The sequence below is a fragment of the Nelumbo lutea genome, chromosome 1, assembly GCF_056320005.1.
Source record: "Nelumbo lutea isolate HS-2025 chromosome 1, American lotus-T2T, whole genome shotgun sequence".
Lineage (NCBI taxonomy): Eukaryota > Viridiplantae > Streptophyta > Magnoliopsida > Proteales > Nelumbonaceae > Nelumbo > Nelumbo lutea.
This window is the reverse complement of record NC_142684.1, coordinates 33642678-33714766: the sequence shown is the minus strand read 5'-3', so window position 1 is coordinate 33714766 and position 72089 is coordinate 33642678.

The following is a 72089-nucleotide window of genomic DNA, read 5'->3' as shown; positions in this document are numbered from 1 at the left end:
ATGTGCTTTTGTTATTTAGTGCAAATAAATAAAGTGCATGTTTGATTCATGTTGTTTGATATTACTCTGTGTAAGAACCTAAAACTGGACACTTATAGAGACTCGTGTTAGTTTTAAATATTCACAGCCATTGGATAAGTCTGAGGAGATTTATCCTGCCAAGGCTGATACTGGTGTGCCACCAAGTGTTGGGATGGCTTGTCTCAGCCATCAGGGTAAGACCTAAGGCACATGTAGTATGGGATTACTTGAATCAATGAACCGGACCAGATTTCCAGTATTGCCCTGGACCTTGGAGACAGATGGGCAAAACTAGAAAGTTACACCTGACCCCTAGACTCGATTATGACACTTCACTAGGTGTCAGATCGAGCTATCTTCGATATGTCAATCAGTGAGATCCTTGGCGGGTGTCAAAACCTGGGCATGTTGGGGTAGTCTAAGAATTCATCTGAGTGAGTGATCATAGTGACAGGATCAGCCCCTTTGTCGGACAATGGTAATGATCGGGAATGCACTCTCTCTGATGAAAACCAAACTACCGGCAGTTGATTTCAATCGTTGGAATTTTGTTTTGCAAAATTAATATATATATATATATATATTTATATATATATATATATATATATATATATATGTATATGTATGGTTTCAAAAGGTTTGCAAATGGTTTTAATTCCTAGGATCCATGTGAGTAGAGAGTACGACATTGTTCCTTGCAGCTGAGGGAGAGGTCCTCTCTTGTCTGGCAGTGCTTGATCATTAAGGGCTAAGAGGTTAAGTGTAAGACCATTTAGGATAATACCTGATGAGCTAATCTTGCACTTGCCCACAGTCCCTGGGTTTTTATAAGATGGCTTGGCCCTGGGACCACTTAATGTAAGTGTTGGGCCCATAGGGTCCATGTGATGGGCTCAAGGGTTCACTGAGTTTTTTCAGTGAATTCAGCTAGGCCTTGTAATAAAGGTTGGGCCAAACCCGTGTGGCTGGTGTGTAGATCAATGCTTGGGCCCCATGCTATACAAAGAAGCCCAACTGGGCAGCAGATTGGAAACTAGTTAAGCACTGAACACTTAATGGGCCAAAAGCCCATTTCGAACTGGGCTGATATGATCACCCATTTATGGGGCAAATCTGAGATTAATGTTAGTGAAAGGATTGGGCCTTAACCTTATCCACTCTAGGAGACCAAATTCAAATTAGATTTGAATCTGGTAACCTCCTGATAAGATTAGGAGTAAGCTAACTTAATCTACAGATATGATTAAGATAATCCCTTATCCAAATACGGATTTGGATTGGGATAACTCCTAATTAGGAGGTTTCTTAATCAAGAAGAAAAGAGGAGAAACCTAAGAGAAATATATCAGATTTCGAAGCAAGAGTTTTTTGAGATATCAAGAAAGCATCCTGCGAACTGAGATTAGATCTCATTACAGACTCCAGAGGGAAGAGAAGCAATTCAGTCATCTTCGTCCCAAGAGTTCTCCTCTAGCCACTGCCATTCCCTCTTGCAAGATTCGATCTTTGCAGAAGAAAGAAGTCAAGAAATCAGTTATTGACATCAATCTTGTAGAAAAGACTGATAAGGATTTGGTGTTCAGAGTTTCCAGAGGGTTCTTACGAAGGATTCAGTGTGTAGGATGCACCCTACTGGTTCCGTTCCACCTACAGTTGTGTCATCTTCTGCAGGAGCGGATCTTGGTGTCTTCTTTGGGCGTGAACACCAACTTTGGGAGATACTATTTCTCCGGATCAGGTATAATCCTCCCTTATTCTTTTTGGTTCAGATCTGGTTCAGTTATGGTTTAAGTAGAATCCTTTAATATTGTATTCTAAATTTAGGGAATATGATTCCCAGTTGGGAGAAGGTAGGAAAATTTTTGAAATTCGCCCACCCATTCCGCAAGCATCATGGCGTCCATTAGATGGATCCTACCATTCTTTCAGCACTGACTAACGCATGCCCCCAACAATGCCCTTAACTTTACACTCCTTTACCACCAATCCTTTTCCTCTTGGAGGTTGGAGTGGCTCAACGGGTCTCTTTGGGGTGGAATCCTTCACTCTCTCGGCCTCGACGGGATCCTTCACCCGAGGTGGTTCCTTTACTGTAGCAGATTCCTTCGGCATTGGCTTCCTTGACAGCACCCGACCCGAAGTCCTCTTATTGGACTTCGCCATCAACATGATCTTATCATTAATGTTGCCTTCCGTCTCTGAAAAACACCACAAGGCATGTTAGTATGCGAGATGAGTGTGGGAAGACGATGTGTACAACCAACTATAGGAGTTCCCCTACCAAGGCGGGCAAGGCTAAGACCAGTCCACACCAAGGCTTTCTCCTCCACCAAGGGGTCAGCGCGAATCGTCCCCGATTGATGAATCTAGGTCATCACGGCCAAAATTGGGTGATGTATGAAGGTCTTGAAACAACCTCTGGATGATGTATGAAGAGCATAATTGTTCTACTCGACAGAAGGTCTTGAAACAGTTCATGATCGCATAGATGTCCAAGGGCCAACAAGTTCACGACCATTGTCTTCGGATGATGGGTTACATCAACGAACTGGAGGCTCTAGGATCCGGGCTGGACCTTGCGACCCAGATAGATGCTACCCTTAATTCTTTGCCTCCTTCCTTTAATCCGTTCATCATGAACTATAACATGAACAAGCTGAATGTCAGCTTACAAGAGCTCAGCAATATATTGCAAAGAGCTAAAGAACTGATTAAAAAGGATGAGCCGGTAGCTATGCTTGTTGAAGCTAGCAAGACAGGCAAGAGAAAGAGGAAGGAAAAGAAGCCTCAGAAGAAAGCCACTAAGGGCAAGAAGCAGAAGAAAGACAAAGCATCGGATACCTGTCACTTTTGCAAGAAGATCGGCCACTGGAAAATGAACTATCCTGCCTACCTGGAATCCAAGAAAGGTACTTTTGAATCTTGTGTTATAGAAATAAATCTATTGGCAGCTTCTGTGTCATGGTGTATTGACTCCGGGGCTTCAACTCATGCGTGTAACTCCCTGCAGGGGTTCAAGGTAAGCAGAAGGCTGAGTGAAGGAGAAGTCACGCTCTACTTGGGGATTACTACAACTGTTGCAGCCGCGGCCATAGAAACTGTGGAGTTATTTTTTAGAAAATGAACTATTGTACTGAAAGATTGTCTTTATGTACAAAATTTAAGAAGAAATTTGATTTCTGTCTCAAAACTGTGTGCAGGTAGTTATTCTGTCTTCTTTAGTAAGACGATTATTATTAAAAGAAATAACAGATTCATCGCATACGGGGAACTGGAGAATGTTCTCTATGTTCTATATCCTTCTCTAGAAACTACGCCGGCTGAAATTCCCAAGATAAGAGCCTATGATACAGTTAATCCCACGTGCCTATGACATTACCGATTTGACCACATCGGTGTTGACCGAATCACAAGGTTCTTTGTGATTCGATCTCCAGTTGTGGGAGAAGTCAAGATTCGATCTTGACATAAGTTCTTTGTAAAATGATTGATAGGAAGCAGTGTTCACGTGCCATCCTACTATTTCTTGCGAATGACAAAGTTCTTAGAGAAGAACACTGCTGATTCTGCTCCATCCTACACTGCGCCATCTTCAGTGGGAGTAGTCTTTGGATCCTTCCTTGGGCGTGAATACCTTCATTGTGTATCAGGTATACCTCTCTCCTACTCCTTTTGGTTCAGATCTGGTTCAGTTTATGGTTCAATATTGATCCTTAAAAATTTGATTTTCTAAATAGGGAACGCGATTCCCAGTTGAAGGAAAAAAAAAAGATTGAAATCTGCCCCCTTTATTCCACAAGATTTGGGCATCCATACGATGGATCTCTCATCCCTTCAGCTCGTACAAGACACGGCTCTACATCCTCAACCCTCCATAGCTCTCCTAAGAGGTAGAGTCAGCAATGAAGCAACTGCCACAAGATGACCAAGTGGATCTTTCAACTGTCGAGGCTGACGTCTCTACGCTTCTGAATGATGTCCTTTTCAATTAAGCCGAGGCCTTTGCTCGACATTCCATCTGATGCCTTCAAGGGACATAGTGACACTCTCTTTGGCCAAAGCCGAGGTCTTAGCTCAACACACCACTCGACCTCATCCACTACGACCTCAAGTCTAGAGGGCAAGTGATATAGGAGCATGTGGCAAGGCCTAGGATGGCAACACGTGGCATCGATCAGATGCAATACTAGCCGCCTACTACTAACCACCTCCAATTATTCCCAGGAAAGGTCAAGTATAATTAGGTGTGTTCCTCTCCAAGGTAAGGTGCCTTGCTCACTCTTTCTCTCCTACTAATTAGCTCTCAAGTGACCTCGATTGACCCTCGTCTAAAGCCTAGTCTCACCTCTGTCGTAAGCTTGACTAACTTGACCTTCAAAATCTCCTTCCCTTGGAGAACACTTGAGGTCTCTGACATGTACTCTCTTGCTCTCAAGTTGGATGCATCGGCCTCGACCAAAGAAGCAAAGTTGCATTATTGACTCTCTTTACACCAATATATATATATATATATATATCAACATGTATTAATAGTATTATATATATTATATAATCAGGTTTTTCTCGAAACCAGCCCTAAACCCCAATCAATATCAGAAAACCCACTCTTGGGATGGGATGAGGCCCCAAAGGAATGGTTCAAATTGCCATCCCTAACTAAGAACATACAGAAAGTCAACAAAAATATAACTCATCATTTTTACTGATTGGGGTTTAGGACAAGTTTTGGGAAAAACCTGATTATATAATATATATAAAACTGTTAATTCATGTTGATATCAGTATCAAAAAAGCCACCCCAAGGATGGGATGAAGCCCCCAAAGGATGTTATTATCATAAATGTTAATAACAATCTCATGCATAAGTGTTATCGGATGTGATGTGACAAGACAATTTCTCTAAAATTTGTATTGATAAATATCAAAAGGCTGTGTTCTGTTATAGCGTAAATAACTTTGTACTAGTACAATTGTATGGGAGTGCAAAAGTAAAAAATGTCAATTCTTGTTTAATTTTGCTTTGGATTTTACTTTTCTACTTTATGTCTTAATTTACTTCATTTGTATTGCAATCAAACAAAATAAGCTAAATTTCGAAACAAAAATATGTCGCAATTTACACTCAAATCATTCACACTACCATGGTTTTGCATTAGTGCAATTTTATTTGCACTGCAACCAAACACAACCAATGGTTTCTAGTACAGATAGTAATGTTAGAAAACACAAGAATAATATTCCGTATGTGTGGTCTACAATACTTTTATAAGCTAAGGCATACAACAAACATATATGAATACTAAGAATTCCCTCAAAGTTTAAAGCACCAAATTCTTGGAATTAATGCTTAGGGCATGTTCGTTTCCACTTAACTCTTGTCTCTTGAGAGGAAAATGGGTGTTCAATTTATTTTTCTTATCTTTTACCTCTTAAAGAGAAATCTCCAAATTGAGCCTAAGCATTTAATTTGGAGATTCCAATTATGTCTTTATAGTTTCATGTGATGTTCGTCACTGTCAAATGTTGTAGGGAAACCTATATAGCTTTTGTAATGCTATGTTTGGTTTGAAGGAAAATGTAGGGAAAGGAAAATGTAATGCTATGTTCGTCACTGTCAAATGGAGGAATCTTGTCTGAATTGGCCGCAGAGAACCCACTGGAGTTTCCATCATATCATCGTGCTCTTACTCCACCTTTGCAGTCTTGGGGCGTGAATAGCTCTCAGGAATCTCTTTGATATTTGGTCAGTCGCATGATCGACCTGATGAAACTCAATTTAATTAACACTGCACGGCTGTACAGATCAAATTGGTTATATATATGCAATATATATGTAAATTTTATTTTATATCCGATTTTATTTTAATTAAAGATTGTTATGTCCAATAAATTCCTACTAATTCTCATTGATGTACAGTTAGAATTTTTTTAAGATGCTCCATTGCTTAGTTGCACATTTCTTATAAGAGTCTTTTTGTCAGGCTCAGCTAAAGGAGTCTGTGTTCTGTGGGATGCGTGAATCAGCCAATGAAAAGTGAACATGTCGGTTGGGCGGCATTGAATGGAGACCAGATCTGCTCCTCACAGGCGCCTCACACGCACATTTGTGAGGAGAAAATGGCCGGTTGAACCGGACACAATAACAAAAAACGCACCCATCCTCCTCAATTCGAACTCCCACTCAGCTAGTCCTCCCTCTCATTTCTCTTTCTCCTCTGCCAAACCCTGCCCCACAAGCACCACTGGCATCCATTAATGCAGAAGCCACCAGCAGCGAGAGGGAATTCATCTGGCGGTGCGTTCTTTGGCCGTTCTTTCTGGCTTTTTTCCATTTTCAACATATTGAAGAACGACAACTACATCCGCGATTAGTCTTCTTCTTCAATGCATACAATTTATTGTTACTTAAATGCCAAACACCAACAAAGAGGGATTCACCACAGTAACTCCATCCATGTAAAGAGGTTTTCTTCTCTAAAACTCAGAAAAACAATAGAAAAAATAACTAGATGGATCTAACAATAACCCAGACTATAGCACCAGAAGAAGGACCAAACCAACTCAGTAATCTCTTGCAGTCAGCCATGCTTCAATCTCTAACCCTAAACACTTGATGGAGCCCATGGAGTTGTCGATCTCTCTCAAGTTTTCTTCTTCATTTATCTCATTAATTTCTAATAGTAACTCCATTATGCCCTGTTGTCGAGAAATTGATCTCGACAATATCTCTAGCAGATTAGGTGTTTGCCTTAACTTGTGCTATTCTTTAGGGTCGACGGATCATCCTAGCATCTCGTAATCCGACCCATTTTGCTAGGAAATGGCAAATCAGCATCCCACCGGTCACTACCAGACGAGTGATCCATGCTTTCACTCTCCGAATAGAAAATCCGGTGACCTAATGCCATTGTCATCAAGCTTATCTCTTCCACTCCAATCTTGGGTTTCTCTCCCATGTACATCATCCCCAGCTTCTTAGAGTGGTTTGTGTTGGAAAATAGGGTCACTGAAATTTGGAGGAGAAGCTCTGAGGCATATCTGAAGACACTATCTTTAGAACGTTATTTTCCCCCACTCAGTTTCACTGAGTTTGCTGTTGGGTTACAGGAAAATATGTTCCCAAAATACAATAGAGCCTTCGGTGAGAATCTACCACCAGCAAAGTTGACGATTCTCTGAAGAAACCTTCTGTGAGACCGTAGAAAACCGAACTGAGAGAGAGACAAAGTGATTTTCAAAATTGTGTGTGCAAATACTTGAGTCATGCTCCAAAGAAACCTTTAGTAAGATAAAAGATATTTTTCAAAACATGTGTGCAGGTGTGTTTTTTGATGTAATTGACCAATCAAACCCCATTGGATTTAATCTCTAATGAAATTAAAATCCAACAGTTTGTTTGTCACCTTCTCTCTCTCCGCAGGTTTTTCTCATTAGTACTTGTAATCTCATCTTTCACTAAGCTCTCTACACAGCCAGTTTTGTGCTTTGTGAATGTTACGAAAAGAGTAGATGAAACCAAAACGGTTTTACTCTTGCTGCTGGTGGCTTCTGCTTTGACATATGCCAATGTGGATTGAGTTCTGTGTGCTTGTTGGTAGGGTTTGGTGGAGGAGAAACAAAAATGCGAGGGAGGAGTGGCCGAGTGAGAGTTTGAATTGGGAGGATAGGTGCGTTTGTTATCATTTTGTGTCTGGTTCAACTGGCCACTTCAGTTAATGGCCAAAGGCCCGTAAAGTTACATTCAATGTTGTTCAACCAACGTGTTCGCTTTTCATTGATAGGGTTCACACAACCCATGAACGCACAAGTTCATGTAATGCGGACTCCAGCTAAAGCATTCAGCTAATCCCAATTCGCTTACATGTGTACCAAACATTTGGTGTCTCTCATACGTGATTTTGTGGACTGCAATTACAAGGTTCTATATACTACTAGATTACAATGTTGAGCAGCAAATCAATGTTTTAAAAACTGATTCAAAACCTAAACCACTTTGACCACTGGTTTTCAGGTCAGCAATTTGACCATCCGGTTCAAATGAGTGGCCTTTTCTAGTTAAAAATATAAAATGTTAAAAATAATTAAAATAAAAAAGTCAAAAAATCATTGTCTAGGTTGATGGTTTGACGATTTAACTACCTAGGTGAATGGATTATTGACCAAGTCAGCATTGCTTAGTTTAGGAATAGGTTAAGGATGAAACGAAACCAGTTGCTTAAACAATTTTTAAGCTAAATGGTTCAATTTTCTGGATCAATAAAGACTTAGAAACACTGCAACAAATAGCATGGAAGTAGAGTGGTGAACAATCTTAATAGCACTCTAATAGCACTCCAAATTTCCAACTATCATTAGATCGTGGATGGAAGAAAGTTTTGGTCTCTGGGTTAGGCCTGGATTGTCCCTTACCCCAGCACAACCCCTAAGATCCAGTGTTATGAATTTGGAATTCAGTAAGAAAGTTTAATGGCTCATGCTAGGGGTTCTCACAGTTTGGTTAACCAAATCGTGGGCTTACTTTTGAACTGAATTGGTATTACTGGTTTTTGGAAAATTGGTAATTGAAACTGAACCAAAGCCGATCGATTAATCGATTGATCGATTTGATTCATTGATTTTTTTTTGTTTTTTAATGTATTTATAATATATATTATAAAAATATATAAAGATATAATAAAAAATCAGAAATATAAATAAAATATTATATTTTAAATAATAAATAATATATTATATATAATAAATATATATTTACATATAATGCATATTTATTAATTTATAATGTATAGGAAATATAATATATATATATAATATACATAAATACAACTAAAATATATAGACTTATATGTATACCAGATGGTTTGGTTGATCGCCGGTTTTCTATAATGGTTAACCAAAACCAAACTCGCATCTATAGTTTTCTAAAAATACTGAATCAATCGATTCGACTAACCAGATTTTTGGCTTGGTTTTAGTCGATTTTCCAATTCGATTTGGTTTTTTGGTTTTTCTTGCTCACCCTATCTCAAGCTAATGCAGTACTTATTCTTAATCTACCACACAAATTCCAAACTTTGCTTGTTCTTCCATCTTCACGTTGAAAGACTAGGAATGGAAATGAGGCGAGGTGGGGCCAGGTTTTGTATGTCCTATCATTGACTCCCAACCCTATCAGGCCTAGAAATCCTAATCCCATCACTTATCAAAACTAGAAGTCCTATCTTTGACTCATTTAAGCCCCTGTCTCAAGCCTAATCCGATCCCTCCCATACGCTTGACTAACTTGACCATCAGAGTCTTCGCCCCTGGGATAACACCAGGGGCCTCTGACGTGTACTCTCTTGCCCTCAGGTTGGAGGCATTAGCCTTGGCCAAAGAAGCGGAGTTACCTTGTTGCCCTTAGCTCCATCCTTGGAAGCAACAATTGGCATTGTTAGTGGGAATGCTTCTTAACAACCTCCCTTAAAAGAACAACAAACTCAAACAACTAAGCTTCTGATATGGCTGAAATCAAATACTGAGAACCTGGTCACTATGGACCAATTCAAACTGGTCCTTGATAGATTGGATAATATAACTCAAAGATTGGACGAGGTGGGGCAACCAGCAAGAGGCCGACCACGCGGTGGCTGCCTTGCTAGAAGCCATGGGCAACATAGTGGACGCTCCACACATGCATCACTGGTCTAGTGCCTACTTGGCCCTAGAAAGGATGACCCCTCAACATACAATAGCAACAACAAATGTACAAGCAAGCCGTTAAAGACATCCCGCCTCCCTAGCCAATGAAGAGATGATCCAGTTAGGTCCCGTGGCAACCATCGGGACTGTGACCACTACCACCAGGACGACAATGAGTGCTCTAGCCACTACAGTCCTCCTTTGAGGGTTGCAGGCTGACGCTACACCTTTCCCTCTCCAGAATTGGGCCTCCACGACCTCCTCAATGATCGTCGAGCCCAAAAAGCCTAACACATATCAGCATTGAGAACTCTAGAAACTGGGCTGACCCGTTCCGTGTCAAAGAGAACTAGGACAAGGCCTAGGCCCCCATTGACTAACGTTTGGGAAAATATACAGGCAAAAATAGGCGCCATTGAAGATGAAATCTAACAAGTGAAGGAGGGCCGAGGTGATGCCTCCACCAATCAAAATCCTTCGTCCACCTGGATCGATGCCATTACTGACTCCATTACATTGGAGCCGCTCCTGCCTCACTTCAAGGCTCCCACTTTGGAGAGGTACGATGGGACCACTGATCTGGATGACCACTTGGAAAACATTTGGGCACTCATGCTTCTTTATGCATCCTCCAACGCCTTAACGTGCCAAGCCTTCCAAGCCACGTTCAAAGGTGCCGCATGTAGAAGGTTCTCCATGCTTCCTCCTTGGTCCATTAGCTCATGAGAGCATTTTGTCAACCTCTTCCTCTCCCACTTCGTCAGTAGCCAGCAGTGCTAGAAGACTGTTATCTCACTCATGTCGATCAAGTTGAAGCAGGGTCTCGGTGCATGCTGCAATTAATGACCTCTAGTCTGCACCCCTCAAGTGGTCCATCTCCAAGATGCCACTAAAGAACAAGGTGGAAATTTTGAAAAAAACGTAGAAGTACATTGCCACTGAAGAGGCCAAGGCCAGCGTGGACCTCTAGGAGCATAAGGCTAACCACAGTCAGGGGGCCTCAGAGAAGAGAAAGGAAAGAGATGGACGCGGCCACAACCACCACAACAATAGCAAAGACAGTGACAAGAAGCTGTTGGCCTCTTCCTACAGCAAATACATGCCACTCAACTCCACCCAAATGCATATCCACATTTAACTAGGGAAAAAGGAATACCTAAAGTGGCCAGCGAAGATGAAGAGGAACCCTAAGAGGGGTAATCCAAAGAAATACTACAAGTACCGCCATGACACCATCCATCAAAACAAAGACTTCTACACGCTCAAAAATGACATCGAGTCTCTCATCCATTGTGGTCAATTGAAGGAGTACATTGGGGGCGATGCTAGAGCTTCATCCTCACAACAACAACAATAGTAGTGAATGTCATCGCAAGGGGCACGGCCTCGGGTGGATCCTTGGCCTTAGCTAGGAAGGCTTATGCTAGGCAACTCAAAATCCAAGGCCTGACACCCAATAAGCCAAAACCAGACGACGTCATCTCCTTCTCAAACAATGACTTGAAGGGAGTCTCCGTACCCCATAATGATGCATTGGTGGTGTTATTGGCATTCACCATTTACAAGGTGGAGAGGACACTTGTGGACAATGGATCTTCAGTGGACATCCTCTTTTATGATATCTTCAAGAAGATGAAGCTGACACCAGATTGGCTGCAGCTGGTCGATGTGCCACTAGTCGGCTTCTTCGAAGCCATCATCAAACCAGAAGGAAGAATCACCCTACCAGTCATAGTAGGGACAGAGCCTCGGTAAGTGACCAGGATGCCCCAAAGACAGATTTCCTTTGCTGAGGATCGATCACCTCATCAATGCCACTATGGAGTATGAGCTGCTAAGCCTCAAGGATGCCTTCTTTGGGTACAATCAGATTAAGATGTGCCCCATGGATGAGGACAAGACCTCGTTCATCACTGAGTGTGACACCTCCTGCTACAAGATCTTGCCCTTCGGATTGAAGAATACTGGAGCTACCTACCAACGGCTGGTAAACAAAGTGTTAAAGGACCAGATTGGGAGGAACGTTGAAGCCAATGTTGATGACATGGTAGTAAAGGGCCTGAAAGCCAACCAGCACACCTCAGACCCTGGTGAGACCTTTGTAGTGCTAAGTAAGTACAACATGAAGTTGAACCCTAGCAAATGTGCCTTCGGTGTCACCTTGGGCAAATTCTTGGGGATCGTTGTTACTTAGCGAGGCATAGAGGCTAACCCTAACAAAATCCAAGCCATACTTGACATGGCACTACCTCAGTCTATCAAGGAAACACAAAAGCTCACTAGCCGAGTGGCTGCCCTTAGCCAATTCATGTCGAAGTTGGTCGACCGTTGCATATCCTTCTTCCAAGCCATCAAGTAGCTGAAGGACTTCCAATGGACCAAATAATTCCATAAAATTATTTGATGAGTTGGAGTCCAATCCTGCCACACCCCCTCTTCTTACACATCCCCTTCTATGAGAAACCCTACTCTTGTACCTCTCGGCCGGGTATGAGGTCATCGGTTCTATTTTGGTGCAAGAAGACAAAGGCGTACAACGACCAATCTATTACATTAGTAAGGTCCTCTGTGACACAGAGACTAGGTACCCCTAGGTGGAGAAGCTAGCCTTTGCATTGGTGGTCTCAACTAGGAAATTTGGGCACTATTTCCAAGCTCATAACATCATAGTATTGACCAACCTACCCCTCAAGTCTGTACTCTCCAAGTGTAAGACCCCGAGTCGATTGGCCAAGGGGGCCATTGAATTGTTTACGTTCGACCTATATTATCAGTCGAGGTCTGCGATCAAGGCACGAGCCTCTAATGCCAAGGTAGCGGAGTAGGTCTCATACTTCTTACCCCAGATAACATTGAGGTTGAGTACGTGCTTCAGTTCAGCTTCCTTACCTCCAACAATGAGGCCGAGTATGTGGCCCTACTCGTTGGACTACTGCTTGCCAAAGACCTCAGAGCCCTACATGTTGAAGTCTTCAGCAACTCTCAGTTTTTGTTGAACCAAGTGAACGGAGAGTACGAAGCCCGAGAGCCCAACATGGCTAATTACTTGGCCAAAGTGAAAGAGAGCTAGCCTACCACTTCCAACACCTTGCTCTACAGCAAGTCCCTTGGGCCAAGAACATGAGAGCCGATGCCCTATCTAAGTTGGCAAGTACCTCGGGACCAGCTCTAAGCCCCACTATGTGTGTTGACAAGCTAGCATGACCTAGTATTGAAGAGATGCCGTTGCTTCTAATCCAAGCTGAGTCTTGTTGGATGGACCCCATCCTCACCTATCTACAGAACAAGTTGAATGTCAGCTTACAAGAGCTCAGCAATATGTTGCAAAGAGCTTAAGAACTGATTAAAAAGGATGAACCTGTAGCTATGCTTGTTGAAGCTAGCAAGACAGGCAAGAGAAAAGGAAGGAAAAGAAGCCTCAGAAGAAAGGCACTAAGAGCAAGAAACAAAAGAAAGACAAAGCATCAGATGCCTGTCACTTCTGCAAGAAGACCGGCCACTGGAAAAGGAACTGTCCTGCCTACCTGGAATCCAAGAAAGGTAATTTTGAATCTTGTGTTATAGAAACCAATCTATTGGTAGCTTCTGCGTCCTGGTGTATTGACTCCGGGGCTGCAACTCATGCGTGTAACTCACTACAGGGTTCAAGGTAAGTAGAAGGCTGAGTGATAGAGAAGTCACGCTCAACTTGGGGACAACTACAACTGTTGCAGCCGCGGCCATAGGAACCGTGGAGTTATTTTTTAGAGAAGGAACTATTGTACTGAAAAATTGTCTTTATGTACAAATTTTAAAAAGAAATTTGATTTCTGTCACAAAACTGTGTGCAGATAGTTATTCTATCTTCTTTACTAATACGATTACTATTAAAAGAAATAACAGATTCATCGCATACGGGGAACTGGGGAATGGTCTCTATGTTCTATATCCTTCTATAGAAATTAACATAACCGAAACCACACCGGCTGAAATCTCCAAGATAAGAGCCCGTGATACAGTTAATCCCACGTGCCTGTGGCATTACCGACTTGGCCACATCAGTGTTGACCGAATCACAAGGTTTGTAAAGGATGGTCCTTTGGATTTTCTAACTGTAGAAGATCTTCCCACTTGTGAGCCTTGCCTGCAAGGCAAGATGGCGAAACGGCCATTTAATTGTAACCCTGAAAGATGTATAGGCACACTTGACCTTATACCTACTGATGTATGTGGTCCCCTGAGTGTTAGGGCACGGAATCAACATGTGTTTTTCATCACCTTCACCGATAATTTTTCATGATATGGTTACGTGTACGTAATGAGACACAAGTCTGAATCCTTTGAAAAGTTCAAAGAGTTCAGACAAGAGGTTGAGAAATAGGTAGGGAGAGAAATTAAAGCCCTCCGATTAGATCGAGGTGGGGAATAACTATCTGACGAATTCAGGGACTATTTAAAGGACAATGGGATAGTATCACAATTAACTCCTCCTGCTACACCACAACTTAATAGTGTTTTAGAGAGGAGGAATAGAACCTTATTGGATATGGTCGGGTCGCTTCTCATACACTCAGAGTTACCCATATCCTTTTGGGGTAACGCATTAGAGACTGTGATTTATGTGCTAAATCAGGTTCCAACCAAATCGGTTCTGACCAAATCGGGTTCCAACCAAATCAGTTCCAACCAAAGTTTCAGACACTTGAAGATTTGATGTTGTCCAGCACACATTAAAAGAGCGAGTGCAGACAAGTTGGAATCCAATACCAGTCATTGCCTATTTGTAGGCTACCCAAAAGGCTCTGTGGGTTACCTATCCTATGACACAAGTGAGCAGAAAGTGTTCTGCAGCTAAAATGCACAATTCTTGGAAACAAATTATATCCTGGACACCCATCATCAGGAAACAGTTCTTGATGAGGAGAGCTTAGGAGCAGTGGGAGATGTCCCACAAGTTCCAGGTAGTGACCAACCTAGAAGATCCACTTGGGTATCCAAGCCACCAGTCCGTTATGGTTATGACCAGGATAGTTACCTGTTGGAAACCTTGACTAGTGAGGAGGATCTTGTGCCTTACGCGGAAGCTATGTTGGACATAGATTCCCAGAACTGGGTGGAGGCCATGAGAGCAGAGATGTACTCAATGGAGACCAATGGAGTCTGGACTCTAGTAGATCCACCCTTCGAGATAAAAGCAATCGGTTGCATATGGATTTACAAGAGGAAGAATGGCACCAATGGTAGGGTTGACACCTTCAAAGCTCGTCTAATGGCGAAAGGGTACACTCAGAAAGAGGGCATCGATTATGAGGAAACCTTTTCACCCGTGGGCATGCTTAAATAAATTAGGATCCTGCTAGTAGTAGCAGCATACAATGATTATGAGATTTGGTAGATAGATCTCAAAATTGCATTCCTGAATGGAGATCTTACTAAAGATATCTATATGCAGCAGCCGCAACACTTCATTGCTGCAGGTCCGAAAAACATGGTATGTAAACTTAATAGATCCATTTATGGACTTAAGCAAGTTTCTAGAAGTTGGATAATCCGTTTTGACTCTACTGTCAAAGCGTTTGACTTCAAGCAGAATACAGATGAACCTTGTGTTTACAGGAAGTACAGTGGAGATAAGGTTACCTTCTTGGTTCTGTATGTAGATGACATTCTACTCATTGGGAATGATGTAGGATTGTTAACTACAGCATCTCCCATTGGCTAACCACAACCTTCTCAGCCCTGAACAGTCCATGGCCCTTTCCCAAGTGGGGAATAGATCTCCTCGAACCCTTCCATTAAGACACCTGGAACAAGAAATACATCATCATTGCGTAGACTATTTCACTAAGTGGGCAATGCCAAGCCCATGCAGACCATCACAACCAAAGTTATCCAATGCTTCTCCTAGAAAAACATCATCTGTAGCTTTGGCATCTCCCACATACTCGTCACTTACAATGGAAAGCAGTTCGACGATGCCAGGTTCAGGGAGTGGTGTGCAAGCCTTGGCATCAAAAAATAGTAATCCTAAGTCAGCTACCCCCAAACCAACGACCTTGCCAAGGTCACCAACAGAACCATCTTGGAGAGACTGAAGTCTAGATTGGATAGAGGGAAGGGTCTTTGGGCCGATGAGATGTACAGAGTCCTAAGGGCCATTTGACGACACCTCAGATAGCCCTGATTGAGACCATGTTCAACTTGACTTATTAGACCGGGGCCATCATCCTAGCAAAGTTCGACTAGCCGGTGCTTCGAGCTGAGGCATACAATGAGGCCAAGAATGATTAAGAGTAACTCGATAGTACAACTCTTGGGTAAAAGAGCACCACTTCCAAGAAAGTTACCTCATCGTCAAAAAGGTCATGGTGCCCGAGCCCAACGTTGGAAAACATGGTCCCAACTAGAAAGGGCCCTATAAAAGCAAGCAGGTAGTCTACCCCGGAACCTTTTGGCTATTATACTTGGGCAGAGGACCGGTCCATCATACTTGGAACTCCGAAGACCTCTAGATGTACTACCAGGTGCAATGTAATTTCTTATACAAAAACTTATCAATGAAAAGTGCAAAGTTCCTCTTGCCTTAACTCCAATTTTAGTGTAGACATTCTTGTTCCATTTAACTACCAGGACCCCTCGGCCGCACCACTAGTCGTAGCACACAATCTTCACCATGGTTTATATGCTCGGATTGGACAATGCCCAAGGCACACGACTCTTGAAGAGTCATATGCCTATTTGCCTTTGGGCCAAGTTAGAGGACTCCATGGACCTCTACTACGACATCAGCCCATAGTGTCGACCCACTAGCTAGTGCAAACTAGGATGAATGAACACACTAAAATTGGCAATGCTGCTTCGCTAAGGCAAAAGCACTCTACGACCACGTCTAGGAACCACTAGCTAGGCCTCTACTACACGCGAGTCTATTCACTAAGATTCCAAGGCAGGCAAATCTAGGTAGGCAAAGGTATTTGCGTCCCTCACCTTCTTGCTATGGAACGAGGCTCCGAACCCTTGACGGCAGAGCTCGGCTTCACCTACCTATCTTGATGGGAAAGGGAAAAGTATAGGCCAGGTGAGATTGCACATCATTGCCATGGTGTCCCTTCTGGTCATTGGATGACCTCCCTTAGTGGTGTGCCCCACACCTCATCAAGAGGTTACATGCGGAACCCTAGCTGATTTAAGGCCCACTGAAATCTGGCTTTATGAAAGTCAGTGGGAGCCACTTTGGTTTGACCTAAATCAAACTAGGGCGTAATTATTTGTTCCCTCTAGCTAATATGAGTGCAAGTGATAGAGAGATTCATATGATGAAATCTCTAAAGGCCTTCCATCATTAGCATGAGGATGGGTCATTCAGTAATGAAGAAACGCACTAGAAAATGGGCTATCCATTTGCTGTTGGGCTTGTCTGAGTGTTTCATAAGATGATAGGGGCGTCATAGACCGATGTGGGAGGGGCTTCACCAAAAAATGGGAACTCTCTCACGGTACCTTGGCGTTCATGAATATGATGGGTAAGCACTCACTGGATAGAAAGGTTTACCTGAAAATGGCTCTGAACCTTGTCTAACAAAGGCCAAAGGGAAAACTCATATGATGAGTGGATATGATCCTTCACAGAAAGGTGGTGGGGTTATGCAGCTGAAACAGTTGGCTCCATGCACCCTATATGATTTTCCACATTTCCAGAGACAACCCATAGTCTCCATCACTGAGAAAGGAGTGAAATCTCAGAGATGAAGAAATGGAAATGGATCGTAGATTAAAATCCATATCTATGAAATGAACATGAATCAAATTAGGTTGTGGACTGATGTTTGCTCTTTTATCAGAAAATGGAAAATGGATCTTTTGCAAAGCTTCTTGATGAGAACAAGCTTAAGGGCCCAAACTACGCCAACTAGTACAGGAACCTTATGCTGGTCCTAGCTTCAGAAAAGATGGACAAAGTGGCAAAGAATCCTGCCCCAGAGCGTCCGGGTGACAGGGCTTCTGAGGCCCAAAGGAGAGACTATCAGGAATGGGAGGAGAAAAACCCCCTAGCCGGGTGTTACATCATCGCCTCCTTGGACAACCCAATATAGAGGCAGTTCGATCAGATCGAACATGCCAAGGACATATTGGACAACCTGAGGATGATGTATGAAGAGCGGAATCGTTCTACTTGGCAAAAGGTCTTGAAGCAGTTCATGACCACTCAAATGTCCAAGGGCCAACAAGTTCACGACCATTGCCTTCGGATGATGGGTTACATCAATGAACTGGAGGCTCTTGGATCTGGGCTGGACCTCACAACCAAGATAGACGCTATCCTTAATTCTTTGCCTCCTTCCTTTAATCTGTTCGTCATGAACTATAACATGAACAAGCTGAATGTCAACTTGCAAGAGCTCAGCAATATGTTGCAAAGAACTGAAGAACTGATTAAAAATGATGAGCCTGTAGCTATGCTTGTTGAAGCTAACAAAACGGGCAACAGAAAGAGGAAGGCAAAGAAGCCTTAGAAAAAAGCCACCAAGGGCAAAAGGCAGAAGAAAGACAAAGCATCGGATGCCTGTCACTTCTGCAAGAAGACCGACCACTGGAAAAGGAATTGTCTTGCCTACCTGGAATCCATGTGTCTGTGGCACTACCGACTTGGCCACATCAGTGTTGACCGAATCACAAGGTTGGTAAAGGATGGTCCTATGGATTTTCTAACTGTAGAAGATCTTCCCACCTGTGAGCCTTGCCTACAAAGCAAGATGACAAAACGGCCATTTGACGGTAAGCCTGAAAGATGTACAGGCACACTTGACCTAATACATACTGATGTATGTGGTCCCCTAAGTGTTAGGACATGGAATCAACACGTGTATTTCATCACCTTCATAGATGATTTCTCACGATATGGTTACGTGTACCTAATAAGACACAAGTCCGAATCCTTTGAAAAGTTCAAAGAGTTTAGACAAGAGGTCGAGAAACAGTTGGGGAGAGAAATTAAAGCTCTTCGATCTGATCGAGGTAGCAAGTATCTCTCTGACGAGTTCAGGGACTACTTGAAGGACAATGGGATAGTATCACAATTAGCTCCTCCTACTACACCACAACTTAACGGTGTTTCAGAGAGGAGGAATAGGACCTTATTGGATATGGTCTGGTCACTTCTCATACACTCAGAGTTACCCCCATCCTTTTGGGGATACGCATTAGAGACTGCGATTTACGTGCTGAATCGGGTTCCAACCAAATCGGTTTCGAACACTCCATATGAACTTTGGACCGGAAAGAAACCATGTGTTAGACACTTGAAGATTTGGGGTTGTCCAGCACACGCTAAAAGAATGAGTGCAGACAAGTTGGAATCCAAGACCAGCCGTTGTCTATTTGTAGGTTACCCAAAAGGCTCTGTAGGTTACCTTTTCTATGACCCAAGTGAGCAGAAAGTGTTCTGCAGTCGAAATGCCCCGTTCTTGGAGACCGATTATATCCTCGACACCCATCATCAGGAAATTGTTTTTGATGAGGAGAGCTCAGGAGCAGTGGGAGATGTCCCACAATTTCCTTGTAGTGACCAACCTAGAAGATCCTCTCGGGTATCCAGGCCACCAATCCATTATGGTTATGACCAGGATAGTTACCTGGTGGAAACCTTGACTAGTGAGGAGGATCCTGTAACTTACGCGGAAGCAATGTTGGACATATATTCCCAGAAGTGGGTGGAGGCCATGAGAACAGAGATGGACTCAATGGAGACCAATGGAGTTTGGACTCTAGTAGATCTGCCCTACGGGGTAAAAGCAATCAGTTGCAAATGGATTTACAAGAGGAAGAAGGGCCCCGATGGTAGGGTTGAGACCTTCAAAGCTTGTCTGGTGGTGAAAGGGTACACTCAGAAAGAGGGCATCGATTAAGAGGAAACCTTTTCGCCTGTGGCCATGCTTAAATCCATTAGGATCATGCTAGCTATAGCAGCATACCATGATTATGAGATTTGGTAGATGGATGTCAAAACTGCATTCCTGAATGGAGATCTTACTGAAGATATCTATAAACAGCAGCCACAAGGCCTCATAGCTGCGGGTCAGGAAAACATGGTATGTAAACTTAATAGATCCATTTATGGACTTAAGCAAGATTCTAGAAATTGAAGCATCCGTTTTGACTCTTCTATCAAATCGTTTGACTTCGAGCAGAATCTGAATGAACCCTGTGTTTATAGGAAGTACAGTGGAGATAAGGTACCCCATAATGATGCATTGGTGGTGTTAATGACCATCACCAATTACAAGGTGAAGAGGACACTTGTGGACAATGGATCTTCAGCGGGCATCATCTTTTATGATATCTTCGAGAAGATGAAGTTGACACCAGATTGGCTGCAGCTGGTCGATGTGCCACTAGTCGGCTTCTTTGGAGCCATCATCAAACCAGAACGAAGAATTACCCTACCAGTCATAGTAGGGACAGAGCCTCGGTAAGTGACCAGGATGCCCCAAAGACAGATTTCCTTTGCTGAGGATCGATCACCTCATCAATGCCACTATGGAGTATGAGCTGCTAAGCTTCAAGGATGCCTTCTTCGGATACAATCAGATTAAGATGTGTCCCGTGGATGAGGACAAGACCTCGTTCATCACAGAGCATGACACCTCTTGCTACAAGGTCTTGCCCTTTGGATTGAAGAATGCTGGAGCTACCTACCAACGGCTGGTAAACAAAGTGTTAAAGGACCAGATTTGGAGGAATGTTCAAGCCAATGTTGATTCGGTGTCGCCTTGGGCAAATTCTTGGGGATTGTTGTTACTTAGCGAGGCATAGAGGCTAACCCTAAGAAAATCCAAGCCATACTTGACATGGAACTACCTCAGTCTATCAAGGAAACACAAAAGCTCACTAGCCGAGTGGCTGCCCTTAGCCAATTCATGTCGAAGTTGGTCGACTGTTGCATATCCTTCTTCCAAAGCCATCAAGTAGCTGAAGGACTTCTAATGGACCAAAGAATTCCATAAAATCCTTTGGTGAGTTGGTGTCCTATCCTGCCACACCCCCTCTTCTTACACATCCCCTTCTATGAGAAACCCTACTCTTGTACCTCTCGGCTGGGGATGAGGCCATCAGTTCTATTTTGGTGCAAGAAGACAAAGGCGTACAATGACCAATCTATTACATTAGTAAGGTCCTTTGTGACACAGAGACTAGGTACCCCTAGGTGGAGAAGCTAGCCTTTGCATTGGTGGTCTCAACTAGGAAATTTGGGCACTATTTCCAAGCTCATAACATTATAGTATTGACCAACCAACCCCTCAAGTTTGTACTCTCCCAGCATAAGACCCCGAGTCGATTGGCCAAGTGGGTCATTTAATTGTTTAAGTTCGACCTATATTACCAGTCGAGGTCTGCGATCAAGGCACAAGCCTCTAATGCCAAGGTAGCGGAGTAGGTCTCATACTTCTCACCCCGGATAACATTGAGGTTGAGTACGCGCTTCGGTTCAGCTTCCTTAGCTCCAACAATGAGGCCGAGTATGTGGCCCTGCTCGTTGGATTGTTGCTTGCCAAAGACCTCAGAGCCCTACATGTTGAAGTCTTCAACAACTCTCAATTATTGGTGAACCAAGTGAATGGAGAGTACGAAGCCCGAGAGCCCAACATGGCTAATTACTTGGCCAAAGTGCAAGAGAGCTAGCCTACCACTTCCAACACCTCGCCCTACAGCAAGTCCCTTGGGCCAAGAATATGAGAGCCGATGCCCTATCTAAGTTGGCAAGTACCTCGGGACCAGCTCTCGGCCACACTATGTGTGTTGACAAGCTAGCATGACCCAATATTGAAGAGATGCCGATGCTTCTAATCCAAGCTGAGTCTTGTTGGATGGACCCCATCCTCACCTATCTACAGCACGAGCAACTCCCCTCCGACAAGAATGAGGCAAAGAGAGTTCAACGGCAGTCAACCCACTACGTTGTACTTGAAGGAAAACTTTATAGGAGGTCTTTCACCTTGCCCTACTTCTGATGCCTTTGCCAGCAGGAGGGTGAATACGTGCTCCGAGTGGTCTACGAAGGCATCTACGGAAACCACCTCAAAGACAGGCTTAGCAAAGAAAGCACCAACGCAAGGGAATTTTTGGTGGACCATATAGAAGGACGCAATCGAGCTAGTACAAAAGTGTGACTGATGCCAGAGACACTCCAACATCTCCAATTGGCCAACCACAACCCTCTCAGCCCTCAACAGTCCATGGTCCTTTCCCAAGTGGGGAATGGATCTCCTCGGACCCTTCCATTAAGCCACCGGGAACAAGAAATACATCATCATTGCATAGACTATTTCACCAAGTGGGTCAATGCCAAGCCCTTGCAGACCATCACAGCCAAAGTTATCCAATTCTTCTCCTAGAAAAACATCATCTGTAGCTTCGGCATCCCCCACGTACTCATCATTTACAATGGAAAGCAGTTCGACGATGCCAGGTTCAAGGAGTGGTGTGCAAGCCTTGGCATCAAACAATAGTACTCCTAAGTCGGCTACCTCCAAACCAACGACCTGGCCAAGGTCACCAACATAACCATCTTGGAGAGACAGAAGACAAGATTGGATAGAGGGAAGGGTCTTTGGGCCGATGTGATGTACAGAGTCCTAAGGGCCATTTGACGACACCTCGGATAGCCATGAGTGACACCACATTCAACTGGACTTATTGGACTGGGGCTGTCATCCTAGCAAAGATCGACTAGCTGGCGCTTCGAGTTGAGGCGTACAATGAGGCCAAGAATGATTAAGAGTAGCTCGATATTACAACTCTTGGGTAAAAAAGCACCACTTCCAAGAAAGTTACCTCGTCCTCAAAAAGGTCATGGTGCCCGAGCCCGACGTTGGAAAGCTTGGTCCCAACTAGAAAGGGCCCTATAGAATCAAGCAGGTGGTTTTCCCGGTACCTTTTGGCTAGAATACTTGGGCAGAGGACTGGTCCCTCATACTTGGAACTCCAAAAACCTCTAGATGTATTATCAGTGGCAATGTAATTTCTTATACAAAAACTTATCAATGAAAAGTGCAAAGTTCCTCTCCCCTCAACTCCAATTTTAGTGTAGACTTTCTTGTTCCATTTAACTACCAGGACCCCTCGGCCGCACCACTAGCCGTAGCACACAATCTTCACCACGGTTATATGCTTGGATTAGATAATGCCCAAGGCACACGACACTTGAAGAGTCATATGCCTATTTGCCTTTGGGCCAAGGCAAAGGACTCCATGGACCTCAGCTACGACATCAGCCCATAGTTTCGGCCCACTAATTACTGCAAACTAGGACAAATGGACACACTAAAATAGGCAATGCTGCTTCGCTAAGGCAAAAGCACTCTGCGACCACGTCTAGGAACCAGTAGCTAGGCCTCTACTACACGCGAGTCCGTTCACTAAGATCCCAAGGTAGGCTAATCTAGGTAGGCAAAGGTATTTACCTCCCTTTCCTTCTTGCCATGGAAAGAGGCTCCGAACCCTTGATGGCAGAGCTCGGATTCAGCCTACCTATCTTGATGGAAAGGGCAAAGTATAGGCTAGGTGAGATAAGGCATTCACCTCTATTTCCTCCTCGCTAAGGAAAGGGGACCCAAGCCCTCAGTGGTGAAGCTCGGCCTTGACGTAACTTCCTTAATTTAAGGCCCTAACAACAGGCTAAGTAAACGACAAGGGGTTTTTTGCTACTTGTGACCTCTCAGAGGGTTGGCATCGTCCCCTAGCACAACAAGTAAAAAAAGAAAGAAAAGGCACAAGATAGACAAAAAATCCATTTCATTCATTCATCATCATTTTGAACTTTAGAAAAAGTCAGCCTCGGTTGGGGGAGGTTGAGCCCCTTACAAAAAATAAGCAAACAAAAAGCAAAGAAGGAGACTTTGGAGATGTATGAGGAGGATAAACAGAAAGAGGCTTCGTGAAGAGACCCTAGCCCCACGTAGAGCGTCTTCAAGCTTTGAAGTCCATGCACTCGTTGGTAGCTTCGGGCTATGCGTACTGCTCATCGCTGGCCTGACCCTTGGAGGGCTGCACCACATCAGCTGCCCTGTCTCCTTGGCCACCATATTAGGCTGAACTCCCAACTGGTTGATGTCAAAATCAGGTTGCAGATCCAACACCTAGGCCTTTGTATCTTTGATGCCCTCTAAATAAGAGATGACACTAAACTTGTCCATTTCATTCTAGTAGGCCTCGGTCATCTTCCATCTATCCATAGCCTGCGATGAGACCTCCTATGCTCTTCTCGACCACCTCAAGCTTCTCCTCGGCCTCACTCAGAGAGGCCCAGGTAACTCACAACTGCTCCCTCTGAAAGAATGGTAGGATCCATCTAATGGACGCCATAAAGGTTGCGGAATGGGTGGGCGAATTTCAAAAATTTCCTACCTTCTCTCAACTGGGAATCATATTCCCTAAATTTAGAATACAATATTCAAGGATCCTACTTGAACCATAATCAAACCAGATCTGTACCAAAAGATAAATGGGAGGAATATACCTGATCCAGAGAAGCAGTATCTCCCAAAGTTGGTGTTCACGCCCAAAGAATGCTCCAAGATCCGTTCCTGCTGAAGATGACACAGCTGTGAATGGAACAGAACCAGCAGGGTGCGTCCTACACACTGGATCCTTCACAAGAATCCTTTGGAACTACTAAACACTGAATCCTTTTCAGTCTTTCTTGCAAGACTGATGTCAAGAACAGATTTCTTGACTTTCTTCTCTGCAAAGATCTAATCTTGCAATGGCAGATGGCGGCGGCAGGAGGAGATCTCCAAAAATGAAAAAAAGGCTGAATTGCTTTTTCTGTTTTTCTGGAGAGTATGAATGAATTCTGATCTGAATTCGCAGGAGATATCCTATACCTCTTCAAGGTGGTTCGAAATCTCCTCCTTTCTTCTTGATTAAGAAACCTCCTTTTTAGGAGTTATCCCAATCCAAATTAGTATTTGGATAGGGGATAATCTTAATCCTTTCTGCAGATAGAGTTAGCTTACTCCTGATCTTATCAGGAGGTTACCAGATTCAAATCTAATTTGAATTTGGTCTCTAAGAGTGGATAAGGCTAAAAGGCCCAATTCTTTTACTAACTTTAATCTCAAATTCGCCCCATGGATGGGTGATCATATCAGCCCACCTCGAAATGGGCTTTTGACCCATTAAGTGTTCAGTGTCTAATTACTTTCCAATCTGCTGCCCATGGGTTCGACCCAGCCTTTAATACAAGGCCCAGCCGAATTCACTGAAAAACTCAATGAACCCCTTGAGTCCATCATATAGACCCTATGGGCCCAACACTTACATTAAGTGGTCCCTGGGCCAAGCCATCTTATAAAAAACCCAGGGACTGTGGGCAGGTGCAAGATTAGACCATCAGGTATTATCCTCAATGGTCTTACACTTAACCTCTCAGCCCTTAATGATCAAGCACTGCCCGACAAGAGAGGACCTCTCCCTCGGCTGCAAGGAACAGTGCCGCACTCTCCTCTCACATGGATCCCGGGAATTAAAACCATTTGCAAACAATTCGAAACCGAACATATATATATATAAATATATTAATTTTGCAAAACAAAATTCCAACGATTGAAATCAACTGCCGGCAGTTTGGTTTCCATCAGAGAGAGTGCATTCCCGATCATTACCCTTTGTCCGACAAAGTGGCTGATTCTGTCACTATGATCACCCACTCAGATGAATTCTCAAACTGCCCCAACATACCCAGGTTTTGATCCCCGCTAAGGATCTCATTGACTGGCATATCAAAGGCAGCCTGATCCAACACCTAGTGAAATGTCATAATCGAGTCTAGGGGTCAGGTGTAACTTTCTAGTTTTGCCCATCTATCTCCAAGGTCCAGGGCAATACTGGAAATCTGGTCCGGTTCAAGGATTCAAGTAATCCCATACTGCATGTGCCTCGGGTCTTACCCTGATGGCTGAGACAGGCCATCCCAACACTTGGTGGCACACCAGTATCAGCCTTGGCAGGATAAATCTCCCCAGACTTATCCAACGGCTGTGAACATTTAAAACTAACATGAGTCTCTATAAATGTCCAGTTTTAGGGTTTTACACAGAATTAAACCAAACAACATGAATCAAACATGCACTTTATTTATTTCCACTAAATAACAAAAGTACATCAAATCAGATTGAAGCTAAGGGCATACAAAATTGTCTAACAGCTCCCACTTGCACATAGGTCCAATCTGGTACAAGCCGGAGTCCCATACTTTCCACGTGTTTCTCAAACACCTTCTGTGTCAGTGGCTTAGTCAATGGGTCTGCTACATTATCCGCTGATGCTACCTTCTGAATCAGGATGTCCCCTCTACCAACGATCTCCCGCAGTACATGGTACTTTCTCTCGATGTGCTTCGACTTCGAGTGAGCCCGAGGCTCTTTAGCCTGGGCGATCGCTCCATTGTTGTCACACAACAACGGGATGGGAGATGTGCTAGATGGAATCGCTCCCAATTCGTGTATGAACTTCTTCATCCACACGGCTTCCTTGGCAGCTTCACTTGCGGCAATGTACTCAGCCTCGGTTGTGGAGTCTGCAGTGGACCCCTGTTTGCTAATTTTCCAGCAAACAGCACACGATCCTATCGTGAAAACATACCCAGATGTAGACTTTCTATCATCTGGATCCGACTGGAAATCGACATCGGTATACCCTAGAACTTGCAGTGAACTACCATCGAATACCAGACAAAACTCTTTTGTCCTTCGAAAGTATTTGAGTATGATCTTCACAGCAGTCCAATGCTCCTGCCCTGGGTTTGCCTGGAATCTGCTTACTACACCACCGCCTGAGCAATGTCAGGGCGAGTGCACAGCATGGCATACATGATGCTCCCTACGGCTGAGGCATAGGGAACGTCTCTCATGCTCTCAATCTCCTCAGAAGTCTTGGGAGACATCTTCTTGGAGAGAGTGATTCCGTGCCTGAAAGGAACGTTTCCTTTCTTGGAGTTCTCCATGTTGTACCTCTTGACAATTTTGTCAATGTAAGCAGCATGGGATAATCCAATTATCCGCCTCGATCTATCTCTATAGAGTTGAAGACCCAATATGTATGAAGCTTCTCCAAGATCTTTCATGGAGAACTGATGTGATAGCCATACCTTGACCAAAGTCAACATTCCTACATCATTCCCAATGAGTAGGATATCATCCACGTACAACACCAAAAAGGTGATCTTATCCCCACTGGACTTCCTGTAAACACAGGGCTCATCCGGATTCTGCTCAAAGTCAAACGTTTTGACTGCAGAATCAAAACGGATGTTCCAACTCCTAGAAGCCTTCTTAAGTCCATATATGGATCTATTAAGTTTACATACCATGTGTTCCTGACCAGCAGCAATGAAGCCTTGCGGCTGCTGCATGTAGATATCTTCACTAAGATCTCCATTCTGGAACGCGGTTTTGACATCCATTTGCCAAATCTCATAGTCATGGTACGCTGCTACAGCTAGCAGGATCCTAATGGATTTAAGCATGGCCACGGGCGAAAAGGTTTCCTCATAGTCGATGCCTTCTTTCTGAGTATACTCTTTCGCCACCAAGCGAGCTTTAAAGGTCTCAATCCTGCCATCGGGGCCCTTCTTCCTCTTGTAGATCCATTTGCAACCAATTGCTTTTACCCCGGGGGGTGGATCCACTAGAGTCCAGACTCCATTGGTCTCCATTGAGTCCATTTCAGCTCTCATGGCCTCCACCCACTTCTGGGAGTCTATGTCTAACATAGCTTCCGCGTAAGTCACGGGATCCTCTTCACTAGTCAAGGTTTCCACCAGGTAACTATCCTGGTCATAACCATATCGGACTGGTGGTCTGGATACCCGGGTGGCTCTTCTAGGTTGGTCATTACCTGGAATTTGTGGGACATCTCCCACTGCTCCTGAGCTCTCCTCATCAAGAACTATTTCCTAACGATGGGTGTCCAGGATGTAATCGGATTCTAAGAATTGGGCGTTTCGACTGCAGAACACTTTCTGCTCACTCGGGTCATAGAATAGATAACCCACCGAATCCTTTGGGTAGCCTATAAACAAGCAACGACTGGTTTTAGATTCCAACTTGTCCGCACTTGTTCTTTTAACGTGTGCAGGACAACCCCAAATCTTCAAGTGTCTTACACTTGGCTTCCTTCCGGTCCAAAGTTCATATGGAGTTTTCGGAACTGATTTGGTTGGAACCCGATTCAGCACGTAGATAGCAGTCTCTAATGCGTATCCCCAAAAGGATGTGGGTAATTGTGAGCGTACGAGAAGTGACCGGACCATGTCTAACAAGGTCCTATTCCTCCTCTCTGAAACACCGTTGAGTTGAGGTGTAGCAGGAGGAGCTAATTGTGACACTATCCCATTGGCCTTTAAGTAGTCCCTGAATTCGTCAGAGAGATACTCACCACCTCGATCTGATCGAAGGGCCTTAATTTCTCTCCCTAACTGTTTCTCGACTTCCTGTCTGAACTCTTTGAACTTTTCAAATGATTCAGACTTATGTCTCATTAGGTATACGTAACCATATCGTGAAAAATCATCTGTAAAGGTGATGAAGTACACGTGTTGATTCCGTGTCCTAACACTCAGGGGACCACATACATCAGTATGTATTAGGTCAAGTGTGCCTTCAGATCTTTCAGGCTTACCGTCAAATGGCCGCTTAGACATCTTACCTTGAAGGCAAGGTTCACAAGTGGGAAGATTTTCTACAGTTAGAAAATCCAAAGGACCATCCTTTACCAGCCTTGTGATTCGGTCAATACCGATATGGCCAAGTCGGTAATGCCAGAGGCACGTGGGACTTACTGTATCACGATTCCTTTTCTTGGGATTTTCGACCGATGTAGTTTCGGTTAAGTTAGTTTCCAGAGAAGGATGTAGAACATAGAGACCGTTCTCTTGTTCCCCGCATGTGATGAATTTATTATTCCGTTTAACAGTAATCACATTACTAAAATAAACAGTATATCCATCAGCACACAGTTTTGAAACAGAAATTAAATTTCTTCTCAAGTTCTGTACATAAAGACAATCTTTAAGTACAAGTATTCCTTCTTTAAAAACTAATTCTACGGTTCCTATTGCCGCTGCTGCAACACTTGCAGTTGTTCCCAAGAATAATGTCACTTCACCTTCACTCAACCTTCTGCTAACTTTGAACCCCTGCAGTGAGTTACACGCATGAGTTGAAGCCCCGGAGTCAACACACCCGGACACAGAAGTAACTAACATGTTAATTTCTATGACACAAGTTTCGATGTTACCTTTCTTAGATTCCAGGTAGGCAGGACAATTCCTCTTCCAATGGCCGGTCTACTTGCAGAAGTGACAGACATCAGATGCCTTGTTCTTCTTCTGCTTCTTAGGATTGGTAGCCTTCTTCTGAGGCTTCTTTGCCTTTCTCTTTTTCTTGCCCGATTTGTTAGCTTCAGCAAGCATAACCATAGGCTCATCCTTCTTGAGTAGATCCTCGGCTCTCTGCAACATATTGCTGAGTTCCTGGGCGCTGACATTCAGCTTATTCATATTGTAGTTCATTGTGAACGCATTGAAGGAAGAGGGCAAAGAATTGAGGATGGCATCCACTTGCGTGCCAAGATCTAACCCGGATCCAAGAGCTTCAAGTTCGTTAATGTAACCCATCATCCGAAGACAATGGTCATGAACTTTCTGCCCTTTGGTCATCTGCGCGGTCATGAACAATTTCAGGACCTTCTGTCAAGTAGAACGGTTCTGCTCTTTATACATTGTTCTTAGACTGTCCAATATGTCCTTGGCTAGTTCGATCTGATCGAACTGCCTCTGTATTGAGTTGTCTAATGAGGCAACGACAAAGCAGCGGGCTAGGGAGTTCTTATCCTCCCACTCTTGGTAGTCCCTCCTCCGGGCCTCAGAAGCCCTATCACCCGGACGTTCCGGCATAGTTTGGGCCTTTTAGCTTGTTATCGTCTAGAAGCTTTGCAAATTGACCGTTTGCCATTTTCTGATAAAATAGCAAAATCATTAGTCCACAACCTTAGTTTGATTCATGTTACCTACATAGATATGGCTTTTAATCTATGTTCCATTCCCATTTGTTCATCTCTGAGATTTCCCTCCTTTCTCAGTGACGGAGACGACGAAATGTCTCTGGAAATGTGGGAAATCACATGGGGTGCGTGAAGCCAACTGTTTCAGCTGCATAACCTCACCACCTTTCTGTGACGGATCGTATCCACTCATCAAATGAGTTTCCCTTTGGCCTCTGTCAGACAAGGTTCAGAGCCGTTTTCAGGTAAACCTTTCTGTCCAGTGAGTGCTTACCCATCATATTCAGGTTACGCCAAGGTACCGTGAGAGAGTTCCCATTTTCTGGTGAAGCCCCTCCCACATCGGTCTATGACGCCCCTATCATCTTATGAAACACTCTAATAGATCCAACGGCAAATGGATAGCCCAATTTCATGGTGCGTTTCCTCATTACTGAAGGACCCATCATTGTGCTAATGACGGAAGGCCTTTAGAGAGTCCATCATATGGGTCTCCCTATCACATGCATTCATATTTGCTGGAGGGAACAAAAACGCCCTAGTTTTAATTTAGGTCAAACCAGAGTGGCTCCCACTGACTTTCATAAAGTCAGATTTCTGGTGGGCCTTAATCGGCTAGGGGTTCCGTACGCATCCCTTTTCAGGTTTGTGGGGCCCACCAAGCAAAGAGGGGTCATCCAATGACCTTGAAGGACACCATGGCAATGATGTGCATTCAGCCATGGTGTGCGCAAGAGCCACTAACGAGTCTTCATGGGCCAAGTACTTATGGCCCATGGTCGCAGCACATCAAACATCCAAACATCACATGTAAAGGAGGAATTGATCCAATCAATTAACTGCTGTAAAGCCCATTGAACAGCCCATTTAAAATCTAAGTCATTAACAATTAATGACTACTAGGTGTATGGGCTGAATCGCAGATAGCAGTTCGGCCCATACAGCTTATCTCACAGTAATGGGCCTTTTGCAGTTTTAACCCTTTAAAATTGGGCTTTACAGGCGGGCCGAATTAATCCCTGTAATTGAACATCAGATTTGGAACAGCAAGTGTGAGAAATACAGACTGAAAAACAGTCCCTATCGAACCCCAGATTCGGTCCAAACAGTTTTGGTCCAATCTAGTCCGAGAGCATCCAAAACAGATTTTCAATTCAAGAATTAATTCATGAAAGATCTGAAATTAATAATTTTGATTTCAAACAATCACAAATCAAACTATGGACTGTTCGCACCACCTGCCAAACAGAGGTTAATCACAAGGGTTGCAGTTTCACAAACTGCAAATCGCAGAAAGCGATTTCTTCAACTGCAAATCTCCAGCGCCTTCTTCTTCTTCCTTCTTCTATAATCAAGAAAAAAAATAACAGAAATCCTATTTCTATTAATTACATTCTTGATCAAATCCTATACATTCAGTCTAAAATAAAAAAAATTATTTACAAACTGAATATAAATAAATAGAAAGAAAAAGGGTGTGCAGACTATCTGCGCCAAATCTGCACTGCGATCTCCAGGTTCGAACAGTCCATTAAATCAAAATAAATAAAGAACAATTCTAAATAAATTGTGGATTTAATAAAAAATAATTTCAGATCAATCGCCCTTAACAAGAAATAGTTTCTTGAAAAAAAGAAACAATCTGCGCAAATCCTGAAAGAACACCTTCTATCCATCTGCGCAGGGTCAGATCTGATTTTCTTTTGGTTCAAGATTCAAACCTGTGGCTCTGATACCACTGAAAGAATGGTAGGATCCATCTAATGGACGCCATAAAGGTTGCAGAATGGGTGGGCGAATTTCAAAAATTTCCTACCTTCTCTCAACTGGGAATCATATTCCCTAAATTTAGAATACAATATTCAAGGATCCTACTTGAACCATAATAAAACCAGATCTATACCAAAAGATAAATGGGAGGAATATACTTGATCCGGAGAAGCACTATCTCCCAAAGTTGGTGTTCACACCCAAAGAATGTTCCAAGTTCCATTCCTGCTGAAGATGACACAGCTGTGAATGGAACAGAACCAGCAGGGTGCGTCCTACACACTGGATCCTTCACAAGAATCCTCTGGAACTACTAAACACTGAATCCTTTTCAGTTTTTCTTGCAAGACTGATGTCAAGAACAGATTTCTTGACTTTCTTCTCTGCAAAGATCTAATCTTGCAATGGCAGATGGCGGCGGCAGGAGGAGATCTCCAAAAATGAAAAAAAGGCTGAACTGCTTTTTCTGTTTTTCTGGAGAGTATGAATGAATTCTGATCTGAATTCGCAGGAGATATCCTATACCTCTTCAAGGTGGTTCGAAATCTCCTCCTTTCTTCTTGATTAAGAAACCTCCTTTTTAGGAGTTATCCCAATCCAAATCAGTATTTGGATAGGGGATAATCTTAATCCTTTCTGTAGATAGAGTTAGCTTACTCCTGATCTTATCAGGAGGTTACCAGATTCAAATCTAATTTGAATTTGGTCTCTAAGAGTGGATAAGGCTAAAAGGCCCAATCCTTTTACTATCTTTAATCTCAAATTCGCCCCATGGATGGGTGATCATATCAGCCCACCTCGAAATGGGCTTTTGGCCCATTAAGTGTTCAGTGTCTAATTACTTTCCAATCTGCTGCCCAGTTGGGCTTCTTTGTATGGCGTGGGACCCAAGCATTGATCTACACACCAGCCACATGGGTTTGACCCAGCCTTTAATACAAGGCCCAGCCGAATTCACTGAAAAACTCAATGAACCCCTTGAGTCCATCATATAGACCCTATGGGCCCAACACTTACATTAAGTGGTCCCTGGGCCAAGCCATCTTATAAAAAACCCAGGGACTGTGGGCAGGTGCAAGATTAGACCATCAGGTATTATCCTCAATGGTCTTACACTTAACCTCTCAGCCCTTAATGATCAAGCACTGCCCGACAAGAGAGGACCTCTCCCTCGGCTGCAAGGAACAGTGCCACACTCTCCTCTCACATGGATCCTGGGAATTAAAACCATTTGCAAACAATTCGAAACCAAACATATATATATATAAATATATTAATTTTGCAAAACAAAATTCCAACGATTGAAATCAACTGCCGGCAGTTTGGATTCCATCAGAGAGAGTGCATTCCCGATCATTACCCTTTGTCCGACAAAGTGGCTGATTCTGTCACTATGATCACCCACTCAGATGAATTCTCAAACTGCCCCAACATACCCAGGTTTTGATCCCCGCTAAGGATCTCACTGACTGGCATATCAAAGGCAGCCTGATCCAACACCTAGTGAAATGTCATAATCGAGTCTAGGGGTCAGGTGTAACTTTCCAGTTTTGCCCATCTATCTCCAAGGTCCAGGGCAATACTGGAAATCTGGTCCGGTTCAAGGATTCAAGTAATCCCATACTGCATGTGCCTCGGGTCTTACCCTGATGGCTGAGATAGGCCATCCCAACACTTGGTGGCACACCAGTATCAGCCTTGGCAGGATAAATCTCCCCAGACTTATCCAACGGCTGTGAACATTTAAAACTAACATGAGTCTCTATAAATGTCCAGTTTTAGGGTTTTACACAGAATTAAACCAAACAACATGAATCAAACATGCACTTTATTTATTTCCACTAAATAACAAAAGTACATCAAATCAGATTGAAGCTAAGGGCATACAAAACTGTCTAACACCCTCTCGGCCACACTCGGCCTCGACCAACTGTCATTCTAGCTGCTCCTTATCTTAATGCGATGTCCTAAGTTGTTGTTGGAGTACCTCAACCTTGATGCAAAGGCCGATGGTGGTCAAAGATGTTTGCAAGGAACAAACGACCGTCAATTAGGGGAAAGCAAAGAAGAGAAATTTGGCCAAGTATGGAAGGAAAGAGTCTCACCTCGGCCAAGTGATCCAGCAAGGTGTCCTAGACACCTTGAATGCTCATTTGGGTACAAGATTACATATCCCCATCTAGGTGCATCGTAGTTAGTGTCGCCCTCTCACACACTCTAGTGAGGGCAAAAAATGCATCACACCACCAATGGCATATTATTGCGACGGTCTGAAGAATGGTGCCCTGACTAACGCGTGCCCCCAACAATGCCCTTAACATGACACTCCTTCACCGCCAATCCTTTTCCTCTTGGAGGTTGGAGCAGCTCAGCTCAGCGTGCCCCCAAAAAATGCAATCCTTTATTCTCTCGGCATTGACGAGATACTTCGCCCGAGGTGGTTCCTTCATTGTAGCAAATTCCGTCGGCATTGGCTTCCTTGACAGCACCCGACCCGAAGTCCTCTTATTTGACTTCGCCATCTACATGATCTTATCATTAATGTTGCCTTCTGTCTGTGCAAAACACCACAAGGCATGTTAGTACACGAGAAGAGTGTGGAAGACGATGTGTACAACCGACTATAGGAGTTCCCCTACCAAGGCGGGCAAGGCTAAGACCAGTCCACACCAAGGCTTTCTCCTCCACCAAGGGCTTGGCGCAAATAGTCCCCGATTCACGAATCTGGGTCAACACGGCCAAAATTGGTTGATGTATAAAGGTCTTGAGACAGTCTCAGGATGATGTATGAAGAGCGGAATTGTTCTATTCGACAGAAGGTCATGAAACAGTTCATGGTCGCACAGATGTCCAAGGGCCAACAAGTTCACGACCATTGTCTTCGGATGATGGGTTACATCAATGAACTGGAGGCTCTTGGATCCAGACTGAACCTTGCGACCCAGATAGTTACTACCCATAATTCTTTGTCTCCTTCCTTTAATCCGTTCATCATGAACAATAGCATGAACAAGCTGAATGTCAGCTTACAAGAGCTCATCAATATGTTGCAAAGAGATGAAGAACTGATAAAAAAGGATGAGCATGTAGCTATGCTTATTGAAACTAGCAAGACAGGCAAGAGAAAGAGGAAGGAAAAGAATCTTCAGAAGAAGGCCACTAAGGGCAAGAAGTAGAAGAAAGACAAAGCATCGGATGCCTGTTTCTTCTACAAGAAGACCGGCCACTGAAAAAGCAACCGTCCTGCCTACCTGGAATCCAAGAAAGGTAATTTTGAATCTTGTGTTATAGAAACCAATCTATTGGTAGCTTCTGCATCCAGGTGTATTGACTCTAGGGCTTCAACTCATGCCTGTAACTCAATGCAGGGGTTCAAGGTAAGTAGAAGGCTGAGTGAAGGATAAGTTACGCTCTACTTGGGGATTACTGCAACTGTTGCAGCCGCGGCCATAGGAACCGTGGAGTTATTTTTTAGAGAAGGAACTATTATACTGAAAGATTGTCTTTATGTACAAAATTTAAGAAGAAATTTGATTTCTGTCTCAAAACAGTGTGCAGATAGTTATTCTGTCTTTTTTAATAAAACAATTATTATTAAAAGAAATAACAGATTCATCGCATACGGGGAACTGGAGAATGGTCTCTATGTTCTATATCCTTCTCTAGAAACTAACATAACCAAAACTACGCCAGCTGAAATCCCTAAGATAAGAGCCCGTGATACAGTTAATCCCACGTGCCTGTGGCATTACCGACATGGCCACATCGGTGTTCACCGAATCACAAGGTTGGTAAAGGATGGTCCTTTGGATTTTCTACCTATAGAAGATCTTCCCACTTGTGAGCCTTGCCTGCAAGGCAAGATGGCGAAACGGTCATTTAACGGTAAGCCTGAAAGATGTATAGGCACACTTGACCTTATACATACTGATGTATGTGGTCCCCTGAGTGTTAGGACACAGAACCAACACGTGTATTTCATCACCTTCACCGAAGATTTTTCACGATATGGTTATGTGTACCTAATGAGACACAAGTCTGAATCTTTTGAAAAGTTCAAAGAGTTCAGACAAGAGGTCGAGAAATAGTTAGGGAGAGAAATTAAAACCCTCCAATTAGATCGAGGTGGGGAATAACTCTCTGATGAATTCAGGGACTACTTAAATGAGAATGGGATATATCACAATTAGCTACTCCTGCTACACAACAACTTAACGGTCTTTCAGAGAGGAGGAATAGAATCCTATTGGATATGGTCCAGTCGCTTCTCATACACTCAGATTAACCAACATCATTTTCGGGTTACGCATTAGAGACTTCGATTTACGTGCTGAATCAGGTTCTAACCAAATCTGTTCCGAACACTCCATATGAATTTTGGATGGGAAAGAAACCAAGTGTCAGACACTTGAAGATTTGGGGTTGTCCAGCACACATTAAAAGAACGAGTGCAGACAAGTTGGAATCCAAGACCTGCCATTGCCTATTTGTAGGCTACCCAAAAGGCTCTGTGGGTTACCTATTCTATGACCCAAGTGAGCAGAAAGTGTTCTATAGTCGAAATGCACAATTCTTAGAAACAGATTATATCTTGGACACCCATCGTTAGGAAACAGTTCTTGATGAGGAGAGCTTAGGAGCAGTGGGAGATGTCCCACAATTTCCACTTGGGTATCCAGGCCACCAGTCCGTTATGGATATGACCAGGATAGTTACCTGTTGGAAACCTTGACTAGTGAGAAGGATTTCGTGACTTATGCGGAAGCTATGTTGGACATTGATTCCCAGAACTGGGTGGAGGCCATGAGAGCAGAGATGTACTCAATGGAGACCAATGGAGTCTGGACTCTAGTAGATCCGCCCTCCAGGATAAAAGCAATTGGTTGCAAATGGATTTACAAGAGGAAGAAGGGCCCCGATGGTAGGGTTGAGACTTTCAAAGCTCGTCTGGTGGCGAAAGGATACACTCAGAAAGAGGGCATCGATTATGAGGAAACCTTTTCGCCTGTGGCATGGCTGTCCAGATCAAATTGGTTATATATATGAAATATATATTTAAATTTTATTTTATTTTCCTTCTCTTGTTCAGTATCATTGCATTGTTGTGAGAATTTTTTTTGCATGTTCTTTTTATATCCGATTTTATTTTAATTAAAGATTGTTATATCCAATAAATTCCAACTAATTCTCATTGATGTACAGTTATAATTTTTTTAAGAAGCTCCATTGCTTAGTTGCACATTTCTAAATTTACAAGAGTCTTTTTGTCAGGCTCAGCTAAAGGAGTCTGTGTTCTGTGGGATGCGTGAACCAGCCAATGAAAAGTGAACATGTCAGTTGGGCGGCATTGAATGGAAACCAGATCTGCTCCTCACAGGCGCCTCCCACGCACATCCTATCATATATTGGGAACATCTCCCATACCTATTTGTTATTATTCACGAGGGATGATCTCAATGCACAGAGGATGTGCCTGTGAGGTGCCCATTTGTGAGGAGAAAATGGCCAGTTGAAACGGACACAATAACAAAAAACACACCTATCCTCCTCAATTCGAACTCCCACTCAGCTAGTCCTCCCTCTCATTTTTGTTTCTCCTCTGCCAAACCCCGCCTCACAAGCACCACTGGCATCCATTAATTCAGAAGCCACCAGCGGCGAGAGGGAAATCATTTGGCGGTGCATTCTTTGGCTGTTCTTTCTGGCTTTTTTCTATTTTCAACATATTGAAGAACCAAAACTACACCGGCGATTAGTCTTCTTCTTCAATGCATACAATTTATTGTTATTGAAATGCCAAACACCAACAAAGAGGGATTCACCACAGTAACTCCATCCATATAAAGAGGTTTTCTTCTCTAAAACTCAGAAAAACAATAGAAAAAATAACTAGATAGATCTAACACTAACCCAAACTATAAGACCAGAAGAAGGACGAAACCAACTCAGTAAGCGCTTGCAGTCAGCCATGCTTCAATCTCTAACCCAAAACACTTGATGGAGCCCATGGAGATGTCGATCTCTCTCAAGTTTTCTTCTTCATTTATCTCATTAATTTCTAATAGTAACTCCATTATGCCCTGTTGTCGAGAATTTGATCTCAGCAACATCTCTAGCAGATTAGGTGTTTGCCTTGACTTGTGCCTTTCTTTAGGGTCGACGGATCATCCTAGCATCTCATAATCCAACCCATTTTGCTAGGAAATGGCAAATCAGCATCCCACCGGTCACTACCAGACGAGTGATCCATGCTTTCACTCTCCGAACAGAAAATCCGATGACCTGATGCCATTGTCATCAAGCTTATCTCTTCCACTCCAATCTTGGATTTCTCTCCCATCTACATCATCCTCAGCTTCTTAGAGTCGTTTGTGTTGGAAAATGGGGTCACTGAAATTTGGAGGAGAAGCTCTGAGGCATATCTGAAGACACTATCTTTAGAACGTTAATTTCCCCCACTCAGTTTCACCGAGTTTGTTGTTGGGTTATAGGAAAATCTGTTCCCAAGATACAATAGAGCCTTGGGTGAGAATCTACAACCAGCAAAGTTGACGATTCTCTGAAGAAACCTTCTGTGAGACCGTAGAAAACCGAACTGAGAGAGAGACAAAGTGATTTTCAAAATTGTGTGTGCAAATGCTTGATTCATGCTCCAAAGAAACCTTTAGTAAGATAAAAGCTAATTTTCAAAACATGTGTGTAGGTGTGTTTTTTCATGTAATTGACTAATCAAACCCCATTGGATTTAATCTCTAATGAAATTAAAATCCAACAATTCATTTGTCACCTTCTCTCTCTCCGTAGGTTTTTCTCATTAGTACTTGTAATCTCATCTTTCACTGAACTCTCTACACAGCCAGTTTTGTGCTTTGAGGATGTTACGAAAAGAGTAGATGAAACCAAAACGGTTTTACTCTTGCCGCTGGTGGCTTCTACTTTGACATATGCCAATGTGGATTGAGCTCTGTGTGCTTGTAGGTAGGGTTTGGTGGAGGAGAAACAAAAATGCGAGGGAGGAGTGGCCGAGTGAGAGTTTGAATTGGGAGGATAGGTGCGTTTGTTATCATTTTGTGTCTGGTTCAACTGGCCACTTCAATTAATGGCCAAAGGCCCGTTAAGTTACATTCAATGTTGTTCAACCAATGTGTTCGCTTTTCATTGATAGGGTTCACACAACCCATGACCGCACAGGTTCACATAATGCGGACTCCAGCTAAAGCATTCAGCTAATCCCAATTCGCTTACATGTGTACCAAACATTTGGTGTCTCTCATACGTGATTTTGTGGACTGCAATTACAAGGTTCTATATACTACTAGATTACAATGTTGAGCAGCAAATCAATGTTTTAAAAACTGATTCAAAACTTAAACCACTTTGACCACTGGTTTTCAGGTCAACAATTTGACCATCCGGTTCAAATGGATGGCCTTTTCTAGTTAAAAATATAAAATGTTAAAAATAATTAAAATAAAAAAGTCCAAAAATCATTGTCTAGGTCGATAGTTTGACGATTTAACTACCTAGGTCCAAGGATTATTGACCACGTCGACATTGCTTAGTTTAGGAATAGGTTAAGGGTGAAACGAAACCAGTTGCTTAGATGATTTTTAAGCTAAATGGTTCAATTTTCTGGATCAATAATGACTTAGAAACACTGCAACAAATAGCATGGAAGTAGAGTGGTGAACAATCTTAATAGCACTCCAATAGCACTCCAAATCTCCAACTATCATTAGATCGTGGATGGAAGAAAGTTTTGGTCTCTAGGTTAGGCCTGGATTGTCCCTTACCCCAGCACAACCCCTAAGATCCAGTGTTATGAAATTGGAATTCAGTAAGAAAGTTTAATGGCTCATGCTAGGGGTTCTCACAGTTTGGTTAACTAAATCATGGGCTTATTTTTGAACTGAATTGGTATTACTGGTTTTTGGAAAATTGGTAATCAAAACTGAACCAAAGCCGATCGATTAATCGATTGATCGATTTGATTCATTGATTTTTTTTTGTTTTCTAATGTATTTATAATATATATTATAAAAAATATATAAAGATATAATAAAAAATCAGAAATTAAAATAAAATATTATATTTTAAATAATAAATAATATATTATATATAAAAAATATATATTTACATATAATGCATATTTATTAATTTATAATGTATAGGAAAAAGAATATATATATATATATAATATACATAAATACAACTAAAATATGTAGACTTATATGTATACCGGATGGTTTGGTTGATCGCCGGTTTTCTATATTGGTTAACCAAAACCAAACTCGCATCTTTAGTTTTCTAAAAATACTGAATCAATCGATTCGACTAACCAGATTTTCGGTTTGGTTTTAGTCGATTTTCCAATTCGATTTGGTTTTTTGGTTTTTCTTGCTCACCCTATCTCAAGCTAATGCAATACTTATTCTTAATCTACCACACAAATTCCAAACTTTGCTTGTTCTTGCATCTCCACGTTGAAAGACTAGGAATGGCAATGAGGCGAGGTGGGGCCAGGTTTTGTATGTCCTATCATTGACTTCCAACCCTATCAGGCCTAGAAATCCTAACCCCATCACTTATCAAGACTAGAAGTCCTATCTTTGACTCATTTAAGCCCCTGTCTCAAGCCTAATCTGACCCCTCCCGTACGCTTGACTAACTTGACCATCAGAGTCTTCACCCCTGGGATAACACCAGGGGCCTCTGACCTGTACTCTCTTGCCCCCAGGTTGGAGGCATTAGCCTTTGCAAAAGAAGCAGAGTTACCTTGTTGCCCTTAGCTCCATCCTTGGAAGCAACAATTGGCACTGTTAGTGGGAATGCTTCTTAACAACCTCCCTTAAAAGAACAACAAACACAAACAACTAAGCTTCTGATATGGCTGATAAACAAGACAATAATCGAATACTGAGAACCTGGTCACTATGGACCAATTCAAACTGGTCCTTGATAGATTGAATAATATAACTCAAAGATTGGACGAGGTGGGGCAACCAGCAAGAGGCCGACCACACGGTGGCCGCCTTGCTAGAAGCCATGGGCAACATAGTGGACGCTCCACACATGCACCAGTGGTCCAGTGCCTGCTTGACCCTAGAAAGGATGACCACTCAACGTCCAAAAGCAACAACAAATGTACAAGCAAGCCGTTAAAGACATCCCGCCTACCTAGCCGACGAAGGGATGATCCAATTGGGTCCCGTGGCAACCATCGAGACCGTGACCACTACCACCAGGATGACGATGAGCGCTCTAGTCACTACAGTCCTCCTTTGAGGGTTGCAGGCTGACGCTACACCTTTCCCTCTCCAGAATCGGGCCTCCACGACCTCCTCAATGATCGTCGAGCCCGAAAAGCCCAACACATATTAGCATTTGAGAACTCTAGAAACTGGGCTGACCCGTTCCGTGTCAAAGAGAACTAGGACAAGGCCTAGGCCCCCATTGACTAATGCCTGGGCAATATACAGGCACAAATAGGCACCATTGAAGATGAAATCTGACAAGTGAAGGAGGGCCAAGGTGATGCCTCCACCAATCAAAATCCTTCGTCCACCTAGATCGATGCCTTTACTGACTCCATTACATCGGAGCCGCTCCTGCCTCACTTCAAGGCTCCCACTTTGGAGATGTACGATGGGACCACTTATCCAGATGACCACTTGGAAAGCTTTTGAGCACTCATGCTTCTTTATGTGGCCTCCAACGCCTTAACGTGCCAAGCCTTCCAAGCCACGTTCAAAGGTGCCGCATGCAGAAGGTTCCCCATGCTTCCTCCTTGGTCCATTAGCTCATGGGAGCATTTTGTCGACCTCTTCCTCTCCCACTTCGTCAGTAGCCGATAGTGCTAGAAGATTGTTATCTCACTCATGTCGATCAAGTAGAAGCAGGGCGACAACCTCTGAGCCTACACCGATCATTTCAAGAAAAAAGAGCTCAAAGTCCGAGACCTCGACCCTCGGTCTCCATTCATGCTGCAATTAATGACCTCTAGCCTGCACCCCTCAAGTGGTCCATCTCCAAGATGCCACTGAAGAGGCCAAGGCCAGCGTGGACCTCTAGAAGCATAAGGCTAACCACAGTCAAGGGGCCTCAGAGAAGAGAAAGGAAACAGACAGATGCGGCCACAACCACCACAACAATAGCAAAGACAATGACAAGAAGTCGTTGGCCTCTTCCTACAGCAAATACATGCCACTCAACTCCACCCAAATGCATATCCACATTTAAATAGGGAAGGAGGAATACCTGAAGTGGCCAGCCAAGATGAAGAGGAACCCTAAGAGGGGTAATCCAAAGAAATACTGCAAGTACCACCATGACACCATCCATCAAAACAAAGACTTCTACGAGCTCAAAAATGACATCGAGTCTCTCATCCGTTGTGGTCAATTGAAGGAGTACATTGGGGGCAATGCTAGCGCTTCATCCTCACAACAACAACAATAGTAGTGAATGTCATCGCAAGGGGCACGACCTCGGGTGGATCCTTGGCCTTAGCTAGGAAGGCTTATGCTAGGCAACTCAACATCCAAGGCCTGACATCCAATAAGCTAAAACCAGATGATGTCATCTCCTTCTCAGACAATGACTTGAAGGGAGTCTCGGTACCCCATAATGATGCATTGGTGGTGTTAATGACCATCACCAATTACAAGGTGAAGAGGACACTTGTGGACAATGGATCTTCAGCGGACATCCTCTTTTATGATATCTTTGAGAAGACGAACATGACACCAGATTGGCTGCAGCTGGTCGATGTGCCACTAGTCGGATTTTTTGGAGTCATCATCAAACCAGAAGGAAGAATCACCCTACCAGTCATAGTAGGGATAGAACCTCAGTAAGTGACCAGGATGCCCCAAAGGCAGATTTCCTTTGCTGAGGATCGATCACCTCATCAATGCCACTATGGAGTATGAGCTGCTAAGCTTCAAGGATGCCTTCTTCGGATATAATCAGATTAAGATGTGCCCCGTGGATGAGGACAAGACCTTGTTCATCACTGAGCGTGACTCCTCCTGCTACAAGATCTTGCCCTTCGGATTGAAGAATGCTGGAGCTACCTACCAATGGATATATGCTCGGATTAGACGATGCCCAAGGCACACGACTCTTGAAAGAGTCATATGCCCTTTTGCCTTTGGGCCAAGGCAAAGGACTCCATGGGCCAAGGCTAAGTAAAAGACAATGGGTTTTTTGCTACTTGTGACCTCTCAGAGGGGGGGTATCGTCCCCTAGCACAACAAGTAAAAAAAGAAAGAAATGGCACAAGATAGACAAAAAATCCATTTCATTCATTCATCATCATTTTGAACTTTACAAAAAGTCAGCCTCGTTTGGGGGAGGTTGAGCCCCTTACAAAAAATAAGCAAACAAAAAGCAAAGAAGGAGACTTTGGAGATGTACGAGGAGGATAAACGAAAGGAGGCTTTGTGAAGAGACCCTATCCCCACGTAGAGCGTCTTCAAGCTTTGAAGTCCATGCACTCATTGGTAGCTTCGGGCTATGCGGGCTGCTCATCGCTGGCTTGACCCTTGGAGGGCTGCACCACATCAGCTGCCCTGCCTCCTTGGCCACCATATTAGGCTGAACTCTCAACTGGTTGATGTCAAAATCAGGTTGCAAAGCCAACACCTATGCCTTTGTATCTTTGATGCCCTCTAAATAAGAGATGACACTAAACTTGTCCATTTCATTCTAGTAGGCCTCGGTGGTCTTCCATCCATCCATAGCCTGGGCTGAGACCTCCTGTGCTCTTCTCGACCACCTCAAGCTTCTCCTCGGCCTCACTCAGAGAGGCCCAGGTAACTCACAACTGCTCCCTCTCGGCCACACTCGGCCTCGGCCAACTGCCGTTCTAGTTGCTCCTTATCCTAATTCGATGTCCTAAGTTGTTGTTGGAGTACCTCAATCTTGCCACAAAGGCCGATGGTGGTTGAAGATGTCTGCAATGAACAAGTGACCGTCAATTAGGGAAAAGCAAAGAAGAGAAATTTGGCCAAGTATGGAAGGAAAGAGTCTCACCTTGGCCAAGTGATCCAGCAAGGTGTCCCAGACACCTTGAATGCTCATTTGGGTCCAAGATTACATATCCCCATCTAGAAGCATCGTAGTTAGTGTGTCGCCCTCTCACACACTCTAGTGAGGGCAAAAAATGTATCACACCGCCAATGGAATATTATTGCGACGGTCTGAAGAATGGTGCCCTGACTAATGCGTGCCTCCAACAATCCCCTTAACTTGACACTCCTTCACCGCCAATCCTTTTCCTCTTGGAGGTTGGAGCAGCTCAGTGGGTCTTTTTGGGGTGCAATCCTTCATTTTCTTGGCCTTGACGGGATCCTTCGCCCGAGGTGGTTCCTTCATTGTAGCAGATTCCTTCGGTGTTGGCTTCCTTGATAGCAGTCGACCCAAAGTCCTCTTATTGGACTTTGCCATCAATAGGATCTTATTATTAATGTTGCCTTCCGTCTTAGCAAAACTCCACAAGGCATGTTAGTATGCGAGAAGAGTGTGGGAAGACGATGTGTACAACCGACTATAGGAGTTCCCTACCAAGGCGGGCAAGGCTAAGACCAGTCCACACCAAGGCTTTCTCCTCCACAAAGGGCTCGGCGCAAATAGTCCCCGATTGACGAATCTAGGTCATCACGGCCAAAATTGGGTGATGTATAAAGGTCTTGAGATAGTCTCAGGATGATGTATGAAGAGCAGAATCGTTCTATTCGACAGAAGGTCATGAAACAGTTCATGATCGCACAGATGTCCAAGGGCCAACAAGTTCATGACCATTGTCTTCGGATGATGGGTTACACCAATGAACTAGAGGCTCTTGGATCCGGGCTAGACCTTGCGACCCAGATAGATGCTAGCCATAATTCTTTGCCTCCTTCCTTTAATCCGTTCATCATGAACTATAGCATGAACAAGCTGAATGTTAGCTTACAATAGCTCATCAATATGTTGCAAAGATCTGAAGAACTGATTAAAAGGGATTAGCCTGTAGCTATGCTTATTGAAACTAGCAAGACAGACAAGAGAAAGAGGAAGGAAAAGAATCCTCAAAAGAAAGCCAGTAAGGGCAAGAAGTAGAAGAAAGACAAAGCATCAGATGCCTGTCACTTCTACAAGAAGACCGGCCACTGAAAAAGGATCTGCCCTGCCTACCTGGAATCTAAGAAAGATAATTTTGAATCTTGTGTTATAGAAACCAATCTATTGGTAGCTTCTGCGTCCTGGTGTATTGACTTTAGTGTTTCAACTCATGCGTGTAACTCAATGCAGGGGTTCAAGGTAAGCAGAAGGCTGAGTGAAGGAGAAGTCACGCTCTACTTGGGGACTACTGCAACTGTTGCAGCCGCGGCCATAGGAACCGTGGAGTTATTTTTTAGAGAAGGAACTATTATACTAAAAGATTGTCTTTATGTACAAAATTTAAGAAGAAATTTGATTTCTGTCTAAAAACTGTGTGCAGATAGTTATTCTGTCTTCTTTAGTAATACAATTATTATTAAAAGAAATAACAGATTCATCGCATACGGGGAACTAGAGAACAGTCTCTATGTTCTATATCCTTCTCTAGAATCTAACATAACCAAAACTACGCCAGCTGAAATCCCCAAGATAAGAGCCCGTGATACAGTTAATCCCACGTGCCTGTGGCATTACCGACTTGGCCACATCGGTGTTGACCGAATCACAAGGTTGGTAAAGGATGGTCCTTTGGATTTTCTAACTATAGAAGATCTTCCCACTTGTGAGCCTTGCCTGCAAGGCAAGATGGCAAAACGGTCATTTAACAGTAAGACTGAAAGATGTATAGGCACACTTGACTTTATACATACTGATGTATGTGGTCCCCTGAGTGTTAGGACATGGAACCAACACGTGATTTTCATCACCTTCACCGATGATTTTTCATGATAAGGTTACGTGTACCAAATGAGACACAAGTCTGAATCCTTTGAAAAGTTCAAAGAGTTCAGACAAGAGGTCGAGAAATAGTTAGGGAGAGAAATTAAAACCCTCCGATTAGATCAAGGTGGGGAATAACTCTCTGACGAATTCAGGGACTACTTAAAGGACAATGGAATAGTATTACAATTAGCTCCTCCTGCTACACCACAACTTAATGGTGTTTCAGAGAGGAGGAATAGAATCTTATTGGATATGGTCCGGTCGCTTCTCATACACTCAGAGTTACCCACATCCTTTTGGGGTTACGCATTAGAGACTTCGATTTACGTGCTGAATCGGGTTCTAACCAAATCTGTTCTGAACACTACATATGAACTTTGGACGGTAAAGAAACCAAGTGTTAGACATTTGAAGATTTGGGGTTGTCCAGCACAAATTAAAATAACGAGTGCAGACAAGTTGGAATCCAAGGCCAGTTGTTGCCTATTTGTAGGCTACACAAAAGGCTCTGTGGGTTACCTATTCTATGACCCAAGTGAGCAGAAAGTGTTCTATAGCCGAAATGCACAATTCTTGGAAACAGATTATATCCTGGACACCCATCGTTAGGAAACAGTTCTTGATGAGGAGAGCTTAGGAGCAGTGGGAGATGTCCCACATGTTCCAGGTAGTGACCAACCTAGAAGATCCACTTGGGTATCCAGGCCACCAGTCCGTTATGATTATGACCAGGATAGTTACCTATTGGAAACCTTGATTAGTGAGGAGGATCTCGTGACTTATGCGGAATCTATGTTGGACATAGATTCCCAGAACTGAGTGGAGGCCATGAGAGTAGAGATGTACTCAATGGAGACCAATGGAGTTTGGACACTAGTAGATCCGCCCTCCAAGACAAAGGCAATCGGTTGTAAATAGATTTGCAAGAGGAAGAAGGGCCCCGATGGTAGGGTTGAGACCTTCAAAGCATGTCTGGTGGAGAAATGGTACACTCTGAAAGAGCGCATCGATTATGAGGAAACCTTTTCGCCTGTGGCCATGCTTAAATCAATTAGGATCCTGCTAGTAGTAGCAGCATACAATGATTATGAGATTTGGTAGATAGATCTCAAAATTGCATTCCTGAATGGAGATCTTACTGAAGATATCTATATACAGCAACCGCAACGCTTCATTGCTGCAGGTCAGGAAAACATGGTATGTAAACTTAATAGATCCATTTCTGGACTTAAGCAAGCTTCTAGAAGTTGGAACATCCGTTTTGAATCTGCTGTCAAATTGTTTAACTTCAAGCAAAATCTGGATGCGTCCTGACATTGCTTAGGTAGTGAGTGTATTAAGCAAATTTCAGGCCAACCCAAGGCAGGACCACTAGACTGTTGTGAAAAACATACTTAAGTACCTTCGAAGGACAAAAGAGTTTTGTCTAGTATTCAACGGTAACTCACTACAGATCCATGGGTATACAGATTCCAATTTCCAGTCGGATCCAGATGGTAGAAAGTCTACATCTAGATATGTTTTCACGATAGGATCGTGTGCTGTTTGCTGGAAAAACAGCAAACAGGGGTCCACTACAGACTCCACGACCGAGGCCGAGTACATTGCCGCAAGTGAGGCTGCCAAAGAAGCCGTGTGGATGAAGAAGTTCGTTCACGAGATGGGAGTAGTTCCGTCCAACACATCACCCATCTCATTGTTGTGTGACAACAATGGAGCCACTGCTCAGGCTAAGGAGCCACGAGCCCACTCGAAGTCGAAGCACATCGAGAGGAAGTACCACGTACTGCGGGAGATTGTTGGTAGAGGGGACGTCCTGATTCAGAATGTAGCGTCAGAGGAAAATGTAGCAGACCCATTGACGAAGCCACTATCACAGAAAGGGTTTGAAATACACGTTGAAAGCATGGGGCTCCGGCTTGTACCTTATTGGATAGTTTTGTATGCCCTTAGCTTCAATCTGAATGATGTACTTTATGAGTTTGTTGTAAATGAACAAAAGTGCATATTTGATTCATGTTCCCTTGATATATTTCTGTGTAATACCGTTAAACTGGACACTTAATGAGACTCGTGTTAGTTTAGAATGTTTACAGCCAGTGGGTCGGTCTGGGGAGACCTATGCTGATAAGGCTGACACTGTTGTGCCACGAAGTCGGTTGGGGTGGCTTGTCTCAGCTGCCAGGGTGAGACCCTAGGCACATACAGTGTAGGATTAATTGAATCTTTGAACTGGACCAAATTTTCAGTATTGCCCTGGACCTTGGAGATTAATGGGCAAAACTGGAAAATTACACCTCGGTGGTCTTCCATCCATCCATAGCCTGGGCGGAGACCTCCTGTGCTCTTCTTGGCCACCTCAAGCTTCTCCTTGGCCTCACTCAGAGAGGCCCAGGTAACTCACAACTGCTCCCTCTCGGCCACACTCGGCCTCGGCCAACTGCCGTTCTAGTTGCTCCTTATCCTAATTCGATGTCCTAAGTTGTTGTTGGAGTACCTCAACCTTGCCACAAAGGCCGATGGTGGTCGAAGATGTCTGCAAGGAACAAATGACCGTCAATTAGGGGAAAGCAAAGAAGAGAAATTTGGCCAAGAATGGAAGGAAAGAGTCTCACCTCGGCCAAGTGATCCAGCAAGGTGTCCCAGACACATTGAATGCTCATTTGGGTCCAAGATTACATATCCCCATCTAGGAGCATCGTAGTTAGTGTGTCATTCAACCCTATACGGGACAGGGTCAATCTTAATCGGGTTTTTGGTTGAGATTAACCTCTCCTAATCTAATCCATTGGCATTGGACCATTTAGATATTTGTATTGTTATGGATGCAAGTTAAGCCCGAGCCTGCGGTCAAGCCTCTGCCTTGGCCACTTCAATGAACATCATCTCTACTCTAAATCATACGGTTGGATGTCTAGATATTCCTTGATTTATGTTCCCACCTTTGGTATACACCAACAACTAATTTGCTGATCGTCCGATCAGAAGTCTATTTTTGGATTGGATGGTCCTAGGAATTATTGGAAAAAGAGGAGCCCATCCGTTTGAAGAAACATGCATGAATTGTAACGGAAAAGGACTGTCGACCCCAAATAATTGGGTTGAATATCAATCCATCCACAAGCGCCCACAATCATTAATAACTCATTTTTCTAGTACGTAAATGGTTGCAATTCAACCTAATTCACCCATTTTGACCCTTCAATGATTTTAAACTATGTAAATGAATCCTTATTAAAAAAAATGCACCTATCCTCCTCACTTCGAACTCCCACTCATCTAGTCCTCCCTCTCATTTTTGTTTCTCCTCTACCAAACCCTGCCCCACAAGCACCACTGGCATCCATTAATGCAGAAGCCACCAGCGGCGAGAGGGAAATCATCTGGCGGTGCATTCTTTGGCCATTCTTTCTGGCTTTTTTCTATTTTCAACATATTGAAGAACGACAACTACATCCGCGATTAGTCTTCTTCTTCAATGCATACAATTTATTGTTACTTAAATGCCAAACACCAACAAAGAGGGATTCACCACAATAACTCCATCCATGTAAAGAGGTTTTCTTCTCTAAAACTCAGAAAAACAATAGAAAAAATAACTAGATGGATCTAACAATAACCCAGACTATAGCACCAGAAGAAGGACCAAACCAACTCAGTAATCTCTTGCAGTCAGCCATGCTTCAATCTCTAACCCTAAACACTTGATGAAGCCCATGGAGTTGTCGATCTCTCTCAAGTTTTCTTCTTCATTTATCTCATTAATTTCTGATAGTAGCTCCATTATGCCCTGTTGTCGAGAAATTGATTTCGACAACATCTCTAGTAGATTAGGTGTTTGCCTTGACTTGTGCTATTCTTTAGGGTCAACGGATCATCCTAGCATCTCGGAATCTGACCCATTTTGCTAGGAAATGGAAAATCTGCATCCCATCGGTCACTACCAGACGAGTGATCCATGCTTTCACTCTGCGAACAGACAATCCGGTGACCTAATGCCATTGTCATCAAGCATATCTTTTCCACTTCAATCTTGGGTTTCTCCCATGTACATCATCCTCAGTTTCTTAAAGTGGTTTGTGTTGGAAAATGCAGTCACTGAAGATTGGAGGAGAAGCTCCAAGGCATATCTGAAGACACTATCTTTAAAACGTTATTTTCCCCCACTTAGTTTCACTGAGTTTGCTATTGGGTTACAGGAAAATTTGTTCCCAAGATACAATAGAGCATTGGGCGAGAATCTACAACCAGCAAAGTTGACGATTTTCTAAAGAAACCTTCTGTGAGACCGTAGAAAACCAAACTGAGAGAGAGACAAAGTGATTTTCAAAATTGTGTGCAAATGCTTAATTCATGCTCCAAAGAAACATTTACTAAGATAAAAGCTATTTTTCAAAACATGTATGCAGGTGTGTTTTTTCATGTAGTTGACCAATCAAACCCCATTGGATTTAATCTCTAATGAAATTAAAATCCAACAGTTCATTTGTCACCTTCTCTCTCTCCACAGGTTTTTCTCATTAGTACTTGTGATCTCATCTTTCACTGAGCTCTCTACACAGCCAGTTTTTTGTTTTGTGAATGTTACGAAAAGAGTAGATGAAACCAAAACGGTTTTATTCTTGCTGCTGGTGGCTTCTGCTTTGACATATGCCAATGTGGATTGAGCTCTGTGTGCTTGTAGGTAGGGTTTGGTGGAGGAGAAACAAAAATGCGAGGGAGGAGTGGCCGAGTGAGAGTTTGAATTGGGAGGATGTTAGACAGTTTTGTATGCCCTTAGCTTCAATCAAAATGATGTACTTTATGAGTTTATTGTAAATGAATAAAAGTGCATATTTGATTCATGTTCCCTTGGTATGTTTCTGTGTAATACCCTTAAACTGGACACTTAATGGGACTCGTGTTAATTTAGAATGTTTACAGCCAGTGGGTCGATCTGGGGAGACCTATCCTGACAAGGCTGACACTGTGGTGTCACCAAATCTGTTGGAGTGGCTTGTCTCAGTTACCAGGGTGAGACCCAATGCACATACAATGTGGGATTAATTGAATCTTTGAACTGGACCAGATTTCCAGTATTGCCCTGGACCTTGGAGATTGATGGGCAAAACTGAAAAGTTACACCCGACCCCTAGACTTGATTATGAAACTGCACTAGGTGTCGAATTAGGCTATCTTTGATGTACCAATCATTGAGATCCTTAGCGGGGGTCAAAACCTGGGTATGTTAGGATAGTCTGAGAATTCATCTGAGTGGGTGATCATAGTGACAGGACCGGCCCCTTGGTCGGACAAAGGTAATGATCGGGGATGCACTCTCACTAATGGAAACCAGGACTACCGGCAACCGATTTCAATCGTTGAGATTTGTTTTGCAAAATATATTTTATATGAGATATAAAAGTATATATATATTATGTTTTCGAAATGTTTGCAAAAGGTTTTAATTCCCGGGATCCATACTTGAGAGAGTGCAACACTGTTCCTTGCAGTCGAGGGAGAGGTCCTCTCTTGTCGGACAGTGTATGATCATTATGGGCTGAGAGGTTAAGTGTAAGGCCATTGAAGTTAATACCTGATGGGCTAATCTTGCATATGCCCATAGTCCCTGGGTGTTACAAGGTGGTTTGGCCTAGGGACCACTTAGGGTAAGTGTTGGGCCCATAGAGCCCATCTGATGGGTTTCACGGGGTGAACTATCCATAATAGTGTATTCGGCCAGGCCTTGTAACAAAGGCTGGGCTGAACCCATGTGGCTGATGTGTAGATCAATGTTTGGGTCCCATGCCATACGAGGAAGCCCAACTGAGCAACAGTTTGGAAGGCTTAATGAATACATAACCCTAAATGAGCCTTAAGCCCATTTCGAACTAGGCTAATTTCATTAGTCTTTAAGGGGCGAATTCTGAGATAAGATCAGCTGATAGGATTGGGCCCACACCCTATCCACTTAGATAGTCCAAGATCTAAATGAGATTTAGATTTGGAAACTTCCTAATTAGATTAGGAACTGGCTGATCTAATCTGCAGATAAGATAAGGATTATCCCTTATCTTAAAGGAACTTCTAATCTAGAAATGATTTGGGTTAGCAACTCCTAATGGGATTAGGAGCTGATCCCTTTAAGTTTATAAAAGGAAGAGGGGGCATAGCCTTTAGACACAACATCCCTTCAGTCTTGTCTTCAAAGCTGAGATCACAGAGGAGAGAATTCTGCACCCTGCAAATTCTCTCTAGCCGCCTCCTTCCTGCAGTCACTGCCTATAGCAGTTCGATCTCCATTGCTTGGGAGAAATCAAGATTGGATCTTGATTCCAATCTTTTGGAGAAAAGATTGGTAGGAGTTGTATTCGCAATCCCTCCAGGAGATTCTTGGGAAGAATCAAGTTCTTAGGAAGGACACTGTTGATTCTGCTCCACCTTGCACTACGCCATCTTCAGTGGGAGCAGATTTTGGTTTCCACCTTTGGCATGAACACCTCCATTGAGAGATATTGTTTCTCTGTATCAGGTATTATCTCTCTCTCCTCCTTTTGGTTCAGATCTGGTTCAGTTCATGGTTCAAGAATGATCCTTGAAAATATGATTTTCTAAATAGGAAATTCGATTCCCAGTTGAAGGGAAAGAAAAATTTTTGAAATTCACCCCCTTTATTCCGCAATCTTGGGCATCCATATGATGGATTTCCTATCCCTTCAGAGGATAGATGCGTTTGTTATCATTTTGTGTTTGGTTCAACTGGCCACTTCAGTTAATGGCCAAAGGCCCGTTAAGTTACATTCAATGTTGTTCAACCAACATGTTCACTTTTCATTGATAGGGTTCACACAACCCATGAATGCACAGGTTCACATAATGTGGACTCCAGCTAAAGCATTCAGCTAATCCCAATTCGCTTACATGTGTACCAAACATTTGGTGTCTCTCATACGTGATTTTGTGGACTGCAATTACAAGGTTCTATATACTACTAGATTACAATGTTGAGCAGCAAATCAATGTTTTAAAAACTGATTCAAAACCTAAACCACTTTGACCACTGGTTTTCAGGTCAGCAATTTGACCATCCGGTTCAAATGGATGGCCTTTTCTAGTTAAAAATATAAAATGTTAAAAATAATTAAAATAAAAAAGTCAAAAAATCATTTGTCTAGGTCGATGGTTTGACGATATATATTAATGTATTTATAATATATATATAAAAAATATATAAAGATATAATAAAAAATCAGAAATATATATAAAATATTATATTTTAATTAATAAATAATATATTATATATAATAAATATATATTTACATATAATGCATATTTATTAATTTATAATGTATAGGAAATATAATATATATATATATATAATATACATAAATACAACTAAAATATATAGACTTATATGTATACCAGATGGTTTGGTTGATTGCCGGTTTTCTATATTGGTTAACCAAAACCAAACTCGTATCTTTAGTTTTCCAAAAATACTGAATCAATCGATTTGACTAACCAGATTTTCGGTTTGGTTTTAGTCAATTTTCCAATTCGATTTGGTTTTTTGGTTTTTCTTGCTCACCCTATCTCAAGCTAATGAAGTACTTATTCTTCATCTACCACACAAATTCCAAACTTTGCTTGTTCTTGCATCTCCACGTTGAATTACTAGGAATGGCAATGAGGCGAGGTGGGGCCAGGTTTTGTATGTCCTATCATTGACTCCCAACCCTATCAGGCCTAGAAATCCTAACCCCATCCCTTATCAAGACTAGAAGTCCTATCTTTGACTCATTTAAGCCCCTGTCTCAAGCCTAATCTGACCCCTCCCGTATGCTTGACTAACTTGACTGTCAGAGTCTTCGCCCCTGGGATAACACCAGGGGCCTCTGACGTGTACTCTCTTGCCCTCAGGTTGGACGCATCAGCCTTGGCCAAAGAAGTGGAGTTACCTTGTTGCCCTCAGCTTCATCCTTGGTAGCAACAATTGGCACCGTCAGTGGGAACGATTCTGAAGAACTTCCCTTAAAAGAACAACTAACTCAAACAACTAAGCTTTAGAGATGGCTGACAATGAACACAGTAATCGAATACTTTGAACCTGGTGAATATGGACCAATTCAAACTGGTCCTTGATAGATTGGATAATATTACTCAAAGATTGGACCAGGTGGGGTGGCCAACAAGAGGCCAGCCACATAACGGCAACCTCACTAGAAGCCATGGGCAACATAGTGGATGCTCCACACACACGCCACTGGTTCAGTGCCCGCTCATCCCTAGAAAGGCCGACCCCTCAATGTCCAATAGCAACAACAAGTGCACGAGCAAGCCTTAAAGACATCCCGCCTCCCAAGCTAACGAAGAGTTGATCCATCTAGGGCCAGTGACAACCGTCGGGATCACGGCCATTACCACCAGGACGATGATGGGTGCTCTGGTCTCTACAGTCCTCCTCTGAGGGATGTAGGCTAATGCTACACCTCTCCCTCTCCAGTATCGGGCCTCTACTACCTCTTCAATGATCGCCGAGCCCGAAAATCCCAACACGTATCAACATTCGAGAACTCTAGAAACTGGGCTGACCTGTTTCATGTTAAAGAGAACCAGGACAAGGCCCAAGCCCCCATTGACTAACGTCTGGGCAATATACAGGAATAGATATGTGCCATTCAAGATGAAATCTGACAGGTGAAGCAAGGCTGAGGTTATGCCTCCACCAATCAAAACCTCTCATCCACCTCGATGGATGCCTTTACTGACTCCATTACATCGGAGTCGCTCCTGCCTCACTTCAAGGCTCCCACTTTGGAGATGTATGATGGAACCACTGATTTGAATGACCACTTGGAAAGCTTTTGAGCACTCATGCTTCTTTATGTGTACTCCAACGCCTTAACATGTCGAGTCTTCCAAGCCACGTTCAAGGGATCCGTGTGCAGATGGTTCTCCATGCTTCCTCCTTGGTCCATTAGCTCGTGGGAGCAATTAGCCAACCTCTTCCTCTCCCACTTCATTAGTAGCCAGTGGTGCCAGAAGATTGTTATCTGACTCAAGTTGATTAAGTAGATGCAGGGTGAGAGCCACCGAGCCTACACCAATCATTTCAAGAAGGAAGAGCTTAAAGTCCAAGACCTCGACTCCTCAGTCTCCATGCATGCCGCAATCAATGGCCTTCGGCCTGGACCCCCTCAAGTGGTCCATCTCCAAGATGCCACTAAAGAACATGGTGGAAATTTTGAAAAAAATGCAAAAGTACATTGCCGCCGAAGAGGCCAAGGCCAGCGTGTGCCTCCAGGAGTTTGAGGCTGACCATAGTCTAGGGGCCTTGGAGAAGAGAAAGGAAAGAGATAGATGCAACCACAACCACCACAACAATAGCAAAGACAGTGACAAGAAGCTATTGGCCCTTTCCTACATCAAATACATGCCACTCAACTCCACCCGAATGCATATCCTCATGCAAGTATGAAAGGAGGAATACCTGAAGTGGCTAGTCAAGATGAAGAGGAACCCCAAGAGGGGTAATCCAAAGAAATACTGCAAGTACCACCACGCACCGCCCATCACAACAAAGACTTCTACGAGCTCAAAAATGGGATCGAGTCCCTCAATCGTTGTGGTCACTTAAAGGAGTACGTGGGGGGCGATGCCGACACTTCATCCTGACAACAACAACGGTAGTAGTGGGAACGTCATCGCTAGGGGCACGACCTTGGGTGGATCCTTGGCCTTAGATAGGAAGGCTTACGCCAGGAAACTCATCATCCATGGCTTGACACCCAATAAGCCAAAACTAGATGACATCATCTCCTTCTCAGACGATGACTTGAAGGGGGTCTCAGTACCCCATGATGATGCATTAGTGGTGTTAATGACCATCACCAATTACATGGTGAAGATAACACTTGTGGATAGCGGACATCCTCTTCTATGATACCTTCATGAAGATGAAGCTGACACCAGATTAGTTGCAACCAGTCAATGTGCCACCGGTTGGATTCTCGGAGCCATCATCAAACTAGAAGGAAGAATCACCCAAAAAATCATAGTAGGGAGAGAGCCTTGGTAAGTGACCAGGATGTCTGAGTTCTTGGTCATGAAGATAGGCTCCTTGTACAATTCCATCACTGGGAGGGCGACCCTTCATGCACTCAAGGCAGCCATCTCCTCCAACCACCTCACCATGAAGGTCCCCACCGAGCATGGTGTCGGAGCCGTCTGGGGAAAGCAACAAGCAACCAGACAATGCTATGTGGTAGTGCTAAAAGGCAAGAATAAAGAAGCTTTATGGTCAGAAGAACTCAACCTTAGAGATGAATTGCAAGCCAAGGCCAGTTGGCCAAGGACCTCGTCTCAGCTCCCCTAGACGAGGCCAAGTGATGAAAATAAAATTTGTCATCTCTTTATCCCTCAATATTTAGTATTTTGCACTTAATTGGATGTTTTTGCATAGTTTCGGCACTGATCAATGATCTGGGTATAACTCTCAATTCCGGACTCCGATTTGGATATTTCAAGAAGAACAGGAAAGATAAGGAAAAGCCCCACAACTTTTATGTTTTGGGTTTTGTCAGAATCAGTTTGCATCGAAGATGAATTCGGGCCCAAAGTCAGAGCAATTTTACAGCAAGGCCCACTTCACAAGCTGAAGCCCATTTCGCAGAAAAGTCTTGAAGCAAGCCCGAATTGTTAAAGAATCCCAGTTCGAATTCAAGACCCAAGAGTCCCATTAGTATAGAAGATTGAATGTAATCTCAATAAAAGAGTTTTATCAGATTTAAATTCTCAAATTGTAATCCTAGAAAGATAAGATATAGGAGTTAGGTAGGATAAGTTCAATTTAGACTAGGACTTTCCAATTTGAGTATATTCTCCTTAAGGGAGTTGGAGAGCAGCCCTCTCCCCAAATCTATATAAAGGGGGGGCGGACCTGCACCCAAGGCATCAATTCCTCCAAGAGAGCTTCAGTCTTCAGAGAGAGAAATCAGCAACCAAGGAGGAAGAAGCAACAGTTCACCTCACTTTCTCATCTGGAAGCTGCGATTTCACCATGAAGTATCTGTAAGTTTTTTTATTTCTGGTTGAAGGGTTAGGGAAGCCTTGATTCTATAAGCATTGTGGGATCTAAGTTGAAATTGTTCAAGGATAAGTTTTCGGGAGCAGAAATTTTAAAAAGGGTAAGGTATACCAAATTTCCATCAGATTTCCCTAATCCCCCCACACTTAAGTTATACATTGTCCCCAATGTATGTGATTATGCATAAAGTAGAAGGATTTGGGGGTACTTCCCTGTTTGCCTTGTAAGGTTCCTGCTAAACACAAAAATCAAAACCAAACAAAATAACAAAATTAACTAAACACAATGGGTTGCCTGAGATCATCCAAACCTAAGCTACAAAACCAAGGAGGACAGCAGCAATATCAGCCCCATTTTTTCAGTCGACAGCCCCAGTTTTCAACACCCATCACAGCGCAAGGCCAACCCTCAAATTCAGGTACGTCATTAGAAGATATAGTTAAGGCTCTAGCTACTAATACTCAATAATTTCAACAGGAAACAAGAGCCAGCATTCAGAATTTGGGGAACCAAATCAGCCAACTTGTCACTGCCTTTAGCAAGTTGGAGGTGCAGAGCTCCAAGAAACTACCATCACAAATGGTAGTCAACCCCTGTGTAATTGCAATGGTGCTAAGAAGAAGGAAGGAACTATAGCTAGAACCTACCTCACCAAGGAAGGCAGATAAAGGATAGAAAGAAGAGAAGGTGCAGGAGTCAAGAGTTAGAGAGAACGTTTCTGCCATGATCAAGAGGACCTTACTAGAAAAACATGCTAATCCAAGTATGTTCACCCTACCTTGTGTGATTGGCAATAAGCGAATCGAGCATGCCATGCTAAACTTAGGTGTATCTATCAATGTCATGCCATACTCGATTTACTATGCTTTGAGATTAGGTCCTTTAAGGAAACTAAAGCTGTTATCCAATTAGTTGATCGTTCTAATGCCTACCCAGAAAGGGATTGTTGAGAATGTAATGGTGTAGGTTAACGATTTAATTTTCCCAGCCATTTTTTACATTCTGAAGATGGAGGAGAACACGATCGAAGGTTCAGCCCCACTTCTATTAGGTAGGCCATTCATGAAAATGACCAAGACCAAAATAGATGTGGATGAGGGTACCCTCTCCGTCAAATGTGACGGAGAGACTATTAAATTTAATATTTTTGAAGCTATGAAGTACTCAATTGAAGACCATTCGATCTATTCGGTTGACACTTTTGACCCAATTGTGCAGGAAATTTTTGAAAAAGACATGAATGAGGAGATAGAATCGAGTTCACAATTGGATACGAAGACCCCTATTCTAGATTTGAACCCACCCATGATGGATGGAACGGGAGCACACCGGAAGCTGCAACCACGAGAGTTAAAACATCAAAGGAGGACGTCGAGCATAACGACGTTAAACAATTACGCTTGTGGTCCACCCCAGATTGTAGTAATTGGAGTAGGTATCATATTTTCATTGGGGCTGGCCCGAGAATCCTCCTACGGCACTCACTTGCTGAATCGACCCATCCTATAATGATGGACACATGTCCATAGGATGACTAGGAATCGAACAGATACCACACACCCTGGCAGTTTTAAATGTCCTGCAGCGAGTTGTCTTACCAAAGTAGTCAAGTCAGAAATCTGATTTTCTAAATTTACATGGCTTACCTCATTAACCCTTCTAATGGTATCATTTTCCTTGCACCAAAATATTGTGAATTTTCGGCCATGTTGGAGATTAACTCCCTGGCCGCTTTGGGTGTCTTGTTCACTAAGGCTCCTCCACTGGCTGCATCGACCATACTTCTATCCATGGGCTATAGCCCTTCATTGAAGTATTGGATTAACAGTTGTTCGGGTATTTGGTGATGTGGACAGTTAGCAACAAGTTGTTTAAATCTTTCTCAATATTCATATAGTGTCTCACCACCAAATTATCGAACTCCACATATTTCTTTTCTTATATTTGTAGCCTAGGATGTAGGAAAATATTTGTCCAAGAATATCCTATTCATCTCATCACATGTGCGTACTGAACTGGGAGGAAGAATATACAACCAATCATTTGCTTTATCTCTTAAAATAAATGGAAAGGCTATGAGTTTTACCTGGTCCTCGGTCATACCTTGGGGCTTCATTCTCGAACGGACGACATGGAATTCCTTTAGATGCTTATGAGGGTCCTCACCTGGAAAACCATGAAATATAGGCAATAGTTGAATCAAATCAGATTTGAGTTCAAAGGCTACCTCAAGAGTGGGATACGTTATGCATAAGGGCTGTTGGTTCATAATCAGTGCAGCCAACTCCCTTAATGTCCTCTCTCTATCAACCATTCTTTCTTCTTCTTCGAAGATGGGTAGATCACAAGTAGATAAATCACAATCTGAGTTCACCCTTTTAGGTGAACGATCCTTCCTTTGTTTCACCTCCTTCCTTAAACGACGGGTGATCCTCTCAATTTCAGGGTTGTACTCGAGTTCACCTCGTTGAGAAGCACAAGTCATAAAACAAGAAGGTTAACAAAAAGAAGGTAATAGCTAAGAAATTAAAGTTGCTCCCCAGCAACGGCGCCAAAATTTTGACGGGTTTGTCAAAGTCCTCAAAATTAGTACTAGTCCCACAATAAAATATTGGTAGTAAAAGTGGTACTAGGTCGAATCCCACAAGGATCAGTTCAGTAATCTCTTAGCCGAATGGATGAAGTAATTGTGTGGGAAAATTTAATAACTAAAATTAAAAGAATAACAAACTAAGCAAACAAGAGAAATCAGTCTTACCGAATTCTGGTTCAAGGGTTCAGGTTGAATCGGTTGGCCATTGATCCTAGGTACATATCAACATTCTTGCAATTCAAGCATTTAACCTTATATTTACTAGGATAGCTGACGGGGTTTGTCAAAGCCCTCAAAATTAGTACTAGTCCCACAATAAAATATTTGTAGTAAAAGTGGTACTAGGTCGAATCCCACAGGGAGCAAATCAGTAATCTCTTAGCCGAATGGATAAAGTAATTGCGTGGGAAAATTTAATAACTAAAATTAAATGAATAACAAACTAAACAAACAAGAGAAAAATCAGTCTTACCGAATTCTGGTTCAAGGGTTCGGGTTGAATCGATTGGCCATCGATCCTAGGTACAATTCAGCATTCTTGCAATTCAAGCATTTAACCTTAGATTTACTAGGATAGCCATAATAAACCTTGTGTTTTCCTAATTCAGTTGACCAAACCTAGCATTCGATCAACACTTATCACCACTCAACTGGGTACGATAGTGTTCCATGTTAAACAATGATAGCATTAAGATTTGTGAAAACAGTTAAACCAAAATAACAATAATTGAGATAGCTGCAATTATTGAATTTTGTTCAATTGATTCCTTTAGGTTGAACCATGATAAAACATGGGTTAAAGGCTGTCACGAACAATTGACCCAAAAAGATATCATCCTAATTGCTACTTGTACCATTCTTAGTGACAATTACGGATCACCGAAATCATGGATAGCAATAGGAAAATCAACATTAATTCAATTTGTCAAACTAATTAACATCAATGTCCAATAAAAATATGCACAAGAATTAATGAATACTTGAATTAGAAAGCAAGAAAATAAAGTAACTACAAAACCTCACAAAGACATGACCGAACCTCTCCCTTGAACCAGAAAAAGAAGTTTAGCTACTCATGATCTGCGCAATCTCCATGCTTTTCTTCTCCATAGCCGAACTACCTTCTTGAGCTTCTTGGCCTCTTGATGATCTCTTGGATCTTGGAATGAGTGATGCTAGAGCTGGTTCACCCCCCTTTTTATATAGCCAAAGGAGAGGGCTGTTTTCCAACTCCTTCTAGGAGATCATCTTATCTTTAGGGAGTCTTGATCTTATCTTCTTTGAACTAATCCTATCCTATCTCTTATCTGATCCCCAACCTTCTTATCCTTATAGGATTACATTCAAAGTTTAGATCTAATAAGACTCTCTCACTCTTGGGAGATTACATTCGAATTAGGATTCTAGACTCTTGTATCCGAGTTGGGCTTCTCTGCTACTTGGGCTGCTTCTAGGTTCTTCTGCGAGTTGGGCTTCAGCTGTTAAATGGGCCTGGCTGCGACGTTGCTCTGACTTTGGGCCCGGTTTCGTACTCGATGCGTACCGAACCAGTCAATGCCCAAAACATAAAAGTTGTGGGCCTTTCGTTCTTCTTTCTAATGCTTCTTGAATTGCCCAATTCAAAGTCCGGAATTGTGAGTTAGGCCCAGATCACTGACTATCGCCGAAACTGTGCAAAATCGCCCGAATTGGCATGTTTCCTTCCAATTGCCTTCTTTATTGCCCTTAATCGAAATACAAGAGTAATGAGTGCATTTAAGTATTAAAATAATGAAAAATATGAAAATTAGGGGACAAAAATAGGGTTCTTTTCAGTCCCATCAATAGCCAAAATAAACCTCGTGTTTTCCTAATTCAGTTGACCAAACCCAGCATTCGATCAATACTTATCACCACTCAACTGGGTACGATAGCGTTCCATGTTAAGCAATGATAGCATTAAGATTTGTGAAAATAGTTAAACCAAAATAACAATAATTGAGATAGCTGCAATTATTGAATTTTGTTCCATTGACTCCCTTAGGTTGAACCATGATAAAACGTTGGTCAAAGGCTGTCATGAACAATTGAGCCAAAAAGATATCAACCTAATTGCTACTTGTACCATTATTCTTGACAATTACGAATCACCGAAATCATGGATAGCAATAGAAAAATCAACATTAATTCAATTTGTCAAACTAATTAACATCATCATCCAATAAAAATGTGCACAAGAATCAATGAATACTTGAATTAGAAAGCAAGAAAATAAAGTAACTACAAAACCTCACAATGACACAATCGAACCTCCCCCTTGAACCAGAAAAAGAAGCTTAGCTACTTATGATCTGTGCAATCTCCATGCCTTTCTTCTCCATAGCTGGACTGCTTCCTTGAGCTTCTTGGCCTCTTGATGATCTCTGGGATCTTGGAATGAGTGATGCTAGAGCTGGTTCACCCCCCCTCATTATATAGCCAAAGGAGAGGGCTGTTTTCCAACTCCTTCTAGGAGATCATCTTATATTTAGGGAGTCTTGATCCTATCCTATCTCTTATCTAATCCCCAACCTTCTTATCCTTATAGGATTACATTCAAAGTTTAGATCTAATAAGACTCTCTCCCTCTTGGGATATTACATTCGAGTTAGGACTCTAGACCCTTGCATCCGAGTTGGGTTTCTCTGCTACTTGGGCTGCTTCCAGGTTCTTCTATGAGTTGGGCTTCAACTGTTAAATGGGCCTAGCTGCGAACTTGTTCCGACTTTGGGCCCAGTTTCCTACTCGATGCGAACCGAATCAGTCAAAAACCAAAATACAACAGTTGTGGGCCTTTCTTTCTTCTTTCTAATGCTTCTTGAATTTCCCAATTCGGAGTCTGGAATTGTGAATTAGGCCCAGATCACTGACTGTCGACGAAACTGTGCAAAATCACCGGAATTTGCATGTTTCCTTCCAATTGCCTTCTTTATTGCCCTGAATCGAAATACAAGAGAAATGAGTGTATTTAAATGCTAAGGTATATAAAAGGATGAAAATTAGGGGACAAAAGCAGGGTTGTTTTCATTCTTATCACCCATCAATCTCCAAGGTCCAGGGCAATACTGGAAATCTGGTCCGTTTCAAAGGTTCAATTAATCCTACATTGCTCGTGCCTTGGGTCTCACCCTGGCGACTGAGACAGGCCACCCCAACACTTAGCAGCACACCAGTGTCAGCCTTGGCAAGATAAATCTCCCCAGACTTATCCAACAGCTGTGAACATTCTAAACTAACACGAGTCTCATAAGTGTCCAGTTTAAGGTTATTACACAGAAACACACCATAGGAACATGTATCAAATATGTACTTTATTCATTTACAATAAATTCATAATATACATCATTCTGATTGGAGCTAAGGGTGTACAACTGTCTAACAACTCCCACTTGCACTTAGGTCCAATCTGATATAAGCTGGAGTCTCATACTTTCCTCGTGTTTCTCAAACACTTTCTATGTTAGTGGCTTAGTCAATGGATTTGCTACATTTTCCGCTAATGCTACCTTCTAAATCAGGACGTCCCCTCTACCAACAATCTCTCGCAATACATGGTACTTCCTCTCGATGTGCTTTGACTTTGAGTTGGTTCGTGGCTCCTTAGCCTAAGCAATTGCTCCATTGTTGTCACACAACAACAGGATGGGTGATGTGCTGGATGGAACTACTCCCAATTCGTGAACGAACTTCTTCATCCACATGGCTTCATTGGTAGCTTCAATTTTGGCAATGTATTCAGCTTTGGTTGTGGAGTCTATCGTGGATCCCTGTTTGCTGCTTTTCCAGTAAACAGCACATGATCCTATCGTGAAAACATACCCAGATGTAGACTTTCTATCATCTGGATCCAACTGGAAATCAACATCAGTATAACCCTGAACCTGCATTGATTTACCATTGAATACTAGACAAAACTCTTTTGTCCTTCGAAGGTACTTAAGTATGTTTTTCACAACAGTCCAGTGCTCCTGCCCTAAGTTGGTCTAAAATCTACTTACCAGACTCACTGCCTGAGCAATGTCAGGACGAGTGCACAGCATGACATACATGATGCTCCCTACGGCTGAGGCATAGGGAACGTCCTTCATGCCCTCAATCTCCTCAGAGGTCTTGGGAGACATCTTCTTGGAGAGAGTGACTCCATGCCTGAAAGGAACATTTCCCTTCTTGGAGTTCTCCATACTGTATCTCTTGACAATTTTGTCAATGTAAGCAGATTGGGATAATCCCATTATCCACTTCGATCTATCTCTATAGAGTCGAAGACCTAGTATATAGGAGGCTTCTCCAAGATCTTTCATGAAGAATTGCTGTGAAAGCCATACATTCATCGTAGTCAACATTCCTACATCATTCCCAATGAGTAGAATGTCATCTACATATAGAACCAAGAATGTAACCTTGTTCCCACTGGTCTTCCTATAAACACAGGGCTCATTTGGATTCTGCTCAAGGTCAAATGTTTTGATAGCAGAGTCAAATTGGATGTTCCAACTCCTAGAAACTTGCTTAAGTCCATATATGGATCTATTTAGTTTACATACCATGTGTTCCTGACCCGCAGCTATGAAGCCTTGCGGCTACTGCATATTGATATCTTTAGTAAGATCTCCATTCAGGAACGCAATTTTGACATCCTTTTTCCAAATCTTGTAGTCATGGTATGCTGCTACAACTAGTAGGATCCTAATGGATTTAAGCATGACCATAGGCGAAAAGGTTTCCTCATAATCGATGCCCTCTTTCTGAGTGTACCCTTTCGCCACCAGCCGAGCTTTATAGGTCTCAACCCTACCATCGGGGCCCTTCTTCCTCTTGTAGATCCATTTGCAACCAATTGCTTTTAGCCCGAGGGTTGGATCTACTAGAGTCTAGACTCCATTGGTCTCCATTGAGTCCATCTCAACTCTCATGGCATCTACCCACTTAAGGGAGTCTATGTCCAACATAGCTTCCGCATAAGTCACGGGATCCTCCTCACTAGTCAAGGCTTCCACCAGGTAACTATCCTGGTCATAACTAAAATGGACTGGTGGCCTGGATACCCGGGTGGATCTTCTAGGTTGGTCACAACTTGGAACTTGTGGGATGTCTCCCACTACATCCAAGCTGTCCTTATCAAGAACAATTTCTTGATGATGATTATTCAGGATGTAATCATTTTTCAAGAATTTTGCATTTCAATTGCAGAACACCTTCTGTTGACTTGGGTCATAGAATAGGTAGCCTACAAATAGGCAACGATTGCTCTTGGATTCCAACTTGTCTGGACTCGTTCTTTTAATGTATATCATAGTCTCCAATGCGTATCCCTGAAAGGATCTAAGTAACTTTGAATAGACGAGAAGTGGTCGGACTATATTCAATAAGGTCCTATTCCTCCTCTTTGAAACACCGTTAAGTTGTGGAGTAGCAGGAGGAGACAACGGTGATACTATCACATTGACCTTCAAGTAGTCTCTAAATTCATCAGAGAGATACTCACCACCGCGATCTGATCGAAGTGTCTTAATTTCTCTCCCTAACTATTTCTCGACCTCTTGTCTGACTTATGTCTCATTAGGTACATGTAACCATACCAAGAATAATCATCGGTAAATTTAATAAAGTACATGTGTTGGTTGCGGGTCCTAACACTCAGGGGACCACATACATCAGTATGTATAAGGTCAAGCATGCCTGTACATCTTTCAAGCTTACCGTTAAATGGCCTCTTTGTCATCTTACCCTGAAGGCAAGGCTCACAAGTGGGAAGATCTTCTATAGTTAGAAAATCCAAAGGACCATCCTTTACCAGTCTTGTGATTCGGTCAATATTGATATGGCCAAGTCGGTAATGCCACAGGCACATGGGATTAACTGTATCATGTACTCTTTTCTTGGAGATGTTAGTCGACGTAGTTTCGGCTATGTTAGTTTCTAGAGAAGGATGTAGAACATAGAGACCATTCTCTAGTTCCTCGTATGTGATGAATTTATTATTTCTTTTAATAGTAATCGTATTACTGAAAAAGACATAATATCCATCCGCACACAGTTTAGAGACAAAAATCAAATTTCTCCTTAAATTTTGCACAAAAAGACAATCTTTTAGTACAATGGATCCTTCTCTAAAAGGTAACTCTACGGTTCCTATCGCCGTAGCTGCAACACTTGTAGAAGTCCCCAAGGGCTTCAAGCTCGTTGATATAACCTATCATCCCAAGACAATGGTCGTGAACCTGTTGCCCCTTGGACATCTAAGTGTTCATGAACTGTTTCAAGACCTTCTACCGAGTAGAACGATTATGCTCTTCGTACATTGTCTTTAAACTATCCAATATGTCATTGCCTAGTTCGATCTAATCGAATTGCCTTTGTATTGGATTGTCTAGGGAGCCAATGACATAGCAGTGGGCTAGGGAGTTTTTATCCTCCCAATCTTGGAATTCCCTCCTTCGGGCCTCAGAAGCCCTGTCATTCGGACACTCTAAGGCAGGATTTTTGAATACCTTATCCAATTTTTAAGATGTTAAGACCAACATGAGGTTACGGTACCAATTAGCATAGTTTGGGCCCTTAAGCTTGTTGTCATCAAGAAGCTTTGGAAATTGTCCGTTTTCCATTTTCTGGTAAAACAACAAACATTAGTCCACAACCTAATTTGATTCATGTTCATTACATAGATATTGCTTTTAATCTATGTTCCATTCCCATTTGTTCATCTCTGAGATTTCCCTCCCATCTCAGTGACAGAGACAGTGACTTGTCTTTGGAAATGTGGGAAACCACATAGGTGCATGGAGCCAACTGTTTCAGTTGCAAAACCCCACCACCTTTCTATGAAGGATCATATCCACTCATCATATGAGTTTTCCCTTTAGCCTCTATGAGACAAGGTTTAGAGCCATTTTCAGGTAAACCTTTTTGTCTAGTGAGTGCTCACCCATCATATTCACGAACGCCAAGGTACCATGAGAGAGTTCCCATTTTTTGGTGAAGCCCCTCCCACATTGGTCTATGACTCTCCTATAATCTTATAAAACACTCAAACAAGCCCAACAGCAATTGGATAGCCCATTTTCTGGTATATTTCCTCATTACTGAAGGACGCATCCTCTTGCTAATGATGGAACACCTTTATATGCACTCATATTTGCTGGAGGGAAAAAAAATTACGCCCTAGTTTGATTTAAGTCAAACCAAAGTGGCTCCCACTGACTTTCATAAAGCCATATTTCGGTGGGCCCAAATCGGCTAGGGTTCCACACGTTTCCTCTTCAGGAGGTGTGGGGCCCACCAATGAGGGAGGTCATCCAATGACCAATAGGGACACCATGGCAATGATGTGCATTTAGCCATGGTGTGTGTAAGAGCCACTATCGAATCAACATGGGCCAAGGACTTATGGCCCATGAACGTAGCACATCACACATCCATACATCACCTGCAGGGAAGAATTGATCCAATCAATTAATAATTGTAAAGCCCATTTAAAGCCCATAATATTAACCATTAATATTGTCTAGGTATATGGGCCAAAATTAGGGTTGATCAATTTGGTCCATATAGCTTTATCTACAAAATGGGCTTTTAGTAGTTTTAACAATTTAAAACTGGGCCTTTACAGGTTGGTCCGAATTAAACATTCAATTAATTATCAATCCTTAGGCCCATTAGTGGGGGAATTAGGGCTGACAATCAACCTTGATCGTTGATGGATTTGTCGAAGCCCTCAAAATTAATATTAGTCCCACAATAAAATATTTGTAGTAAAAGTAGCACTAGGTCGAATCCCACAATGAGCTAAACAATAATCTCTTAGCCTCATGGATAATATAATTGAGTGGGAAAATTTAATAACCAAAATTAAAAGAATAAGAAAGCAATAACAAACCAAACAAACAAGAGAAAATCAATTTTACCGAATTCTGGTTCAGGGGTTCGGGTTGAATCAATTGGCCATCGATCCTAGGTAAAATTCAGTAGTCTTGCAATTCAAGCATTTAACCTTAGATTTATTAGGATAGCCATAATAAACCTTATGTTTTCCTAAATCAATTGACCAAACCTAGCATTCGAACACTTATCACCACTCAACTGGGTACGGTAGCGTTCCATATTAATCGGTGATAGCATTAAGATTTGTGAAAATAGTTAAACCAAAACAATAATAATTGAAATAGCTGTAATTATTGAATCTTGTTCCATCGATTCCTTCTAGGTTACACCATGTCAATACATTGGTCAAAGGCTGTCACAAACAATTGACCCTAAAAGATATTAATCTAATTGCTACTTGTACCACTATTCGTGACAATTACGGATCACCGAAATCATGGATAGTAGTAGGAAAATCAACATTAATTTAGTTTGTCAGACTAATTAACATTAACATCCAATAAAAATGTGCATAAGAACCAATGAATACTTGAATTAAAAAGCAAGAAAATAAATTAACTACAAAACCTCACAATGGCACAATCGAACCTTACCCCTTAAACCAGAAAAAGAAGCTTAGCTACTCATGATCTGTGAAACCTCCATGCTCTGCTTCTCCATGGCTGAACTGCTCTCTTGAATTTCTTGAGTTGCTTGGTGATATCTTGGATCTTGGAGTGAGTGATGCTAGAGCTGGTTCACCCCCCTCTTTATATAGCCAAAGGAGCGGGCTGTTTTCCAACTCCTTCTAGGAGATCATCTTATCTTTAGGGAGTCTTGATCTTCTTTGAACTAATCCTATCCTATCTCTTATCTAATGATCTAATCTCAATCTTCTTATCTCTCTAGGATTACATTCAAAACTTTAGATCTAATAAAACTCTCTCTTTGGAGATTACATTCGAGATTTGGACTCTTGACTCTTGAATTCGAGTTGGGCTGCTTTAAAACTTGGGCTGCTTCAAGGTACTTCTGCGAGTTGGGCTTAAGTTGTGAAATGGGCCTGGCTAAGAACTTTCTCCGACTTCAGGCTCATTTTCGTACTTGATTCGGGCCGAATCTATCTAAACCCAAAACATAAAAGTTGTGGGTCTTCCTTTCGTCTTTCTAATACTTCTTGAATTATCCAATTTGGAGTCCGGAATTGAGATTTAGGCCTAGATTACTGACTATTGTCAAAACTATGCAAAATCACCCAATTTTCCATGTTTTTTTCCAATTGCCTTCTTTATTGCCCTGAATCGAAATACAAGAGTAATGAGTTCATTTAAGTGCTAAAGTAATATAAAAAGATGATGATTAGGGGATAAAAATAGGGTTCTTTTCAGTCTTGTCAAATCCCCCCACACTTAAACTTTGCTCGTCCTCGGGCAAGGCAAAACTCAAGCAAAACAAGAGAACTTAACTATTGCAACTCTCTTCTCTTTCTCAATACGGAGCCTGGTCCAATGCATGCTTCAGTCCAGTCTTGGTAACCTTCCCCTTTTCATCTCTTTCTCCCCTTTTTCTTGTCCAAGAATGATCGCAAATCACCATTCCTCATGGTCCCAAGTTAAATTGATAGTCAAGGACACAAGCCTTCCCAGGCTGAAACTCCTTGGATTGCATGGGTGCTCATTGCTTTTAACAAACCAATTCAGCCAGATTCACTTACCTTTCTTTGTTTCTTAAGCCAAAACAAGGTGTGTTTATTGCCATAAGCTTGCTATGTATCACATCTCCACTACTTAGTATGAATTCCTAGGATCTGAAGGTGAGAATGGGGTTGGGGTTGTAGGGCAAGTGCATTTTATGCTCCACCTCACCCTTGCCTTTGTTTCAAAATGTGAGTGCATTTTATGCTCCATCTCACACTTGTTTTTGTTTCTAGATGTGAGTGCATTTTATGCTCTATCTCACATTAGTCACGATTTTATTTTCAAACTTTTTTTTTCACAAGAATCACAGGGTTTCACCGCCTGATCCATGAATTCATTGATCGTGGTCTCTATATGCCTAACACAACAAGTTCTAGAATAATCAACCCATGCTTGATAGATAATTATGTGAAAATCAATCAAACCCTTATGCATCTTGCCTATTGATTGATTAAAATCATGATGTACCATATGCAGCCAAGAAAGATTCAGTTAGTCATGCTTGCATCCTATCCTATCCATTCAGCCAAAACTCATGATTTTTGATAAGTTGAAATCATTCAAGGATAAGTTTCTAGGGAGCAAAAATTTCAAGAAGGTAAGGTATCCCAAGTTTTCATCAGATTTCCCTAATCCCCCCACACTTAAGTTATACATTGTCCCCAATGTATGTGATTATGCATAAACTAGAAGGATTTGGGGGTACTTCCCTGTTTGTCTTGTTGGGTTCCCACTAAACACAAAAATCAAAACAAAACAAAATAACGAAATTAACTAAATACAATGAGTTGGCACCCACAAGCGCAATTGTTTAACGTTGTTATGATCGACATCCTCCTTTGCTACTTTAACTCTCGTGGTTGCAACTTCCGGTGTGCTCCCCTTCCATCCATCATGGGCAGGTTCAAATCTGGAATAGGGGCCTCCGTATCCAATTGTGCACTCGATTCTAGCTTCTCATTCATGTCTTTTTCAAGAATTTCCTGCATAGTTGGATCAATAGTGTCAACCAAATAGATAGAATGGTCATCATTTAGGTACTTCATAGCTTCAAAAATATTAAATTTAATAGTCTCCCCGTCAAACTGGACGTAGAGGGTACCCTCATCCACATCTATTTTGGCCTTGGCCATTTTCATGAATGGCCTGCCTAATAGAAGTGGGGTAGAACTTGTGATCGTGTCCTCCTCCATCTTCAGAATGTAGAAATCAGCTAGAAAGATTAAGTCATTAACCTGCATCAATACATTCTCAACAATCCCTTCTGGGTAGGCGTTAGAACGATCAGCTAATTGGATAACAACTCTAGTTTCCCTTAAAGGACCTAATATCAAAGCATAGTAAATCGAGTATGGCATGACATTGCTAGATGCACCTAAGTCTAGCATGGCATGCTCGATTCGCTTATTGCCAATCAAACAAGGTAGGGTGAACATACCTGGATCAGCATGTTTTTCTAGTAAGATCCTCGTGATCACGGCTGAAACATTCTCTCCAATTCCTACCTTAATGGGGTTCTCATTTGAGTCCTGTACCTCCTCTTCTTCTTGTCCTTTATCTGCCTTCCTTGGTGAGGTGGGTTCTAGCCGCGGTTCCTTCCCACTTCTCAACACCACTGCACTTATATTTTCCTTGGGGTTGACTAACATTTGTGATGGTGGTTTCCCAGAGCTTTGCGCCTCCAACTTTCTAATGGAAGTGCCAAGTTGGCTGATTTGATTCCCCAAATTCTGAATGTTGCTCTTGTTTCCTGCTGAAATTGCTGAGTATTAGTAGTTAGAGCCTTAACTATATCTTCCAATGACGTACCTGAATTCGGGGGTTGGCCTTGCACTATGATGGGTGTTGAAAACTGGGGCTATCGGCTAAAAAAATGGGGCTGATATTGCTGCTGTCCTCCTTGGTTCCCATAGCTTAAATTTGGATGATCTCTCCACCCCGGATTGTAATAATTGGAGTAGGGATCATACTTTCATTGGGGCTGCCCCGGGAATCCTCCTATGGCATTTACTTGCTGCATTGATCCATCTTGTAATGATGGACACATGTCCGTAGGATGACCAGGGATCGAACAGATACCACCTTGGCTGTTTGTAATTGCCCTGCAGCAAGTTGCTTAACTAAAGCTATTAGATCTGAAATCTGATTTTCTAAATTGACATGGCTTACCTCATTAACCCGTTTAGCGGCGCCATCTATCCTTGCACCGAACTGCTATGAATTTTCGACCATGTTGGAAATTAATTCCCTAGCCGCTTCGGGTGTCTTGTTCACTAGGGCTCCTCCATTGGTTGCATCGACCATACTTCTATCCATGGGCTGAAGCCCTTCATAGAAGTATTGGATCAAAAGCTGTTCGAGTATTTGGTGGTGTAGACAGCTAGCAACAAGTTGTTTAAATCTTTCCCAATACTCATATAGTGTCTCACCACCAAACTACGGAACTCCACATATTTCTTTTCTTATGCTTGCAGCCCGGGATGTAGGGAAATATTTTTCTAAAAATACCCTATTCATCTCATCCCATGTGCGTATTGAACCGGGAGGAAGAATATACAACTAATCCTTTGCTTTATCACGTAAAGTAAATGGAAAGGCATTGAGTTTTACCCGATTCTCAGTCATATCGTGGGGTTTCATGCTTGAACAAACGACATGAAATTCCTTCAAATGCTTATGAGGGTCCTCACCTGGAAAACCATGAAATAGAGGCAATAATTGTATCAAACCAAATTTCAATTCAAAACCTACCTCAAGATTGGGATACGTGATGCATAGGGCCTGTTAGTTCATCATTGGAGCAACTAACTCTCTCAACATCCTTTCTCTGTCAGCCATTCTTTTCTCTCCTTCGAAGATGGGTAGATCATAGATGAGTAAATCAAAATCTGAATTCACCTTCTTTGGTGAACGATCATTCCTTTGTTTTGCCTCCTTCCCTAAACGACGGGTGGTCCTCTCAATTTCGGGGTTGTACTCGAGTGCACCTCATTGAGAAGCACGAGTCATAAAATAGAAGAGGTTAACAAAGAGAAGGTAATAGCTAAGAAATTAACGTTGCTCCCCGGCCATAGCGCCAAAATTTTGATGGGTTTGTCGAAGCCCTCAAAATTAATACTAGTCCCACAATAAAATATTTATAGTAAAAGTGGTACTAGGTCGAATCCCACAGGGAGCTAAACAATAATCTCTTAGCCTCATGGATAATATAATTGAGTGGGAAAATTTAATAACTAAAATTAAAAGAATAAGAAAGCAATAACAAACCAAACAAATAAGAGAAAATCAGTTTTACCGAATTATGGTTCAGGGGTTCGGGTTGAATCAATTGGCCATCGATCCTAGATAAAATTCAGTAGTCTTGCAATTCAAGCATTTAACCTTAGATTTATTAGGATAGCCATAATAAACCTTGTGT